At 40.0% G+C, this 72,089-nt stretch overlaps 2 protein-coding genes across 2 annotated transcripts; both read right to left on the bottom strand.

Annotated features, from left to right (window-relative positions):
* Positions 1-36,003: 36,003 nt before the first annotated feature.
* Positions 36,004-41,513, bottom strand: LOC128245901 (cadherin-23-like). The gene is made up of 6 exons (XM_052964119.1): positions 41,501-41,513; positions 41,032-41,217; positions 40,505-40,692; positions 38,238-38,484; positions 37,617-37,937; positions 36,004-36,188 (listed from the first exon to the last, which is right to left on the bottom strand). The coding sequence occupies exons 1-6, from the start codon at positions 41,511-41,513 to the stop codon at positions 36,004-36,006; spliced, it is 1,140 nt and encodes a 379-aa protein (XP_052820079.1).
* A 4,438-nt stretch (positions 41,514-45,951) lies between these two features.
* Positions 45,952-52,402, bottom strand: LOC128245900 (cadherin-23-like). The gene is made up of 9 exons (XM_052964118.1): positions 52,240-52,402; positions 51,896-51,971; positions 50,285-50,454; positions 49,324-49,491; positions 48,400-48,524; positions 47,777-47,951; positions 47,314-47,472; positions 46,491-46,625; positions 45,952-46,085 (listed from the first exon to the last, which is right to left on the bottom strand). Exons 1-9 carry the CDS (start codon positions 52,400-52,402, stop codon positions 45,952-45,954), a joined length of 1,305 nt encoding a protein of 434 aa, XP_052820078.1.
* Positions 52,403-72,089: the final 19,687 nt, after the last annotated feature.

Here is a 72,089-nt window from a genome sequence, read left to right as displayed (position 1 = left end):
CGCCTATGTGACCCTCCCTTAGCGCATATTTGGTGACCCCACCCCCTTTATAAAGCTCCATTTAGGGTCAATAATGTGCTCTTAATCCAATCCAGTATAATACATATATATGGCATACAAGGAGAACACTCACATGCTGCTGTTACATACAATGTCGTTTTTCTTAGAAATATTTTGTTAAGGAAGACAAAAATATGAAACGGTGGACTAATGTTAAGAGCCGGGGGTATTTCATTTCTAGATAACCAGCTCTTTCCGGACCACGTACTGAAGAAGGTTTTCAGGAGGTATATAAACTTTATGTATCAACAAAAACCTATAATATGGTCAAACTTATTTGCATAAACCTCTGTCGAATATCAAAATTAGATCCCAATAATTTTCATTTAATTTTATAATTAAAAAGAATAATGTTAATTTGAATAACATATATTGTATATACTATCTATTTAGCTACTTTAAAACAAATCTAGTCTGACGGCTGGAAAGTGATCTTTTAGCAGACATTAGCAAATTCGTGTATTCAAGTTGCAAAATCATAAATATAGCAGTACGTGGATAACTGTGGTTTTCCCGTGTATTTCTATTAATAGCTGGGTTTGTGTTCAACATGCAACTTAGGCCACACTAAATTGATCTTTCGTTCCGCGGATTTACCACTCCTATTTTTTTGAAAATGTAATTTTTATTTTTTTATTTTCTGTGTTTGCCCGCTCCTATATTTAAATCGCCAGCCATATTTTGGTTGAAATACTTTTTTTAAAAGGCTGAAGAAATAGTCAATTATAATTTTTTCTACGCTAGTTTAAGTGTTTTTGTAAAGGAAAGTAACCGATGCGTGGTGTTTTATACTGTATATCGATCGGGTTAGCATTGGTTCCATAAAATTCAATCAAAATGACGGCTTCCTATATAAACACAATGACACGAATTTTGGAAATTTAATATTATTTTTTACAATAAATGTGTTTTGACCATGCTGGAAGTCATTGTTCATCGTCTCATGCACTAAAGGAGCATTAATTGAAGCAATAATTATGCAATGAAGCATGTGTATCTGAGACTGGTAGCTATTATATTGCGTTGTTAGAGACACGATTTGGATGGAAATCGGAATGATCAACTAAGAAATATTTTATTGAAGTCATCATACAAGTGACCAAAAATTTACCTTGTTACGACGATGCTGAAGATGACAGCTCAACTTAACAGGAGCATGAGTCATTGGTTGGTCCAAATTGATGTATCAAACTCATTTTGACAAAATTCTGACAAAACAAAAGCGTTTCACAAATATCTTTTAACAAATAACGATATAAACGCCGGTCTGGATACACCAAAACATAGGTAAGCCTAAGATTATCACTTTAAATTTTGTTTTCATTTGCAGCATAATCCGGGATTATAATGCACCAGTAAATTGTAGTCTAAAATAATAGATGTTTTATACGGGATTTGCCATATCAAAAATCGTTAACAAAATCTGTCAACGTACAATTATTTGGACTACAGTCAATTGTAACCACTGCCCCCGCCTACCACCTCGCACCCGGTCTGGGGGTATACCGGGGACAGCGGGGGCAAAGGGCCGTGTTTTTACCTTTCAGGTGGCCCCGAAGTGCCTAGTGGATGCGGTGGTTTTGTTTTCACACTGAAAATAACTTGGAATGGGCCTTACCTAGGTATCCCTGGGTGCGGGGGGCATTTTGCAGGGATTTTACCAGTAGTTTGTGCCTGCAGGTCGGGTATTTTACCCGGGATTGGATGGACCGGAAGTCAAAGTCCCCGCTTTTCCGGGCCATATACAGTTGACTGGTGCATAAAACATCTAAATGACCATAAAAGTACTCTGAACATTCCCTTGTTCTTATTGTTTTGATAAGCACATGCCATTGCATTCCCTGTGATAATGAAAACAAAACTTAGTCTAAAAAATAAATGTATATTGAGTCTGATGTTTGATGATGCCTGTGTAAAAAATCATTTTTTACAAATCGAAAATCAATCCAAAGTATGTCTTAATACAGTTGCATATGATGTTATAGTGATTCAGGAAAATTTATATAAGTCATTTCAAACTTTTTACTAAAAGCAAGGTTATTTTTCATTATAAATGATCCTCATATTAAAATATGTTTTAATTATATTAGAAATTTGAATTATCCATATAATGTTTGTACTAAATCAGATGAATAAATAGTAGTACAAATGTCCATTACAGGTTCAGTTCAAAACTGCATTTAAATGGGTTTAAGGGCAATTATATTGCACACGGTTTCTTATTTATTTTGATTATAAGGGGAAATTATTTTTCGCTCTTTGCTCGCTTTGGGTTTAATGAAAACCGACAAATTATAAATTTTTTTCGCTTGCTCGCTCCATTTTTTTTTTGGCAAAAATCCGAGGAACGAAATATTAACTTGGTGTGGCCTTATGATGATTGGATTTCCTTGCACCGCGATTGATGCGACTTGACTTGCACCATATTGGATGTAACATGTTTTACATAATTGAATGTTCAACTATATTAACGGGTTATTTTAGCCCATCTGTTTTTCTGTAACAAATCGAGGTATTGGTATAGCCTTCGTCACGTTGTTGGAGTCGGGCAAAGCGTTAGCATTTAGAACCATTCAGTTAAATACCAAGTTATTCATATATATGAAACCTCGTATAAATGTTGCAAAAAATCCAAATAAACGTATCGTTCTACAGTAATTCATTTTAAAATTAAATTTTAAAACTTTATAATCAATATAGATTTGGCAAATATGCATTTTATTTAATTTCAATTTATCAATAAATCGACTGAATTTGAAGTGAGAATCAGATTTGTTTTAATACATAGTGTCCGAACCAGAAGTTGTATCCGAAATACCCATTGTCTAACATTTCTTCGAATGTAAGATAAGGACTTATTTTTGATGAACTGGTTAGCAAATCGTGGAATATAAACACACAATGAAAATGACCAAATTGCAAACTACAATCTATTAACGCTAATAGAACCATACATTTACGTTCTACTGTTGAGGGGTTAAAGGCTACTAATATTACATACATTAACATCCCTTTTCTACGAACATGACTTAAATAAGGATAATATATATTCGTTATGTGGTTTTGATTTTATTTATACTTGCTCTCAGAAAAGGCCTAGTGAGCGGATGCTCCGATACGATTGATTGTCATATTAGGTTTTTGAATCTTAGTGCACTGACAGAATGTAAGCCTGGTTAGAGTAAACCTGGTTTTTGAAAGTGCACCTTTTGTATAGCACTGTCTCACGGGAACCCCACTTCACATCCCTCCTGGAAGACGATGAACATTTGTTTAGGGTTGCGGCGAACCTTCGCTGACAATGCTCTTTTAATATATTATCAATATATTAGGCGGCATTATCAGCAAAGTACATCATTTGAAAAGACCTTGGTTTTAAAACATATGAAAAGCTCTATAACTCGTGCGTCATCCCAATCATGGATTATTGTTCATCGATATGGGATTACAAAAAGTACCAGCCCATCGACAACGTCCAACATAGGGCCATGAGATATTTTCTTGGTGTTCACTGCTTCACGCCGATACTCGCCATGGTCGGTCACACGGGTTGGCTCCCAAGTATGTACCGACGCTGGCACTCTGTGTTCAGATTCTGGAACAGGCTTGTGCTAATGACTGACACGCGACTTACCAAAAAAGTGTTTAACGCTGATTACAACAATCATATGCATAGGAATAATTGGACAAAAGAAATAAATGAAATATTCTATGCAGAGGGACTTTCAAATACGTTTGACAATAAATCATCTGTGAATTTACCCCAGGCAAAAGACTTGATCCATTCCCATTATGCAGATGTATGGAAGAGAGAAATCGAGCACGTCTCCAAACTACGTACGTATAGACTCTTCAAAACGTCATTTAGATTAGAGGAATACATAAGCCTTAACCTGAAAAAGAATGAAAGATCATTACTATGTCAATTTAGATCTGGAATTTTGCCATTGAGAGTGGAAACTGGACGTTATATTGGGGAACCACTGGATCAGAGAATATGCAGATTATGCCAGCAAAATCATATTGAGGACGAGAAACATTTTCTTTTTGAATGCAATCGCTACAGTGATCTAGGTTTGTTACACCTGATTCAGAACGAAATAATTTCACGTCAACTAGTCAACCATGATATAGACAGTAAATTATCCATTGTAATGTCCTCATACTCTAGGAAACTATCCAAATATATTGTAAATGCCTACCTGAAAAAACGAACTATTATGTACGCTTAATGTGATATTTGATCATTTAACTATCGCTCCTGGAACTCACATTGTATCTGTAATACCAACTTTGTTATGTTACTAGTCAATTTATGTTATATACCATATGTTACTTACATTACACTTTACATATGGTGACCTATAGACCCAACGGGTCGGGTGCAAATGTTTGTATATATGTTATTACTACTTTGTTTGAATTGCACATGTCACAATAATAAACAATTTACTTACTGACTTACTTACTTATATTATCAATATATCAATATCAACTACATTTGTATATTAACAATCGCCTAGTCCTTTGTGTAGCGAAAACTTGTCGTTCAAATTGTAAAACACACACAGTTATGACGTCTGTTTATTCAATAGTGCGCTCCGATTTTATTAGCGCCAAGTCATTTAACCATTGAGATATGATGTTACAAAAATCATATATTCTTTTATATAAAGGTATATTATCTGTCAGATTTATCGAGGAACAAAAACTCAGTTGCAGAAGATACTGCATATTTAATCGTCATAAATAGTGATTTGAAATGCAAACATAAGTATCGATCGCTTTTTTTTCTTGCGTTCATGCTGTATGAACGCAGTAGGGCAAGGGAGCAAATGATCAACAAGCGCTAGCGCCCTTCATGGAACTTGCTCGCGTGCCCTACTGCGTTCATACAGCATAAAAACAAGAAAAAATGTTAAATTTCCCTGACCATGATATCAGGCGATATAAAACTGTTATCAGCTATTATTAATAAGCACATTAAAAAAACAAGTAGGCCCGGTGCAGAAAGGAACATTTTGAAATCAAAGACACCTCTGTTGTGTCGATAGGATTTATTGATGTCTAATAATGCCTTCAGTATATTGAGCAGTTGACTAAGTAAGCATCACGGCTAAAACTGTTATAAGAAATATAGCCATTTGGAATATCAGAACTTCTGACAGAACCTTTAAAAAAAGAAATTTACCTGGGCAATGGGGAAAAATAGGCTGCTCAACAATTCTACTACCTACTAAAAGTAACTGGCCCAGACACATTGAACAGATACTTAAATACCTGTTAGATAGAATCCATACATGTTGTAATTGGGCAATTACACATAAAGGATCAAAAGGCTAGTAAGAATTTAACACTATTGATAACTTATTGTACATGATCCCTTGACGACACTCTGACACGGTCGCTACTGTTCAAACTCGGGTTTCCAGGACCGTAGCTCCTGCTCCGGTAAGTTCATCCTCACCATTATATCGTCCACCATGCGGCAGTCGGCAGAACGCATGTGATCTGCAACAACCTCACTGTTGTCTGTGCCCCATCGGATTGACAGTAGCGCCATAGAAGTCGTTGTTTTAACCTCCCCCGAGCACCATGGAAATGATTGAGACAAACTTATCCTGCATTCGATGGATATTCTCATTTGTTTACCTATGTCCAGTGACAATGCATGAGTATAACATTGTTCAACCTTCTTTTTAATTTTGCGGTCTATAACTTATGAAGTTTGGCTATCAATATAGTGTTCGTATTTCTGTCCCAGCGTATAATGTCGCGAATGATACGAGAACTATTCAAACGCCTTTCTTTATTACAAGTAGCACTAACGGTTTCAAATTTTTGTTTCCTCTCTTTCACACTTACTCCTTCCTTTTCTCAGCATCCTTTTCCACTCATCCTGTTATGTCATTTCCCCCTCACCCTCCTCTAAACTCTGTTTTATCTTCGTCTTTTCCTATCAATCCTCTACCGCATTTCCTTGAACTATTCCCTCTTCTTTCCTCCCTTTTCCCTCCTAAATCCTTCCTTCTTGCCCTCTTCCATCCCAATTTTTCACCTCTTTCATCCACCGTTTTTCCCATTCTCCATCTCCTTTATCTTTCGTTCATCCCCTGCATTCTTCTCCTGTTTTATCTCCATTTCACCCTCATTCCCGCTTGTATCGTTCCTTCTCCCTATTTAATAATCTTACCTCAGTTGTTTCCCATGTTCTATCCTCTATTATTTTCTCCATTCCCCCCTCCGTTCATTTATCGCCTCTTCTGTTATATTAGTACTTCTCCTTTCTCCCTTCTCTTATTTATCTCTTCTCCCTATTCACTCATTCGACCCCACAATACCCCATCTTCTATTCTCCATTCTTCCCCTCCGTTCATCACCTCCATTTCTCTCCTTTTCTAGCTTATCTTCACTTCTCCCTTCTCTTCTATCATCCCTTCTCCCTTCTTAATCCTATAACCCAAGTTCTACCCAATGTCCTATCCTCCATTATTTACCTCCATTATCCCCTTGGTTCATCACCTCGATTCTTCTCCTTTTCTATCTTTACTTCTCCCTCCTTCCCTCGTGTATCCTCCCTTTTCCCTAATCATTTTTCCGCAGATCTTCCCCATGTTCTACATTGTTCCTCTCTATTATTCCCTTCCGTTCACCCCTCCGTTCTTCCTCTTCGTTCTCCCCTTCGTTCATCCCCTCCGTTCACCCACTCCATTCATCCCTCCGTTATTTCCCTCCGTTCATCCCATCTGTTCGTCTCCTCCGTTCACCCACTCCATTCTTATCCTCTTCTATCTTCACTTCTCCCTTTTCCGTTATCTTCTATCTTACCTTCTCTTTCTTCAATCACCTTACCACATTGCTTCCACATGTTTAATCCTCCATTCATTCCCTTCATTTCTTTTCTCCTATCTCCACTTCTCCCCCTCGCCATAATCCCTTCACAAATAAGCGAGCAAACCCGGTTTTAATCGTGTTTAACAAGCTGAGTTAAACAAGGTGGTACTGACATAAGGCTTAAATAGATCTTTTAGCTTACCAAGCGCATTTTCCTTGTCTTTTGTATGTAAAAACAAAAATACCACATGTATACCACTTTATTCCTTTTTTCGGGGGTTCGTTTGTTTTATTCAGAATATTTAGATAGTACTTAAGATTGACGCTTAACATAAAATACCCTTAAAAGCTATGTACTCGTTTGATAGTGTTAACTAAACCAGAGAAAAATCGTTGTGTACAGAAAACATCATGCGCGTGTAAGCTTATCTATACTCACTGTGTGGGAACGGACACCGGATATAGCTCAAAAAGTGATCAATCGATAAGCGTTTGGTTTTGACACATGGACAGTTTTCTATCATTTTTTTTGTATTTTATGGTGATATATTTAACAAAATCGAAGAGTTTTGAATTACTTGATACTGTGCAACATACGACTATGATGGAAATGTGTCTCCTCTTTTGTATAATAGCCCAATTCTCGCCGAAAGTTGCATGATCGCTCACAAATGTTCATTAATGTGGTACGATTTCAAACATAAATCAACAAATTGAAAGTAAGAATAAAAACTGAATCAAGCGATTTCATTGTAATTACATAATCTAGTAATGTGTAAAATATAAATATGATATAGTTTGTTGTTACGGAGATATTTATACCCTTTGATGCCCTGGCAGTGTACTGGGGATATATGAAGCAAATAAATAACTGCACAGGGGATAGCTATTAAGTGGACTGAGGATAGTAACGATGTATTTGGAAAAACGAGACTGTGATAATGATTACGGCTATTTATCTATACGCGAGCTCGAGGGAAATTGTTCGATGTTGTCCATATCGAGGGATGAGAGCAAAAACATGTTGTTGTTCTTTGTATCTGTATGCACTTAAAACTGTTTCATTCATACATATTAGTCAACCATGATGTGTTTTTTCACAAGCACCAATATCTAAATGTTTGAAATACGCCGGTAATCTGATTTATTGAGAAACACAAAACATATGGCCGTAGAATTTATGTAGTGTTTGCTATTCATATATATAATATTGCTTTGTAAATCAAGTAGGTACGTTTTTGCAAACAGAAAGTCACCAGTAGGGATATTGTGATCAAATTTGGAACACGTAAAGCTTTGTTCTAAGCTTGGGTCGATGTTGGTATTACTTAGAACAGAATAATGGTCTCTGCTCGTTCACTTCAGTGAGAAAGAATGTATTGTGACCAACCCTGATATTTACGCAGCTTGCATATATACGTTCATTTAGGAGAGCTCGGATCTAAAGTTTGCTCAATAATTTCTTATCAAATTGTACTCTCACTTTTTGCAGATTATTTGAAAGTTCGAAATAGACATATACATGTATAGTGTATATTAACAGTGTTACTATAAATTTTTGTCCCATTTTACATGTTATAACCAGGGCAAACATTTTTCAACTTTGAAACTATCCCCAGTACATAATACGGCTATCCCCAGTATAGTACTGTGAAGATTTCTAAGGGCATATCTTTAACAGTTTAAAAGTTACATTGCCATTTCTTACAATAAAAATAGTTAGAATAGCTTATTCTTGTGAAATCCTTCGATTCAGATTTTTTATTTATTCGATATATTTCCTAAAAATAACAATACTTGTCGAAATTCAGTAAGATTTGAGGTGATCATCTCAGATTTAAAGAAACCTTTTACGAGGTCTGCTAAATCGTAAGCACTTTAAAGTATACCATAGGCCAAATTTAGCATTCAGCTATTAGTTCAAACACTTGCTTCATTTGTGGATACGGTAGATATGCGTTAACACAGCAATATCTTACCTCTGGTAAATTAAAACAACTGCATACTTGTCTGTTTACTTATCACTTTTTGAGCTATATCCGGTGTCCCTTCCAACACAGTGATACTGGCACTCGTGTAATATCCATTCGGCGAGTGCTCCGATAAGAGCATTAGTCGTTTTATGTTTTTTGAGCAAAGTGCACCGACAGAATGTAACACTGGTTAGAGCTACTCTGGTTCTTGAACGTACACCAGTGTATAGCACTGTCACACGGGACCCCATATTTAACGCCCCTTTCGGAGACGATTAGTATTTTTAAGTGGTGCGGCTGGGAATCGAACCGGCGAGCCATAGATTGAAAGTATAGTGTTTTGACACTGACGCAGGGAATGTGTATCGGATGAGTGGCAGTAAGCACACCTTTAAACACCTTTAAAGATGAAATTCTTAATTGATTAAGTCTTGTCTATCTGCAATATCATTGGCTTAAATTTAAGGTTGTATTCTAATATCTTTTCATCGTCGGGTATCGTCAGCTCTCCTATTATGTATAATAGAAGTTAATGGAAGGTACTAGTATACATGTTTGGAAATATGATCAATAAATGCATCATACGAAATATCATGATGTGGAAGGTTTATTGATCAGGATATCTGAGGATTACCTGCATTTATACTTAATTCAAATTTTCCGCTTAAAACCAATGACAATGGCTTGTAACATGCTATCTGCGTATTTGGGTGGACGGATATCTGTTAACCGAACTCAGCATTTAAAGTGCTTCACATGAGAAGTAATTTCATGACGAAGGAAAACGCATTGAATAATAAAAATGGCTGCATTAATGACATTTGTGTCAATCTGGACGGTATTCGCTAGCGATTTTCGTTGGACATTGTACTTCAGACAAGTTTGAAACATAACTTGTTCTGAAATTCATATTTATTATGCAATGTATAGGTGCTGAAAAAATGAAAGGAATTCAGATGCTACGTTGAAAACGATATCAACCTGCTTGTAAATGATGCTGGGAAAGAGTTGATATCTGAAGTATGTTTAACAATTTTGTCGCTTTTATAGTGCCTTCTGCGAAACCTAACATTGATATTTTACGCAGCCGAGTTCTTAATGCACTAGTCAATTGTGACTTTCTGTCCAGCCAATCCCGGGTAAAATCCTCGCCTTGCGGGGACAGACTGCTGGTAAAATCCCCGAAAAATGGATCCGCATCCCGGGATACCTAGGTAAGGCCCATTCCTGCTGTTTCGGCGCGAAAACAAAACCACCGTATTCACTTGGCACTGCGGGGGCACCTGGAAGGTAAAAAGTAGCCCATTTAATTAATAGTGCTCTACAACCATATCGCCAGCAATCGCATGACGTAACTTAGTACACTGTTCTAATTGGCCGCAGGGCGCGCCCCCTACAAAGCACATGGTTATTCAGGCCTCTTTTGCTCTGACTATCGTAAGAGAAAGGTCAGTCTTTGGCAGCTCTTATATTAAATTCTGATTTATTTTGATTTATTGACTTTTTATTTTTATTTTTTATTTCTTTTTTTTGTTGTTCTCTTACATCTGTTAAAACATGATTTAGTTTTATAGTGGCACGTTTAGTTTATATTCACCGAAATTAAATATTTTTACGAATTATCGTCCAATTTCTTACTGTCATTTTTGCGTACTGGCAGTGACTCGTCTTCATACTAATTCTAAGTTATTACAAAGCTAACTTGTCTATTCTTCAATTATTTGAAGTGTATTAAATGTTTATATTTCGTGTTTCATGTTGTGATGACTGAAATGTTTCGAATGGTGGAGGAGATCCGGTCGGCCAAGCGCGCCCGGCTGAATCCTCCTGCATCACCGTACGCTCCCAGGGTTGAACTCCCGCAACCAGACCCCCACGTGTTGTTCCAGTCCAGTACGAGGATCAAGCTGCCGAAACAACGACCTCCCGGGACCAGGCATCCACGCAGTCTCCCCATCACGTTACAGCAACTTCCGGCCAGCGTCAGCCGCCGACAACCAGTGCTTCGCCAACGGCCGTTCAAACGCATGCGATAGCTGAGCCAGACCATGGGCAAGGTATAATTACCCCTCCCCAGTTATGTCTTGATTTCGATGTGCCCGCTATGCTACCTAGCATACACGCGCAGTTAAGGTACTCTGTCTCTCCGTCTATACGAGATAAGATCGTCTCGGGGAATTATGTCGAGTTAGTGTCCCTGCTTGGAGAGACGTACAATGCGAACGAGCAAGAACTAACACTTGGTCCGAACGGGGAAATTTTAATGAAAGCAAAATCATCTCGATCAAAAATTAAAGATATATCATCATGGACGGACGCTTTTTTTTATTTATGCGTCCATCTTTTTGGCCGCACATCCACATAGAACCCAAGAGATACTTAAGTACGGCAGGGACATTCGGCTTGGGGCTAAAAAATATCCCGGCCTGGGATGGCTTGAATACGACCAGCAGTTTCGTTTGCGTCTCTCCAGCGACCCGACTGACCTTTCATTTTCAAAAATCGATTATGAATTGTGGCTCCTTTGTATGAGCTCTCCCAACTCATCTGCAGATTTAGCGAGAACCTTGTCCAAGAAATGCAATGATTTTAATTACAGACAGTGCACAAGATATCATTGCAACTTCTTGCATAAATGCTTTAAATGTAGCTCAGATCATCCTTTTGATCCTGTCCAAATAACAGACGCCTCGGCTCATACGGAGCATCATATCAGGTCCGTGGCGCAGCCTACCACGCCCGGCCTGCCCCTCCGCAGTTCGCGCCATCCCGTTCGCAGTTCCGACCTAGGTTCTCCGCTAGATACCAATGAAAAATTCGACTGTTTTTTCATACCCAAACAAGGATCACGCCGATATACTTCTAAACGGGTTTAAGCATGGTTTCCGGTTAGGCTATTTAGGTCCGCGCCGCTATTATGAGGCGAGGAATTTACAATCGGCGGTAACAAACGCAGATGGAGTTTTAGAAAATATATAAAAGGAAGTAGATGTGGGTCGAATGACTGGTCCCTTTTCAACTCCTCCTATAAATAATTTAAGAATCTCACCTGTGGGACTAGTCCCGAAATCTGATGGGTCGTTCAGACTTATTACACACTTAAGTTTCCCAAGAAATGACAATACAAGTGTAAATGCAAATATAGACGTAGAACTAAAAAGCCTATCTTATACATCATTTGACAAAGTTGCCGACATGGTATTCGAATTGGGTAAAGGTTCACTCTTGGCAAAACGCGACATTAAATCGGCTTTTCGGCTTCTCCCGATTATACCAGATGATTTCAATTTACTAGGAATTAAAATAAATGGGGAAATATTCATAGATCGGAATCTCCCCTTTGGCGTTAGTTGTGCCCCATTTTATTTCGAGTGTTTTTCAAAATTTATTCACTGGTCAGTTGCGACACTATCCGGTCAAAATACACTCGATCATTACTTGGATGACTTTATTTTTTGCGGTCAACATGGAACGGGAAATTGCCAAAGCCTGGTGACAACATTTACTACCGTATGCAATGAATTAGGCGTTCCAATTAATACTGATAAAAGCGTAGGGCAATGTCGGGTGCACAAAAGAGTTATTACCGAGTGAGAATAACGCAAGGCATGAAAGAAGATCTATTGATATGGTTAGAATTTTTGTCTAATTTTAATGGAATTTGCCCTATTCCAAACAAAGTCTGGCACGACAGCGAAACCCTGCAGCTTTTCACCGACAGCGCTGGCAATCCAGACTTAGGTTGTGGTTGCTATATTCAAGGGAAATGGGCATATTTTCAATGGCCGGTACACTGGAAAAATGAGGACATTATGCGAGACATAACATTCTTGGAAATGGACCCGGTATTGTTAGCTACAACCTTATGGGGTACCAAACTATCAAATAGCTTAGTTCTCTTACATATTGACAATAACGCACTAGTATCTGTGTTAAACAGTCAGTCGTCAAAGTCAAAAAGACTTATGCATTTAGTCAGGCAATTTGTATTGGCATGCATACGCAAAAATATACTGTTTAAGGCTGTCCATATTACATCTAAACACAATTTTATCGCTGATTTTATTTCCCGTAAACAGTGGTAGAGACTCTTCCATAGCGTGCCGCGGTCAACCTTTCCGGAAGTAATCCCAGACGCTTTTCGGAAAATGATCTCCGGAATGAAGTTAAACGACTAATTAAATCATCCTTGTCAGAAAATACTTTATCATCTTACGCTGTAGGTGTAAGGCGGTTCGAAACATTTAGAACCAAGCATGAACTATCTCAAGCCTGGCCTCCAACAGTTGAGGAAAATATTTTGTTCCTATCGTCACTGTCCTTAGAAGTGGTGTCGCATAACACCGCCAGACAATATAAGTGCGCCATAGGATGCCAATGTAAGCTGTAAGGTCATGATGACATAACAGATAACTATATTGTGAACGAAGTATTAATATGTATTCAGAAATCAAAGCCGTTAATAAAAACAAGACTACCAATTACCGTCAATCTGCTTACGGACATTGTTCGGAACTTACCATCAGTCTGCCATAATGCTTATGAGAGCTGTTTGTTTACCGCTGCTTTCACGTTAGCATTCTTTGGGTTCTTCAGGGTCGGCGAAATAGCTTTAACCAGCCGGGGCTTAAGTGATAGGGTTCTGTCAAACAGGGACGTATCGTATGATCCTGTCGAAGATGCGCTTTTGCTTACTTTAATGGGGTCCAAAACCGATCAACAATCAAAAGGGCAGGTCATCAAACTCAAGAAAACTGGAAAGTCACTATGTCCAATAATTAGCTTTGAACAATACGCGATACGCAGACCGAAAGTAAGCGGTACACTGTTTTGTCATCCAAATGGCACGCCATTAACTCGTACACAATTCCATACAGTTTTAAAGAAAGCGTTGATTCTTTTAAACGTTGATTGTGGAAAATACAACACTCATTCCTTTCGTATTGGGGCTGCAACAACCGCCGCAATGCTAGGCTGCTCTGCGGATACAATAAAGGCTGCGGGTAGATGGAAATCAGGGGCATATAAGTCGTATATTCAAGCAACTACCTCTGGAGTTATCCCGAAATTGATTTAACTCTCTCCTTCTCATTTAGGTGTCAGACACGTGTGGATTGTGGGCTCCTCAATCATAAAATCAGCGTTTTGCCACGCCAGAAATAAGAACATAAATCTTCATATTCCCAAATGTGAAATATGGTGGCAAGGATACGGTGGTATGCGATTAATGGATGTCGGAAGAAAGCTACAACACTTGGTCCGCGCTAATACTAACCCTCCATCCGTCTTGGTTATCCACTGCGGCGGTAATGACATTGGAAAACGTAAACTAAAAGTAGAGATGGGTGAATACATTTCTTTGCTCGACGAGGTCAACCGCTTACTTCCTAACGTTAAAGTAGTATTTTCTCAAATTTTACCACGAACCCGATGGCGTCATTCTTCCAATAATGTCGCTATGAATAAAACGAGGCGGCGCCTTAGTAGTTTTTGTAAAAACGCCACTCTGTCAAAAGGCGGTTTCTACATTTCCCATACAGTTAATAGCTCGCACCTACTTCCCGACGGCGTTCATTTAACGCCGGAAGGAAACGACTTGTTCATAAATGCCACCGCGTCTAAACTTCTTGAAATCTTCAGCTCATTATGATTTGCATAATACATACGAGGGCATTTCATCTTCCACGTATATTCCATTGCGTGTTGCAAATTACCGTTGATGTTTTATCTACTCTTCGTCCGAGCCTTGCCCATTATTTTCCAAACATAAGATAAAGACAATGAAAATGAAATAAATATTGAAAAGGCTTTGTTTTACTTGATTGAAATGATGGGTAATAGGATATCCACTACGGGCTTGCCCTAGTTGCTGCTCTACTTCCGATCATAAGTATACCAATAATAGATTGTTATTCACAATTGAGTAAGTTTCTTGTATGCCTATGTTATTCCAATTATCAATTGGATCTGTGTTGCTCAAATTCAAGTACTTATCTGACTTTCGAAAATAAGTAAGACAATGTGCATTTCGGATAAGATTTCAGATTCGGACACTATATACGGAATCATTCAAACTCAGTCGACTTATACCACTGGTGCAAAAAAAGCGGACATTATTATAAAAAGTAAGTATGACTCTGTATTTAACATAAGGTCACGATTATGTAGGCTTATTTGAGAAATCGGGGAATGCAGTGCCATATAAATATGTTTAATCTTCACACGTGTTTCGGTTATTTTGCAAACAAACTGTTAAAGAAGTAATAAGAACGATTCTTACATCAAACACATGTATGTGCACTCTCGGGGCCGTTTAACTTTCTAACAAGTGCTCCTCGGAGCGAAAACCAGCGCTCCTCTGTTATTTAACTAACATAATAAGGGGCATAACTCGATAATTATTAAAGCAAGAGTTGTAGACTTTGCTTTACATAAGCGTATTGCCTCTGGCAACATTCATACCGAGTACTCATATGAATATGTTGAAGGGTCATTGAGATATTGCCAATATCAGTTTCTGAATGACGACGACGCCAACACAAAAACGAGGAAAGTTAAACATATCATAGGAATTAATTGTGAAATTCTGTGAAAACGAGAAAATCGCACATCCAAAGGTGCCCTAAATATAGTCGAAGGTCGAATCCATCGTGGTGAAAAACAAGTTAAATCATTCGTGGTACAAAACAAGTCTTATTTCGTTGTATTGCAAAGCAAGTCCAATTTATCGTAGTGCAAAACAAGTCTTATCCATTATATTGTGAAACAAGTATAATCCATCGTAGTGAAAAAAGAATATAATCCATCATAGTGTGAAACAAGTATGATCCATTATAGTGTGAAACAAGTATAATCCATCATAGTGTGAAACAAGTATAATCCATCGTAGTGAAAAAAGAATATAATCCATCATAGTGTGAAACAAGTATGATCCATTATAGTGTGAAACAAGTATAATCCATCATAGTGTGAAACAAGTATAATCCCTCTTAGTGCAAAGCAAATGTAAATCATCGTAGTGCAAAAATAGTATAATCCATGGTAGTGCAAAACATGTCTTTTCCATCGTAGTGTGAAACAAACCACATCCTCCGTAGCGGAAAGCAAGTCAAATTTCATCTCCTTCAAACTTGACTTCGCCATAATTGTTTCGCTGAAATTACAAGCATATATATTGGATTGCTATATTTGTTTTATGTCGTATGCACGTACAGTTCATATATAAGTTACTTGACGGTACTTGTCTATATAAAATTTATGTACAGTTCATCTGTAAATTACTTGACGATAGGCGTCTATTACATCAAATAACTTATGTACTTTCCATATTCAAGTAATTTGACGATACACGTCTTTTTATAACAAATGTATGAACAATTATTCTGTAAGTTACCTGACGATACCTGTCTATTTATATCAAATGACTGTATAATTCATCCGTAAGTTACTTGACGATACTTCACTATTTGTATCAAATATATGAACAGTTCATATATAAGTTACTTGACGATACTTGTGTATTTATATTAAATGTATGCACAGTTCATCTATAAGTTACTTGACGAGACTTGTCTTTTTATATCAAATGTATGTAAAGTTCATCAGTAAGTTACTTGAAGATACTTGTCTATTTAAATCAAATGTATGTAAAGTTCATCTGTAAGTTACTTGAAGATACTGGTCTATTTATATCAAAAGTATGAACAGTTCATCTATAAGGTGTTTGAAAATGCATTTGAAAAAGCTACTTTGACGATATTACGTTATAATGGAAACAACGCTCTTGATAAAAGCCTTTTTTGGACGAAATATTACCCTGACCGCAGAAATATTTTTTAGGCCTCATCAGCCAGCAATACAATTTGGAATGATACCACAATTAAAGCCAATAACCCGATAGGAGGACGAGCTTAAAAAAACAACATCTACTCACATTTTGGAGGGGGCGGTTTTCTCACTGAGCCTGAAATGGAACAAAAACATATTACTCAGGCAGACATTGAAGCCACACCATTACACGCCGACAAAACATTGGAGCCACATCATAACAAGCCGGGAAAACATTGGAGCTACATCATAACACGCCGGGAAAACATTGGAGCCACATCATAACACGCCGGGCAAACATTGGAGCCACATCGTAACATACCGGCAAACATTGGAGCCACATCATAACACGCCAGCAAACATTGAAGCCACATCATAACACGCCGGCAAACATTGAAGTCACATCATTACACGCCGGCAAAAATTGGAGCCACATAATTACACGCCGGGCAAACATTGAAGCCACATCATAACACGCCGGCAAACATTGAAGCCACATCATTACACGCCGGCAAAAATTGGAGCCACATAATTACATGCCGGAAAACATTGAAGCCAAATCATAACACGCCGGCAAACATTGAAGCCACATCAACCGACGCCGGCAAACATTGGAGCCACATCATAACACGCCGGCATACATTGAAGCCACATCATAACACGCCGGCAAACATTGGAGCCACATCATAACACGCCGGCATACATTGAAGCCACATCATAACACGCCGGCATACATTGAAGCCACATCATAACACGCCGGCAAACATTGAAGCCACATCATAACACGCCGGCAAACTTTGAAGCCACATCATCCCACGCCGGCAAACATTGAAGCCACATCATAACACGCCGGCAAACATTGAAGCCACATCATAACACGCCGGCATACATTGAAGCCACATCATAACACGCCGGCAAACATTGAAGCCACATCATAACACGCCGGCAAACATTGAAGCCACATCATCCCACGCCGGCAAACATTGGAGCCACATCATAACACGCCGGCAAACATTGGAGCCACATCATAACACGCCAGCAAACATTGAAGCCACATCATAACACGCCGGCAAACATTGAAGTCACATCATTACACGCCGGCAAAAATTGGAGCCACATAATTACACGCCGGGCAAACATTGAAGCCACATCATAACACGCCGGCAAACATTGAAGCCACATCATTACACGCCGGCAAAAATTGGAGCCACATAATTACATGCCGGAAAACATTGAAGCCAAATCATAACACGCCGGCAAACATTGAAGCCACATCAACCGACGCCGGCAAACATTGGAGCCACATCATAACACGCCGGCATACATTGAAGCCACATCATAACACGCCGGCAAACATTGAAGCCACATCATAACACGCCGGCATACATTGAAGCCACATCATCCCACGTCGGCAAACTTTGAAGCCACATAATAACACGCCGGCATACATTGAAGCCACATCATAACACGCCGGCATACATTGAAGCCACATCATCCCACGTCGGCAAACTTTGAAGCCACATAATAACACGCCGGCAAACATTGGAGCCACATCATAACACGCCGGCAAACATTGAAGCCACATCATAACATGCCGGCAAACATTGGAGCCACATCATAACACGCCGGCAAACATTGAAGCCACATCATAACACGCCGGCATACATTGAAGCCACATCATAACACGCCGGCATACATTGAAGCCACATCATCCCACGTCGGCAAACTTTGAAGCCACATAATAACACGCCGGCAAACATTGGAGCCACATCATAACACGCCGGCAAACATTGAAGCCACATCATAACACGCCGGCAAACATTGGAGCCACATCATAACACGCCGGCAAAAATTGGAGCCACATAATTACACGCCGGCAAACATTGGAGCCACATCATAACACGCCGGCAAACTTTGAAGCCACATCATTACACGCCGGCAAACATTGACGCCACATCATAACACGCCGGCAAACATTGGAGCCACATCATAACACGCCGGCATACATTGAAGCCACATCATAACACGCCGGCAAACTTTGAAGCCACATCATTACACGCCGGCAAACATTGGAGCCACATCATAACACGCCGGCAAACATTGAAGCCACATCATAACACGCCGGCAAACATTGATGCCACATCAAAACACGCCGGCAAAAATTGGAGCCACATAATTACACGCCGGCAAACATTGGAGCCACATCATAACACGCCGGCAAACATTGAAGCCACATCATAACATGCCGGCAAACATTGAAGCCACATCATAACACGCCGGCAAACATTGGAGCCACATCATAACACGCCGGCAAACATTGGAGCCACATCATAACACGCCGGCAAACATTGGAGCCACATCATAACACGCCGGCAAAATTTGGAGCCACATAATTACACGCCAGCAAACATTGGAGCCACATCATAACACGCCGGCAAACATTGAAGCCACATCATAACATGCCGGCAAACAATGAGGCCACATCATAACACGCCGGCAAACATTGGAGCCACATCATAACACGCCGGCAAACATTGGAGCCACATCATCCCACGCCGGCAAACATAGGAGCCACATCATTACACGCCGGCAAACATTGGAGCCACATCATCCCACGCCGGCAAACATTGGAGCCACATCATAACACGCCGGCAAACATAGGAGCCACATCATTACACACAGGGAAAACATTGAAGCCACATCATAACACGCCGGCAAACATTGAAGCCACATCATAACACGCTTGCAATCATTGACGCCACATCATAACACGCCGGCAAACATTGGAGCCACATAATTACACATCAGCAAACATTGGAGCCACATAATTACACATCGGCAAACATAGGAGCCACATCATTACACACCGACAAACATTGGAGCCACATCATAACACGCCGGCAAACATTGGAGCCACATCATAACACGCCGGCAAACATTGAAGCCACATCATAACACGCCGGCAAACATTGAAGCCACATCATAACACGCCGGCAATCATTGACGCCACATCATAACACGCCGGCAAACATTGGAGCCACATCATAACACGCCGGCAAACATTGAAGCCACATCATAACACGCCGGCAAACTTTGAAGCCACATCATAACACGCCGGCAAACATTGGAGCCACATCATAACATGCCGGCAAACATTGAAGCCACATCATAACACGCCGGCGAACATTGAAGCCACATCATAACACGCCGGCAAAATTTGGAGCCACATAATTACACGCCAGCAAACATTGGAGCCACATCATAACACGCCGGCAAACATTGAAGCCACATCATAACATGCCGGCAAACAATGAGGCCACATCATAACACGCCGGCAAACATTGGAGCCACATCATAACACGCCGGCAAACATTGGAGCCACATCATCCCACGCCGGCAAACATTGGAGCCACATCATTACACGCCGGCAAACATTGGAGCCACATCATCCCACGCCGGCAAACATTGGAGCCACATCATAACACGCCGGCAAACATAGGAGCCACATCATTACACACAGGGAAAACATTGAAGCCACATAATAACACGCCGGCAAACATTGGAGCCACATCATAACACGCCGGCAAACATTGAAGCCACATCATAACACGCCGGCAAACATTGAAGCCACATCATCCCACGCCGGCAAACATTGAAGCCACATCATCCCACGCCGGCAAACATTGAAGCCACATCATAACATGCCGGCAAACATTGAAGCCACATCATAACACGCCGGCAAACATTGAAGTCACATCATTACACGCCGGCAAACATTGAAGCCACATAATAACACGCCGGCAAACATTGAAGCCACATCATAACACGCCGGCAAACATTGAAGCCACATCATCCCACGCCGGCAAACATTGGAGCCACATCATCCCACGCCGGCAAACATTGAAGCCACATCATAACACGCCGGCAAACATTGAAGCCACATCATAACACGCCGGCAAACATTGAAGCCACATCATAACACGCCGGCAAACATTGAAGTCACATCATCCCACGCCGGCAAACATTGAAGCCACATCATCCCACGCCGGCATACATTGAAGCCACATCATAACACGCCGGCAAACATTGAAGCCACATCATAACATGCCGGCAAACATTGAAGCCACATCATAACACGCCGGCAAACATTGAAGCCACATCATCCCACGCCGGCAAACATTGAAGCCACATCATAACACGCCGGCATACATTGGAGCCACATCATAACACGCCGGCAAACATTGAAGCCACATCATCCCACGCCGGCAAACATTGAAGCCACATCATCCCACGCCGGCAAACATTGAAGCCACATCATAACACGCCGGCAAACATTGAAGCCACATCATAACACGCCGGCAAACATTGAAGCCACATCATAACACGCCGGCAAACATTGAAGCCACATCATAACACGCCGGCAAACATTGAAGTCACATCATTACACGCCGGCAAAAATTGGAGCCACATAATTACACGCCGGGCAAACATTGGAGCCAAATAATTACACGCCGGCAAACATTGGAGTCACATCACACGCCGGCAAACATTGGAGTCACATCATTACACATCGGTCAAACATTGGAGCCACATCATTACACGCCGGGCAAACATTGGAGCCACATCATTACACGCCGGAAATCATAGGAGCCACATCATTACACGCCGGGCAAACATTGGAGCCACATAATTACACATCAGCAAACATTGGAGCCACATAATTACACATCGGCAAACATAGGAGCCACATCATTACACACCGACAAACATTGGAGCCACATCATTACACATCGGCAAACATAGGAGCCACATCATTACACACCGACAAACATTGGAGCCAGATCATTACACATCGGCAAACATAGGAGCCACATCATTACACACAGGGCAAACATTGGAGCCACATCATTACCAGCCGGCAAACATTGGAGCCACATCATTACACGCAGGCAAACATTGGAGCCACATCATTACACACAGGGCAAACATTGGAGCCACATCATTACACACCGACAAACATTGAAGCCACATCATAACACATCGACAAACATTAGAGCCACATCATTACACACAGGGCACACATTACAGCCACATCATTACACATCGGCAAACATAGGAGCCACATCATTACACACCGACAAACATTGGAGCCACATCATTACACACCGACAAACATTGGATCCACATCATCAAACATTGGAGCCACATAATTACACACCGACAAACATTAGAGCCACATCAATACACACCTACAAACATTGGAGCCACATCATTACACACCGACAAACATTGGAGCCACATCATTACACGCCGTGCAAACATTGGAGCCACATAATTACACGCCGGAAAACATTGAAGCCACATCATAACATGCCGGCAAACAATGAGGCCACATCATAACACGCCGGCAAACATTGGAGCCACATCATAACACGCCGGCAAACATTGGAGCCACATCATCCCACGCCGGCAAACTTAGGAGCCACATCATAACACGCCGGCAAACATAGGAGCCACATCATTACACGCCGGCAAACATTGGAGCCACATCATTACACGCCGGCAAACATAGGAGCCACATCATTACACACAGGGAAAACATTGAAGCCACATAATAACACGCCGGCAAACATTGGAGCCACATCATAACACGCCGGCAAACATTGGAGCCACATCATTACACGCCGGCAAACATTGGAGCCACATCATAACACGCCGGCAAACATTGAAGCCACATCATAACATGCCGGCAAACATTGGAGCCACATCATAACACGCCGGCAAACTTTGAAGCCACATCATAACACGCCGGCAAACATTGAAGCCACATCATAACACGCCGGCAAACATTGAAGCCACATCATAACACGCCGGCAAACATTGAAGCCACATCATCCCACGCCGGCAAACATTGAAGTCACATCATAACACGCCGGCAAACATTGAAGCCACATCATAACACGCCGGCAAACATTGAAGTCACATCATTACACGCCGGCAAACATTGAAGTCACATCATCCCACGCCGGCAAACATTGAAGTCACATCATAACACGCCGGCAAACATTGAAGCCACATCATCCCACGCCGGCAAACATTGAAGTCACATCATAACACGCCGGCAAACATTGAAGCCACATCATAACACGCCGGCAAACATTGAAGCCACATCATAACACGCCGGCAAACATTGAAGCCACATCATAACACGCCGGCATACATTGAAGTCACATCATAACACGCCGGCAAACATTGAAGCCACATCATAACACGCCGGCAAACATTGAAGCCACATCATCCCACGCCGGCAAACATTGGAGCCACATCATAACACGCCGGCAAACATTGGAGCCACATCATAACACGCCAGCAAACATTGAAGCCACATCATAACACGCCGGCAAACATTGAAGTCACATCATTACACGCCGGCAAAAATTGGAGCCACATTATTACACGCCGGGCAAACATTGAAGCCACATCATAACACGCCGGCAAACATTGAAGCCACATCATTACACGCCGGCAAAAATTGGAGCCACATAATTACATGCCGGAAAACATTGAAGCCAAATCATAACACGCCGGCAAACATTGAAGCCACATCAACCGACGCCGGCAAACATTGGAGCCACATCATAACACGCCGGCATACATTGAAGCCACATCATAACACGCCGGCAAACATTGGAGCCACATCATAACACGCCGGCATACATTGAAGCCACATCATAACACGCCGGCATACATTGAAGCCACATCATAACACGCCGGCAAACATTGGAGCCACATCATCCCACGCCGGCAAACATTGAAGCCACATCATCCCACGCCGGCAAACTTTGAAGCCACATAATAACACGCCGGCAAACATTGAAGCCACATCATAACACGCCGGCAAACATTGAAGCCACATCATAACACGCCGGCAAACATTGAAGCCACATCATCCCACGTCGGCAAACTTTGAAGCCACATAATAACACGCCGGCAAACATTGAAGCCACATAATAACACGCCGGCATACATTGAAGCCACATCATAACACGCCGGCATACATTGAAGCCACATCATCCCACGTCGGCAAACTTTGAAGCCACATAATAACACGCCGGCAAACATTGAAGCCACATAATAACACGCCGGCATACATTGAAGCCACATCATAACACGCCGGCAAACATTGAAGCCACATCATAACACGCCGGCATACATTGAAGCCACATCATCCCACGTCGGCAAACTTTGAAGCCACATAATAACACGCCGGCATACATTGAAGCCACATCATAACACGCCGGCATACATTGAAGCCACATCATCCCACGTCGGCAAACTTTGAAGCCACATAATAACACGCCGGCAAACATTGGAGCCACATCATAACACGCCGGCAAACATTGAAGCCACATCATAACACGCCGGCAAACATTGGAGCCACATCATAACACGCCGGCAAACATTGAAGCCACATCATAACACGCCGGCATACATTGAAGCCACATCATAACACGCCGGCATACATTGAAGCCACATCATCCCACGTCGGCAAACTTTGAAGCCACATAATAACACGCCGGCAAACATTGGAGCCACATCATAACACGCCGGCAAACATTGAAGCCACATCATAACACGCCGGCAAACATTGGAGCCACATCATAACACGCCGGCAAAAATTGGAGCCACATAATTACACGCCGGCAAACATTGGAGCCACATCATAACACGCCGGCAAACTTTGAAGCCACATCATTACACGCCGGCAAACATTGACGCCACATCATAACACGCCGGCAAACATTGGAGCCACATCATAACACGCCGGCATACATTGAAGCCACATCATAACACGCCGGCAAACTTTGAAGCCACATCATTACACGCCGGCAAACATTGGAGCCACATCATAACACGCCGGCAAACATTGAAGCCACATCATAACACGCCGGCAAACATTGAAGCCACATCAAAACACGCCGGCAAAAATTGGAGCCACATAATTACACGCCGGCAAACATTGGAGCCACATCATAACACGCCGGCAAACATTGAAGCCACATCATAACATGCCGGCAAACATTGAAGCCACATCATAACACGCCGGCAAACATTGGAGCCACATCATAACACGCCGGCAAACATTGGAGCCACATCATAACACGCCGGCAAACATTGGAGCCACATCATAACACGCCGGCAAAATTTGGAGCCACATAATTACACGCCAGCAAACATTGGAGCCACATCATAACACGCCGGCAAACATTGAAGCCACATCATAACATGCCGGCAAACAATGAGGCCACATCATAACACGCCGGCAAACATTGGAGCCACATCATAACACGCCGGCAAACATTGGAGCCACATCATCCCACGCCGGCAAACATAGGAGCCACATCATTACACGCCGGCAAACATTGGAGCCACATCATCCCACGCCGGCAAACATTGGAGCCACATCATAACACGCCGGCAAACATAGGAGCCACATCATTACACACAGGGAAAACATTGAAGCCACATCATAACACGCCGGCAAACATTGAAGCCACATCATAACACGCTTGCAATCATTGACGCCACATCATAACACGCCGGCAAACATTGGAGCCACATAATTACACATCAGCAAACATTGGAGCCACATAATTACACATCGGCAAACATAGGAGCCACATCATTACACACCGACAAACATTGGAGCCACATCATAACACGCCGGCAAACATTGGAGCCACATCATAACACGCCGGCAAACATTGAAGCCACATCATAACACGCCGGCAAACATTGAAGCCACATCATAACACGCCGGCAAACATTGAAGCCACATCATAACACGCCGGCAAACATTGGAGCCACATCATAACACGCCGGCAAACATTGAAGCCACATCATAACACGCCGGCAAACATTGAAGCCACATAATTACACGCCGGCAAACATTGGAGCCACATCATAACATGCCGGCAAACATTGAAGCCACATCATAACACGCCGGCGAACATTGAAGCCACATCATAACACGCCGGCAAAATTTGGAGCCACATAATTACACGCCGGCAAACATTGGAGCCACATCATAACACGCCGGCAAACATTGAAGCCACATCATAACATGCCGGCAAACAATGAGGCCACATCATAACACGCCGGCAAACATTGGAGCCACATCATAACACGCCGGCAAACATTGGAGCCACATCATCCCACGCCGGCAAACATAGGAGCCACATCATTACACGCCGGCAAACATTGGAGCCACATCATCCCACGCCGGCAAACATTGGAGCCACATCATAACACGCCGGCAAACATAGGAGCCACATCATTACACACAGGGAAAACATTGAAGCCACATAATAACACGCCGGCAAACATTGGAGCCACATCATAACACGCCGGCAAACATTGAAGCCACATCATAACACGCCGGCAAACATTGAAGCCACATCATCCCACGCCGGCAAACATTGAAGCCACATCATCCCACGCCGGCAAACATTGAAGCCACATCATAACATGCCGGCAAACATTGAAGCCACATCATAACACGCCGGCAAACATTGAAGCCACATCATAACACGCCGGCAAACATTGAAGCCACATAATAACACGCCGGCAAACATTGAAGCCACATCATAACACGCCGGCAAACATTGAAGCCACATCATCCCACGCCGGCAAACATTGGAGCCACATCATCCCACGCCGGCAAACATTGAAGCCACATCATAACACGCCGGCAAACATTGAAGCCACATCATAACACGCCGGCAAACATTGAAGCCACATCATAACACGCCGGCAAACATTGAAGTCACATCATCCCACGCCGGCAAACATTGGAGCCACATCATCCCACGCCGGCAAACATTGAAGCCACATCATAACACGCCGGCAAACATTGAAGCCACATCATAACATGCCGGCAAACATTGAAGCCACATCATAACACGCCGGCAAACATTGAAGCCACATCATCCCACGCCGGCAAACATTGAAGCCACGTCATAACACGCCGGCATACATTGGAGCCACATCATAACACGCCGGCAAACATTGAAGCCACATCATCCCACGCCGGCAAACATTGAAGCCACATCATCCCACGCCGGCAAACATTGAAGCCACATCATAACACGCCGGCAAACATTGAAGCCACATCATAACACGCCGGCAAACATTGAAGCCACATCATAACACGCCGGCAAACATTGAAGCCACATCATAACACGCCGGCAAACATTGAAGTCACATCATTACACGCCGGCAAAAATTGGAGCCACATAATTACACGCCGGGCAAACATTGGAGCCAAATAATTACACGCCGGCAAACATTGGAGTCACATCACACGCCGGCAAACATTGGAGTCACATCATTACACATCGGTCAAACATTGGAGCCACATCATTACACGCCGGGCAAACATTGGAGCCACATCATTACACGCCGGAAATCATAGGAGCCACATCATTACACGCCGGGCAAACATTGGAGCCACATAATTACACATCAGCAAACATTGGAGCCACATAATTACACATCGGCAAACATAGGAGCCACATCATTACACACCGACAAACATTGGAGCCACATCATTACACATCGGCAAACATAGGAGCCACATCATTACACACCGACAAACATTGAAGCCAGATCATTACACATCGGCAAACATAGGAGCCACATCATTACACACAGGGCAAACATTGGAGCCACATCATTACCAGCCGGCAAACATTGGAGCCACATCATTACACGCAGGCAAACATTGGAGCCACATCATTACACACAGGGCAAACATTGGAGCCACATCATTACACACCGACAAACATTGAAGCCACATCATAACACATCGACAAACATTAGAGCCACATCATTACACACAGGGCACACATTACAGCCACATCATTACACATCGGCAAACATAGGAGCCACATCATTACACACCGACAAACATTGAAGCCACATCATTACACGCCGGCAAACATTGGAGCCACATCATTACACGCCGGCAAACATTGAAGCCACATCATTACACGCCGGCAAACATTGAAGCCACATCATCCCACGCCGGCAAACATTGAAGCCACATCATTACACGCCGGCAAACATTGGAGCCACATCATTACACGCCGGCAAACATTGAAGCCACATCATTACACGCCGGCAAACATTGGAGCCACATCATTACACGCCGGCAAACATTGAAGCCACATCATTACACGCCGGCAAACATTGGAGCCACATCATCCCACGCCGGCAAACATTGAAGCCACATCATTACACGCCGGCAAACATTGGAGCCACATCATTACACGCCGGCAAACATTGAAGCCACATCATTACACGCCGGCAAACATTGGAGCCACATCATTACACGCCGGCAAACATTGAAGCCACATCATTACACGCCGGCAAACATTGGAGCCACATCATCCCACGCCGGCAAACATTGAAGCCACATCATTACACGCCGGCAAACATTGGAGCCACATCATTACACGCCGGCAAACATTGGAGCCACATCATTACACGCCGACAAACATTGAAGCCACATCATTACACGCCGGCAAACATTGGAGCCACATCATTACACGCCGGCAAACATTGGAGCCACATCATTACACGCCGACAAACATTGAAGCCACATCATTACACGCCGGCAAACATTGAAGCCACATCATTACACGCCGGCAAACATTGAAGCCACATCATTACACGCCGGCAAACATTGGAGCCACATCATTACACGCCGGCAAACAGTGAAGCCACATCATTACACGCCGGCAAACATTGGAGCCACATCATCCCACGCCGGCAAACATTGAAGCCACATCATTACACGCCGGCAAACATTGGAGCCACATCATTACACGCCGGCAAACATTGAAGCCACATCATTACACGCCGGCAAACATTGGAGCCACATCATCCCACGCCGGCAAACATTGAAGCCACATCATTACACGCCGACAAACATTGGAGCCACATCATTACACGCCGGCAAACATTGGAGCCACATCATTACACGCCGACAAACATTGAAGCCACATCATTACACGCCGGCAAACATTGGAGCCACATCAGTACACGCCGGCAAACATTGGAGCCACATCATTACACGCCGACAAACATTGAAGCCACATCATTACACGCCGGCAAACATTGAAGCCACATCATTACACGCCGGCAAACATTGGAGCCACATCATTACACGCCGGCAAACATTGGAGCCACATCATTACACGCCGGCAAACATTGAAGCCACATCATCCCACGCCGGCAAAAATTGGAGCCACATCATAACACGCCGGCAAACATTGAAGCCACATCATAACATGCCGGCAAACATTGAAGCCACATCATAAAACGCCGGCAAACATTGGAGCCACATCATAACACGCCGCCAAACATTGAAGCCACATCATTACACGCCGGCAAAAATTGGAGCCACATAATTACATGCCGGAAAACATTGAAGCCACATCATAACACGCCGGCAAAAATTGGAGCCACATAATTACACGCCGGCAAACATTGGAGCCACATCATAACACGCCGGCAAACATTGAAGCCACATCATAACATGCCGGCAAACATTGAAGCCACATCATAAAACGCCGGCAAACATTGGAGCCACATCATAACACACTGGCAAACATTGGAGCCACATCATAACACGCCGGCAAACATTGGAGCCACATCATAACACGCCGGCAAACATTGGAGCCACATCATAACACGCCGGCAAACATAGAAGCCACATCATAACACGCCGGCGAACATTGGAGCCACATCATAACACGCCGGCAAACATTGACGCCACATCATAACACGCCGCCAAACATTGGAGCCACATCATAACACGCCGGCAAACATTGGATCCACATCATCCCACGCCGGCAAACTTTGAAGCCACATCATTACACGCCGGCAAACATTGGAGCCACATCATAACATGCCGGCAAACATTGAAGCCACATCATAACACGCCGGCGAACATTGAAGCCACATCATAACACGCCGGCAAAAATTGGAGCCACATAATTACACGCCGGCAAACATTGGAGCCACATCATAACACGCCGGCAAACATGGAAGCCACATCATAACATGCCGGCAAACAATGAAGCCACATCATAACACGCCGGCAAACATTGGAGCCACATCATAACACGCCGGCAAACATTGGAGCCACATCATCCCACGCCGGCAAACATGGGAGCCACATCATAACACGCCGGCAAACATTGAAGTCACATCATCCCACGCCGGCAAACATAGGAGCCACATCATTAAACACAGGGCAAACATTGAAGCCACATCATTACACGCCGGCAAACATAGGAGCCACATCATTAAACACAGGGCAAACATTGAAGCCACATCATTACACGCCGGCAAACATTGGAGCCACATCATCCCACGCCGGCAAACATTGAAGCCACATCATCCCACGCCGGCAAACATTGAAGCCACATCATCCCACGCCGGCAAACATTGAAGCCACATCATAACACGCCGGCAAACATTGAAGTCACATCATTACACGCCGGCAAAAATTGGAGCCACATAATTACACGCCGGCAAACATTGGAGCCACATCATCCCACGCCGGCAAACATTGAAGCCACATCATAACACGCCGGCAAACATTGGAGCCACATCATCCCACGCCGGCAAACATTGAAGCCACATCATAACACGCCGGCAAAAATTGGAGCCACATAATTACACGCCGGCAAACATTGGAGCCACATCATCCCACGCCGGCAAACATTGAAGCCACATCATAACACGCCGCCAAACATTGGAGCCACATCATCCCACGCCGGCAAACATTGAAGCCACATCATAACACGCCGCCAAACATTGGAGCCACATCATCCCACGCCGGCAAACATTGATGCCACATCATAACACGCCGGCAAACATTGGAGCCACATCATTACACACCGGCAAACATAGGAGCCACATCATTAAACACAGGGCAAACATTGAAGCCACATCATAACACGCCGGCAAACATTGGAGCCACATCATAACACGCCGGCAAACATTGGAGCCACATCATTACACGCCGGAAAACATTGGAGCCACATCATAACACGCCGGCAAACATTGAAGCCACATCATAACATGCCGGCAAACATTGGAGCCACATCATAACACGCCGGCAAACTTTGAAGCCACATCATAACACGCCGGCAAACATTGAAGCCACATCATAACACGCCGGCAAACATTGAAGTCACATCATCCCACGCCGGCAAACATTGAAGCCACATCATAACACGCCGGCAAACATTGAAGTCACATCATTACACGCCGGCAAAAATTGGAGCCACATAATTACACGCCGGGCAAACATTGGAGCCACATAATTACACGCCGGCAAACATTGGAGTCACATAATTACACACCGGCAAACATTGGAGCCACATCATTACACGCCGGGCAAACATTGGAGCCACATAATTACACATCAGCAAACATTGGAGCCACATAATTACACATCGGCAATAGGAGCCACATCATTACACACCGACAAACATTGGAGCCACATCATTACACATCGGCAAACATTGGAGCCACATCATTACACATCGGCAAACATAGGAGCCACATCATTACACACAGGGCAAACATTGGAGCCACATCATTACACGCCGGCAAACATAGGAGCCACATCATTACACGCCGGCAAACATTGAAGCCACATCATTACAAATTGACAAACATTGGAAACACATCATTACACACCGACAAACATTGAAGCCACATCATAACACATCGACAAACATTAGAGCCACATCATTACACACAGGGCACACATTACAGCCACATCATTACACATCGGCAAACATAGGAGCCACATCATTACACACCGACAAACATTGGAGCCACATCATTACACACCGACAAACATTGGAGTCACATCATTACACATCAGCAATCATAGCAGCCACATCATTACACACCGACAAACATTAGAGCCACATCAATACACACCTACAAACATTGGAGCCACATCATTACACACCGACAAACATTAAAGCCACATCATTACACGCCGGGCAAACATTGGAGCCACATAATTACACGCCGGAAAACATTGGAGCCACATCATTACACGCCGGGCAAACATTGGAGCCACATAATTACACATCAGCAAACATTGGAGCCACATAATGACACATCGGCAAACATAGGAGCCACATCATTATACACCGACAAACATTGGAGCAACATCATTACACATCGGCAAACATAGGAGCCACATCATTACACACCGACAAACATTGGAGCCACATCATTACACATCGGCAAACATTGGAGCCACATCATTACACACAGGGCAAACATTGCAGCCACATCATTACACGCCGGCAAACATTGGAGCCACATCATAACACGCCGGCAAACATTGGAGCCACATCATTACACATCGACAAACATTGGAGCCACATCATTACACACCGACAAACATTGAAGCCACATCATAACACATCGATAAACATTGGAGCCACATCATTACACATCGGCAATCATAGGAGCCACATCATTACACACAGGGCACACATTACAGCCACATCATTACACATCGGCAAACATAGGAACCACATCATTACACACCGAAAAACATTGGAGCCACATCATTACACACCGACAAATATTGGAGCCACATCATTACACATCAGCAAACATAGGAGCCACATCATTACACACCGACAAACATTAGAGCCACATCAATACACACCTACAAACATTGGAGCCACATCATTACACACCGACAAACATTGGAGCCACATCATTACACGCCGGCTAACATTGGAGTCACATCATTACACATCGGCAAATATTGGAGCCACATCATTACACACCGACAAACATTGGAGCCACATCATTACACACCTACAAACATTGGAGCCACATCATTACACATCGACAAACATTGGAGCCACATCATTTCACATCGACAAACATAGGAGCCACATCATTACACACAGGGCAAACATTGGAGTCACATCATTACACATCGGCAAACATAGGAGCCACATCATTACACGCCGGCAAACATTGGAGTCACATCATTACACATCGGCAAACATAGGAGCCACATCATTACACACCGACAAACATTGGAGCTACATCATTACACACCGGCAATCGCTGGAGCCAAAATACTACATAACAGACAATTATTGGAGCCAAAATATTACATGGCGGGCAATCCATGGAGCCAACAAATATACACGACAGGTAATCATTGTAGCCAAAATTTTGCACGGCTGGTAATCATTGGAGCCAAAATATTACATGGCAGGCAATCATTGGAGCTAAAACATTACATGGCGGGCAATCATTTGATCCACAATATTACATGGCGGGTAATCAGTGGAGCTAAAATATTACATGACCGGTAATCATTGGTGCCAAAATATTACCCGGAGGGTAACCATTGGAGCCAAATATTTCTCGAGGGATAATCATTAGAGCCACAATATTACACGACGGGCAATCATAGGAGCCAAAATATTACACGGCAAACAGTTATTGGAGCCAAAATATTACACGGCAGACGGTTATTGGAGCCAAAATTATATCTGGCGGGCAATAATTGGAGCTTAATTTTTACAACAGGGGTTAATCATTGGAGCCAAAATATCATTATTAATGGAGTGTCATAATAGAGAATAGTTCTTTGCTTTCGTTTTTATTTTCTAAAAGTTTTGTATCTTAGTCATATAATATAACGACACCAACAACCAAATATGCATGAGCGCTTCAGTGCTTCATTTACAATAGAAAACACATTATACTTTTTTATAACATTTGCTAACACTTGTTTAACATTTGATAACACTCGAAAACACACTTGGCATTTGATAATTTGTTAAACTGTAAATTGTCAAATGTCTAACATTGCTTTACCTGATATCGGAGTTTGCATGGTGACAGAAATAACGCTTGGTGACGTCATTAAATTACGTGACTCCAGATGGGTTTGATGACGTGGTTTCTTTCTGAACAGATCGCCCGTTTTGTTCGATCGACGCGGCTTGTAGGTTCTTCTTTTGTTGCAGCTTTAAAAGGGAAATAAAAGTCGAAAACATCTTTACGAATGCCAGCAACAGTTTCACAGAGGCCCATTTCAGAAAAGTATCGTTTTTATTAACTTTAATAATCTTAAATCTGTATGAACGTAACAAATGCCAACACATCTGTTTTTATTTATTTATTTATTGAATTATGTGCTTATTTGAATACTGAATATGATTTAATTTATTCGATTATACAGTCGAACCCCGTTGGCTCGAACTCCCAGGGATCAGCGAAAATACCTCGAGCCTCGGAAAATTCGAGCCAAGCGGAAATGTTTACATTCAGTATAAAGAAATCGGTCCTTTACATCTTGTTCGAGCCGACGAGGAATTCGAGCCAAGCGAGTTCGAGCCAACGGGTTTCAACATTATTGCTAAATAACTAAAGAACGACACTTAGATAATTTCCATTTGCGACTAAAATGAAATAAATAATAACTGTTCTTTAAATCGAAATTATCACTTCATTCTATTTGAATGCTCCAAAATACAATGGAAACTTTAGAGGCAAGCCAAGTTATCAACACTGTAAGAATAACTCTGTTTAAGGCCCAATGTACATTTAATAGAGACATTTGGACTAGCAGTCGGAGCACCTCGGCTATATTTCATTGAAAACAACATCAGCTGTATATGGACGGTTTCAATGTCAGAATTCTTAACATTTTACTACGCTGCAAGAAGATCGCGTAGTAATTTCAATTGAGCAGTTAGGCCGAAGGAATTTTACCCTAAAGAATCTTAACTAATTATGCAATTATACACTTAACAGGGAATCAATTTGAACTTAGATGTACAAATTACACGTAAAGCATAACAAATAAATAATATTAATATATTATTATAGTATAATATAACTACTTTTTCTAATACACCGGCATACATCTGAGGTTGTTTTTGATGGAGAATGTCCGCGGTGCTCCGACTGATGTCCGAGGTAACTAGTTGAACAATTCAGCGAATTTGGGATGTCTGGTGACCCCTAATTATTTTCGTATGATTTGAAAAAAAGGATTAAAGAGTAGACAAGGGGTATTTATAATAATAAACCGAAATTATCTCACACTTTTTCTACCTTGAATGATTGCAAAATATTCCATTTCATGTTCGATTTAAATAAAAATGAAGAACTGTATTAGTACACCTGCTTCCTTAAGTTGGGCGAATACCAGCTGTTTTTTAAGCTCATAACATCAATCTTAGCAAGTATCGCTTTTCCTTCAATATCTGAACATTACAAAATAATTCAGAACAAGTACAACACAACCAGTGTGTGTATTCCACGTGATAAATTTCGTCATAAATGCTATGTCGCAAGGCAATATTTTGCTTCGAATGATGACTTTAAACAAAGATAACCTCACTATTTCTTCACCACTTTAAATGAAACATAGCTCAGTGTACGCCGCTTACAGAGCCACGCCTTCGGTCTTTTACCAGAGTTTGATTGCAGTTTAGTTTCTTTAAACTCTTCGACAAACCTTTTCACAAAACGGCCGTCTGACGAAGCACTGCCAAAACATTATTTTGGAAACAGGTTTATCGAAGTGTTTGATGAAACTAATCATCTTATCAAACTCCGGAATGAAAACGAAAGCGGGGCTCCTAAAGCAGCATAGACTGCTCTTTGTTTCATTTAAAATGGTGTAGTTAAAGAAAAGTTATCTTTGTTTTAAGTCTTCAATCGAAGCAATATGTTGCCTTCCGACATTAATAATCACGTGGTATACACACAAGTAAACGTCTTTGTTTAGTGATTCAAGGGTAATAACTCGAAAATAATTAAATTCAAACGTATAGATTCTGCTTAACACGCGCGGAGTGTGACTGGTAACTGTTAGAACACCAAAACATGTAAATATTTCAACATATTTGTATGCATAGTCAAGCTTAAAGGTTTTGCGCGCCGACGAATACGTCAATGAAATCAAAGACGCTAATGCTATTGCAATAAGCGTGAATTTTGCTATTGCAATAAGCCGGAATTTTGCTATTGCAACAAGCCAAAATTTTGCCATTAAAATAAGCCGGAATTTTGCTTTTGCAATTAGCCGGATTTGTTTTATTGCAATAAGCCCGAATTTGCTACACATCTATTGCAATAAGCCGGAATATTGCTGTTGCAATAGCCGGAATTTTGCTTTCGATAAACAGAAAAGCTAAAATATTTTCTAAGTTTTGGAAAGTCCTCACCATGTTCTCATGAACTGACTACAGCCGTTCTCGCCGTGGCACGTGTACAGGACATAGCCGGCGGCAACCACACACGCTATTGCCGCGATTCCTGCGGCTACGACCCATGCTACGTTCCTGCTGTCTTCCAAGAACGTCCGGTATCGGTCCGTTGTTGTTGTCGTCGTTGTAGTCGTTGTTTCTGTAGTGACATTCAGAAGCCGGAGAAGTTATATAAGAAGTAAGTCCGGATTTGGTTAGAGATGAGCGTCTTGTTAGTTAAGATATCATCAGACGTCATAAATAAATAAGCGGAACTTTAAGGCTGCCAAAATCATATAAAAAAACAATAATATGAAAAACACCTATTCTACGGTGAAATTAGAAAGAATCACATAAATGCAAAAATCATAAACGTATTCTGCCAAATTCCAGCTATACATGTAAAACAAGTTAAGAAACGGTGTTTTTCATTTTCTAGTTAAGATCGAAATAATCTATTTTAGGTATATTTGGAACTAGTGTATACGTAGTATTTAATATTTCCATTCTAAACATAGAACGGGGCATTCCGTATTATACAAGAAATGCATCACTAGTCAGCAATTTGTTCTTAATTTTAATGCATAATCATGTTCAACTCATTTGACTTTAACGATCAAAACAAACAAAAAAACACAATATGATTATGACTATCATTTAGATTTAATGAGTTAAACATAAAAATGCATTAACAATATATGTGTATGTGTTTGTTTTTGTGTGTGTGTACTTTTCTGTGATTGTTTGTATGATGAGAGACTATGAAGTCTAAATCAAAATAAACTTCTGTTCTGTTCTGTTCATTAAAAAATAAATACTGCGCCTTTTAAGTGTAACAATAACTAAATTGGACACAACGCGCTACATCGAATGTTCGTTATCTCAAAGTATTGCCAAGATCACAATGACTTCGGCATACCGAGTTTTGACTGTATTTCTATTTTGAACATACAAATGGGCATTCAGAAGGGTGTTTAATCTTTCAAAATGTGTTTCATTTGTTGGCTTTAATTTGCAATTCTTTCAATTTTAATACTGATACTTATACAAGTGGAGTTTTCTCCGGTTTCTCCCCACAACACAAGACCACACTCTCGCGCAACGTCCTGACAACGGGAGTGACTTAGTATTATATTATTGTATTATTAGTACTGCGTTTTGATCCGGGAGGTTGTATTCGACTTGAGTGGATTTTTGCAGATTCGGGTTTCACAAGGCGCAAGCCGATTTAAATCAAATCTGCAAAAATCCACGAGATTCCGGATCAAAACGCAATACTAATAACCCTTTTATTATATACATAATTGGTTAGATCACTTAAAAGCCACATGTTTTTATAACTATTTTGTTTTATGACGTCATTTTAACATCGCGCAACGTACGTGTTATGACATGACGTCACAAGAGTGGTATACGGCCGTTTTGCACTTGAGTGGAATACGGACTACCGTATTTTGCGATATGTATTGCGTGTGGATTTATGATAGTATATAATAAAAGTTAATATAACCTTTTTCACATTCCTTGTGAAATGAATCAAGTTTAAATTTATTGTATACACAATTGGACATAACGGGCTACACCTTACCGGAGATGATGATCGTGACACGGGCAGTGTCCTCGTTTCCGCCAACATCAGAAGCCAGTGACGTCACTGTCACTGACGTACCGTATCCTAGTGACATAGACGATGGGGACGCTTTCAACGTTATCGCTCCGCTGGAGTCGATTGCAAAAAATTCATCACCAAGTGACGTTTGGTTTAACGTAAACGTTATGACACCGTTCGGTCCTGCATCACCATCTGTCGCCGTAACGTAACCTAACGTTGTGCCGGCATCGGCGTAATAACTGACGTAGAAACTGTACGACGTTGGTGAAAACGTCGGCACATTGTCATTTGCGTCATCTATTGAAATCATATTAGAATTAAAAGTTGTGTTAGATTTTTGTATGCATAAAAAAACGTAACAAAAATTGCAAGAAACCTAGTTTATTTTTGATCAGTTACATATATAATGCAGGGGAAGCTTTGATTGTAATAAACACTTTCCGTAAAAACTGCGAACTATCAAAATGTTAAGAAATGACCGAAAATCGGAGGTTACGAAAAGCCTAAGTACGAGATGATTAGTTCCCGTACGAACGTATCTAAACGGTAAATCGAACATCATTTAGTAAAACAAATTAATTTATATCAGTGACTTACTAATACTAATTGTAAGATCGGCGGTATCTGTCAAACTGCCAGAGTCAGTGACCGTCACAGTGCAGGAAACAGTGGCTGGCAGGGTGCCAAGGTCAAGGTCATAGTCGGACTGGAAGCTGACTTGACCGGAAGTGGGGTCCATGTGAAAGTACCCGGTCTCCGTACCGCAATCCATGGTGAGTCGGGCCGTTTCTCCGGAGTCAGGATCTGTGACGCCAAAGGACGGCGTTCCTATTACTTTCCCAGCCTGTTAAAAAGGAGATGAGAAATAAAAGCTTAATCGTGATCATTAAAGTGACGCCGGTCAGGATATAGCCCCTAATGACGCCGGTCAGGATATGTTCCCGACTGACGCCGGTTAGAATATAACGCCCAATGACGCCGGTCAGGATATAGCCCCTAATGACGCCGGTCAGGATATGTCCCCAATGACGCTGGTCAGAATATAGCCCCCCGGTCAGGATATAGACCCTAATTACGCCGGTCAGGATATTTCCCCAACTGACGCCGGTCAGAATATGGCACCCAATGACGTCGGTCAGGATATAGCCCCTAATGACGCCGGTCAGGATATAGCCTATAATGACGCCGGTCAGGATATAGCCCCTAATGACTTGGTAAGGATATGTCCCCAATGACGCTGGTCAGAATATAGCCCCAATGACGCCGGTCAGAATATAGCCCCCAATGCCGCCGGTCAGAATAAAGCCCCCAATGACGCCGGTCAGAATATAGCCCCCAATGACGCCGGTCAGAATATAGTCCCCAATGACGCCGGTCAGAATATAGCCCCTAATGACGCCGGTCAGGATTTAGCCCATAATGACGCCGGTCAGGATATAGCCCCCTGTTGGGTAGCCAGTGCTATTTGATTCCGACTACTCAGTGCGTTTATACCACGTGATAAATTACGTCATAAATGCTATTTCGGAGGGCAAACTTTTGCAGCAAATGAGGACTTTTAACCAAGATAACTATTTATTCACCATTTCGAATGAAACGCCGCTTACATACCCCCGCCTTCGGTCTTTTACCATTTTGATTGACAGTTTAGTTTCTAAAAACACTTCGAAAAACCATTTTACAAACCGCCACCTGATGGAACTGTCAAAACATTATTTTGGAGATAGTGTTGTAGTGTTTGTAAATACATTTGCTTTGTAATTATAGTATTTTTCTTTTATAACCTCCCTATGATATATCATATGATAACAGTTGCGATAGCATGGCGTTGAATTTCATGCAAAATTAATATAATTGTTAATCAATATAAAATTATAAATTAAACCTAGAAATAATCTCAATGCATTAACACATCTTTGTACGGTAATGATGGATGACTTAGGGATTCGGGATTCGCTCATGTTTTTGTAAAAAGCACTTTGTTGTATGACGAAATAAAGTGTCGTAAATCATAAGGAGCGTTAAAACTAAGATACTGAGGGCTGGAACCTTTTAACAAATGTTGAAAATGCTCAAATATTATTTTTGAATAGCGTTTAATTAATTAGTATGGTTTAAGTTTAAGTTATCCTCAAGTGTGTGTATTAGTCTTTGTGGGCGTGAGGTGTTTTTGTCAGTGTTTTCATTAGTGACCGTTCGGGCGTTGGTTCGCACCACAGAATAGTGCCCACGAGTGCTATTTGTTTTTTTTGGAGCATAGTGCACAGACAGAATGAAACCCAGGTTAGAGCTACCCTGGTTGTTTCACGTGCTATAGTATATAGCACTGTCACATGGAACCCCCATTTAACGTCCTTCCCGGAAGACGAGTAGTTTTTGTTTTTAATGGTGTGGCGGGGAATCGAACCTGCGACCCCTGGACTGACACTCAAGTGTGTTACCACTAGACCTCGGATCCGCCACAAATGGTTCCAAATGAGCGAATAAACCGTAACAGTTATTATTATTGGTTAGTTCCGTATTGGAAAAAGTCCAAAATGTCAACATGATTCACAGAATATCAATATTCAACTGAAAATCGTTTATATAACAGATTAGTCTTTTTCTAAGATAATACAGGTAAATACATATTTGCAACATTAATTATATTTATTCAATTTTTTTCATTGAAATGGTATTATCCCTCATTATGTATGTTTTTAAACATACATGTACAAATCGAGTTTCACCTTAATATACTTACACAATCATCCTTAATATAACTGTGGTAGGTTGAAAGAAAATATCTTATTTAAAATACTCTTTTTCTAGGAATGAAAGCAGTTACCAAAATGTTCACAAAATGGAAAAGATCTTTCACGTACATTTCCTTCACTGGCCGACAGAGTGTAGCTTGTCAGGCCGAACGCCGGTGCCTCGTTCTCGTTTGCGACATAAATTGTGAGAGTTCCCATATCTGACGTCACAGGATCCGATACCGTTACGTCGAACGTAAACGTCGTGGCCTGTAACGTCTCGTAGTTAAGGACGGACGACGTCGTGATTATACCAGCTATGAATAAGTTAATTAAATCCGTATTATCAATTATTTAAAGTAGACAACGTTTTACAAGTATACAAGTTTAAATTGAATTCAGTATAAAATAACACAAACTAAAGTGTGTGTGTTTTATAAAAAAAATCAGTATTTTCATTATTTAATATTTGTACGTTTATCATTGTTCACTTCGGAAGAGAGGGTGTGCATGTGTAGGGGGGGGGGGGGGTGTAGAACCAATTAACATGTCATGATATTTTTCTTTACAAAAACAACTTGTCACATGAAATATTTAACACACGGGGATACAAAGCAAAATGTTCGTGAATTGTTGGAGGCGAGAATAAAGCTTACTTGGGTAATCTATCGCAAAGTAGTCCGTCCCCGAGGCAGGGTTCGCGCTGGTTATGACGATGCTGTGTGCTTGTGTGACGTCAACATCAGTGAACGCCACCTTAAACAATGACGTACCGACGTCAGCATTCTCGGTAACCGTTACGCTTGATGGCAGGTTCGTTATGTGAACGGGGTCGTTTATGTCTGCAAAATAAAATAGATCAATGCAAATATAAAAATGCTTGCAGCACAATGAACATACCGATCTTGTAATTCAAAGGACTCTCAGAGAGAGAGAGAGAGAGAGAGAGAGAGAGAGAGAGAGAGAGAGAGACCAAAATGCATTGACCTTTAAAACAACATTAAAACATTTACGATGAGTAAGTGTTACTGTGCCCGTAACCCAAATTTTTGAAATTATACACAAACGTGTTAAAAATATCATTAATTTTCGCCAATGATCCTTTACAAGCAACGAAAAAAGTACGTCGACTTGACATCACCGTGTTCCTGCTCTAAGTCAACGAGGTTAAACCTACCCGCAATGGTGGTAATCCGTATACATGGTTTCACCGTGTTCCTGTTGTAAGCGCCTATGCAAAACACATTCAATGTTGTTAGTCAGCAGACTGGGTCCTAACGTGTTCCTGCTGTCAGAAACCATACAATACCTACCTGTAATCGTGATAGTCAGCAGACTAGGTCCCACCGTGTTCCTGCTGTCAGCCACCATACAATACCTACCTGTAATGGTGATAGTCAGCAGATTGTGTCCCACCGTGTTCCTGCTGTCAGCCACCATACAATACCTACATCCAGTGGTGATAGTCAGCAGATTGTGTCCCACCGTGTTCCTGCTGTCAGCCACCATACAATAGCTACCTGCAATGGTGATAGTCAGCAGATTGTGTTCCACCGTGTTCCTGCTGTCAGCCACCATACAATACCTACCTGTAATGGTGTTAGTCAGCAGATTGTGTCCCACCGTGTTCCTGCTGTCAGCCACAATACAATACCTACCTGCAATGGTGATAGTCAGCAGATTGTGTCCCACCGTGTTCCTGCTGTCAGCCACCATACAATACCTACCTGCAATGGTGATAGTCAGCAGATTGTGTCCCACCGTGTTCCTGCTGTCAGCCACCATACTATACCTACCTGCAATGGTGATAGTCAGCAGATTGTGTCCCACCGTGTTCCTACTGTCAGCCACCATACAATACCTACCTGTTATGGTGATAGTCAGCAGATTGTGTCCCACCGTGTTCCTGCTGTCAGAAACCATACTAAACCTACCTGTTATGGTGATAGTCAGCAGACTGGGTCCCACCGTGTTCCTGCTGTCAGCCACCATACAATACCTACCTGTAATGGTGATAGTCAGCAGATTGTGTCCCACCGTGTTCCTACTGTCAGCCACCATACAATACCTACCTGTAATGGTGATAGTCAGCAGACTAGGTCCAACCGTGTTCCTGCTGTCAGCCACCATACAATACCTACCTGTAATGGTGATAGTCAGCAGATTGTGTCCCACCGTGTTCCTACTGTCAGAAACCATACTAAACCTACCTGTTATGGTGATAGTCAGCAGATTGTGTCCCACCGTGTTCCTGCTGTCAGCCACCATACAATACCTACATCCAGTGGTGATAGTCAGCAGATTGTGTCCCACCGTATACCTGCTGTCAGCCACCATACAATACCTACCTGCAATGGTGATAGTCAGCAGATTGTGTTCCACCGTGTTCCTGCTGTCAGCCACCATACAATACCTACCTGCAATGGTGATAGTCAGCAGATTGTGTCCCACCGTGTTCCTGCTGTCAGCCACCATACAATACCTACCTGCAATGGTGATAGTCAGCAGATTGTGTCCCACCGTGTTCCTGCTGTCAGCCACCATACAATACCTACCTGCAATGGTGATAGTCAGCAGATTGTGCCCCACCGTGTTCCTGCTGTCAGCCACCATACAATACCTACCTGCAATGGTGATAGTCAGCAGATTGTGTCCCACCGTGTTCCTACTGTCAGCCACCATACAATACCTACCTGTTATGGTGATAGTCAGCAGATTGTGTCCCACCGTGTTCCTGCTGTCAGAAACCATACTAAACCTACCTGTTATGGTGATAGTCAGCAGACTGGGTCCCACCGTGTTCCTGCTGTCATCCACCATACAATACCTACCTGTAATGGTGATAGTCAGCAGATTGTGTCCCACCGTGTTCCTGCTGTCAGCCACCATACAATACCTACCTGTAATGGTGATAGTCAGCAGATTGTGTCCCACCGTGTTCCTACTGTCAGAAACCATACTAAACCTACCTGTTATGGTGATAGTCAGCAGATTGTGTCCCACCGTGTTCCTGCTGTCAGCCACCATACAATACCTACATCCAGTGGTGATAGTCAGCAGATTGTGTCCCACCGTATACCTGCTGTCAGCCACCATACAATACCTACCTGCAATGGTGATAGTCAGCAGATTGTGTTCCACCATGTTCCTGCTGTCAGCCATCATACAATACCTACATGTTATGGTGACAGTCAGCAGATTGTGTCCCACCGTGTTCCTGCTGTCAGCCACCATACAATACCTACCTGCAATGGTGATAGTCAGCAGATTGTGTCCCACCGTGTTCCTACTGTCAGAAACCATACAATACCTACCTGTAATGGTGATAGTCAGCAGATTGTGTCCCACCGTGTTCCTGCTGTCACCCACCATACAATACCTACCTGTAATGGTGATAGTCAGCAGATTGTGTCCCACCGTGTTCCTACTGTCAGCCACCATACAATACCTACCTGCAATGGTGACAGTCAGCAGATTGTGTTCCACCGTGTTCCTACTGTCAGCCACCATACAATACCTACCTGTAATGGTGACAGTCAGCAGATTGTGTCCCACCGTGTTCCTACTGTCAGCCACCATACAATACCTACCTGTAATGGTGATAGTCAGCAGACTAGGTCCCACCGTGTTCCTACTGTCAGCCACCATACAATACCTACCTGTAATGGTGATAGTCAGCAGATTGTGTCCCACCGTGTTCCTACTGTCAGCCACCATACAATACCTACCTGTAATGGTGATAGTCAGCAGATTGTGTCCCACCGTGTTCCTGCTGTCAGAAACCATACAATACCTACCTGTAATGGTAATAGTCAGCAGACGGTGTCTCATCGTGTTCCTGCTGTCAGCCACCATACAATACCTACCTGCAATGGTGATAGTCAGCAGATTGTGTCCCACCGTGTTCCTACTGTCAGCTACCATACAATACCTACCTGCAATGGTGATAGTCAGCAAACAGTGTCTCATCGTGTTCCTGCTGTCAGCCACCATACAATACCTACCTGTTATGGTGATAGTCAGCAGACTGTGTCCCACCGTGTTCCTGCTGTCAGCCACCATACAATACCTACCTGCAATGGTGATAGTCAGCAGACTTGATCCCAACGTGTTCTCGCTGTCAGCCACCATACAATACCTACCTGTTATTGTTATAGCCAGCAGACTGGGTCTCACCGTGTTCCTGCTGTCAGCCACCATACAATACCTACCTGTAATGGTGATAGTCAGCAGACTGGGCCCCACCGTGTTCCTGCTGTCAGCCCCATACAATATCTACCTGTAATGGTGATAGTCAGCAGACTTGATCCCAACGTGTTCTCGCTGTCAGCCACCATACAATACCTACCTGTTATTGTTATAGCCAGCAGACGGTGTCTCATCGTGTTCCTGCTGTCAGCCACCATACAATACCTACCTGTTATTGTTATAGCCAGCAGACGGTGTCTCATCGTGTTCCTGCTGTCAGCCACCATACAATACCTACCTGTTATTGTTATAGCCAGCAGACGGTGTCTCATCGTGTTCCTGCTGTCAGCCACCATACAATACCTACCTGTTATTGTTATAGCCAGCAGACGGTGTCTCATCGTGTTCCTGCTGTCAGCCCCATACAATATCTACCTGTAATGGTGATAGTCAGCAGACTTGATCCCAACGTGTTTTCGCTGTCAGCCACCATGCAATACCTACCTGTTATTGTGATAGCCAGCAGACTGGGTCCCACCGTGTTCCTGCTGTCAGCCACCATACAATACCTACCTGTAATGGTGATAGTCAGCAGATTGTGTCCCACCGTGTTCCTACTGTCAGAAACCATACAATACCTACCTGTAATGGTGATAGTCAGCAGACTGGGTCCGACCGTGTTCCTGCTGTCATCCACAATACAATACCTACCTGTAATGGTGATAGTCATCAGGCTTGGTCCCGCCGTGTTCTTGCTGTCAGCCACCATTTAAAACCTACCTGTAATGGTGATACTGAGCAGACTTGGTCCCGACGTATTCCTGCTGTCAGCCACCATACAATACCTACCTGTAATGGTGACAGTCAGCAGACTGGGTCCCACCGTGTTCCTGCTGTCAGCCACCATACAATACCTACCAGTAATAGTAAAGTCATCCGGCTTGGTCCCACCGTGTTCCTGCTGTCGGCCACCATTTAAAACCTACCTGTTATGGTGATAATCAGCAGACTGAGTCCCACGGTGTTCCTGCTGTCAGCCACCATACAATACCTACTTGTAATGGGGATAGTGAGCAGACTGGGTCCCACCGTGTTCCTGCTGTCAGCCAACAACAATACCTACCTGTAATGGTGATAGTCAGCAGACTGGGTCCCACCGTGTTCCTGCTGTCAGCCACCATACAATACCTACCTGAAATGGTGATAGTCAGAAGACTGGGTCCCACCGTGTTCCTGCTGTCAGCCAGCAAACAATACCTACCTTTAATGTTGATAGTCAGCAGACTGGGTCCCACCGTGTTTCTGCTGTCAGCCACAGTTCAATACCTACCTGTAATGGTGATAGTCAGCAGGCTGGGTCCCACCGTGTTCCTGCTGTCAGCCACCATTTAAAACATACCTGCAATTGTTATAGTTAGCAGGCTGGGTCCCACCGTGTTCCTGCTGTCGGCCACGTGAATTTCCAAGTCATACCCAACAACTGCGTGGTCCGTCAGGTCGGCGTTTAGTTTGATCTCACCCGCTGAAATAGCAATACACACAAATATGTCAAACTTATGATGAAAACACGCGTTTGTGTAATGAATAAATACGACGCATATATAATATAAATATGCTGATCGTAAACATCGAAACTCAAGCATTTTCCTTATGAGTCAGACCTCGCAGTAAATTTATTTGCTGAAGCAATCGGGCATTTCCGGTGCCTTTCGTAAAATTTAAGGTCACTTTAAGTTACGATAAATTTTGAATGAAATCTGTCTATTAGGATTTATATCCTATTAACATAACATAGTTATAACGTTATATGTATAAACTGGAAAGTGTTCGGTCAATTCCGGTGCAAATCGTTAATAGATGGACATGCCCGAACAATGCCGATCTAAAACGATTTAAAACGAAATAGTAATTTTCGGCGAATACGTACAATTGAATATCTGGAATGGGAAGTTGGCGCACGTGCACGTCATGGTGAACGTGAGGTCATCACCCTCGGCGTCATACACGAGCACGTGGAACGCCGTCGTCCCTATCTGGTCGGACGTCGAAATGGACGTCGAGTCTGTAAGGTGGGAAAATATCTCATAATATACTATAAGAACAGATTGATAAAGAACTAACTAAAGGTACTGACGTGTTGGTTAGAAACGTAATTGAACCTGAGAAGGAAAAAATCCTGGTATTTCTGAGGCTACTTTGTTCAGGTTCTAGAGAGACATTGTTAGTAGGAGAAAGTGTATGAGATTTGTGAGATGCGTAAAAATGTTAGTTTCAACAAACCCACCCTATGTTTTTTTTTACTTTTTTTGCCGCAGTGTTTTTTTTACCTAAACTTGCTAAAATATTTTTATTGAAAATGTTAAAATTTGACCATTTTATATCTCAAATACCCGAAGCAAAAAACTTTTCGCTTTGGCCTAAACCCTAAAGTGGTTTTAGAACACGTATGATGTTCATATTTTTTTAAAGCAATTGCACATGTTGATGAAAAAGGCAAACGCGTCTGTTTAAAAACATGAAATTCGAAATGTCTTTCTTCTTTCTGAGGTATGGGAATTTACACGGGGTAAATGGAATATACACCGTGTCCTCTGACCACTGTTGTAAAATCGGTTCAGCGTCATTTATGTAGGAGGTGATGGATAGTTTATAATTTTACCCTAAATATATTGTTCCTTGTCGTCACGTATAAATGTATATAAGATATGACACATAAAGCACAAACACCCAAATACAACAATTTCACTTACTTTGTAAGTTAAGGAAGACGGGTGGCGTATTTTGAGTCAAGTATACGTAGAACTCCCCGGTGTCCGAAATAAGTCCATCCGAACAGTCGATACCCAGGGTGTAACTGCTTTTCGTGTTGTAGCTAAATCCGGGGTTGATCTCACTGTATATGGCATAATCTGAAACGCAGTTGATTGTGAATTAATTTCTTTGAAAAAAGAGAACACACACGCCGAAAACAGCAACAACATCACCAACACCACCACAACAACACCATCAACAACAACAACAACAGCAATATTATGAACGTTCTTCGATTCTATTTGCCTACGTTTTGCCATGTCCTGTCTGTCCGCTATATCGATTTATGTGTACAATCTTTTATTTTTGTAGGAATAATTCTTTTAAATTTTAAACAGTCGATGGAATATTTTCTCATCCATTGACCAAGCTCTTAAAAAATCAACAGACACCTTGTATTACCTGATGACGCAGGCTCCTGCTTAATAATGAACGGATATGACGCAGGGACGCTGGCTGCAAAATCACAAGTGACGTCACCGCCTGTGTCAGTCGCGTTTATGACGAACAATAGTGTCTCTGACGTCACATCCTCGCTTATAGAGACGGAGCTCGGTAGGTTGTGTATTTCTGGGGGCTGATATAGTTGTCAGACGTTAGTATAAAAAACTTTGCATGGTTGACAGTTTTGGATCAATATGAAGCATGAACGATTGCCCTAATATCGAAGTGTTGGCAGATACGCTGCTGCTGCAACGCTTTGGCAATAAAAAACAGCAACAACAACAACAACAACAACAACAACAACAACAACAATAACAACAACAACAACAACAACAACAACAATAACAAAAACAAAATCAACCACCACCACAACCACCACAACAACAACAACAACAACAACAACATCAACAACAACAATTGCAACAACAACAATTACAAAAGCTTTAAATAGTGAAACAACAGAAAATAAAACACTTAGTATTTAAGAGAGAATATTTATTTTAAGCGTTACGTTCTTATGCTTGGTAAACGGCTTGGCGTTTCTACATTTCTAACGTCATTAATTATGATAGAGGCCTTACGTCGTTGGTGATGGTGACGGTGAAGGTCACCGTGACAGTGTTGGAGCACTGGTCCGCCACTTTGAAAGTCAGCTTGCTTTCAGATCCGCCTAACGTCGTTAAACTAGCGACCGTCGTCAAAACCTCTGCAGACGTAATGGAATAAATTAAAGGGACACTCTCATAGCTTGGCACAAAAGAAATGTTTTGGGAAACATTTCCTGTCCCGAATGCAAGTAAAGTGTGTGTGGCGGATACCATCAGTTGCGGCATTATCCATTGCTCAGTATCGCTATAAGCTATTTGTAGTCATAGGAGTTAATTAAATTGCGATTCGAATTATCCCGAAATGGATAGTCATTGTAGCGATGTGGATGCAAAACGTTGCTAATAATTGGATGGATCAAACGATCAATTGCACCAGGCGCCACCCCCCCCCCATCCCAAATCTTCCATGATTATTTTTAATTTCAATATACATGCAGGACAAAAAAGATTAAAACACGCTAAAACTTCACCGTTTCGGAGTTAAACTCCCTTACCAACACTCTAAACAAAACAAAAACATTTCGGTTCGGACGGAGGGGCGCAAGTAAAAAGGTGTCGCCCCTAGCTTACGCCCCCTCTAATGTCAAATCCTTGATCCGCCATGAATGACTTCTTTTAATATGAACATTCTAGTCGTTAACCTCTAACTGCTTTACAAAAATGATTGGGATAAAAAATTAGAAGGTCGATTAAGTTTTAACAACTTTAACTAATCTATTGTGTTGCCGCTTTAAGTGTTTAAATGTTGATTGTAGAATAATTGAATATTATAGAAGTGTATCCTATTACATCTGAAAGAATATATTCTAGAACCAAATAGCAGAAAGGAAATTGCTTCCATGCTTCTTCCTTGCTAATGCCCATTTTCTGTACAAAACTTAAATAAATATGTCTTACTTGTGGATGTATCGAAGTTGTATTTGGAGTTTGATACCATGGAAACGGTGAGCGTGCTGACGTCATCAACGTCATTGTCTGACACCGAAATGGTTTCCAAGGTCGTCCCTATAGCCACTGCATTGGACACAGTCGCGGACATAGTGCCGGTAAAGAATGGGTCGTTGTCTGTGGACAACAGAATGACCGTGTAACATTTTGTTTACGAACTATACGTTTGGTCTAACTGTTTAATTGTCATGATATTCGCTACTCGTAGCAATTATTCTAGATTCGGTTTCTGAAACGTACCACAATACTAACCAACGTCTGCATACGTGTTTCTGAAACATTACTGATGCTCATATGCAATAGAAAACATGAGGTCATAGAAAAAACGAATACGATCAAATTCGGGGAGAAAATGTGAATTTTAAATTTTTGGCTAAGCTAAAAATGATATTTTCAAAGTAGTGTCTGCATTCGTTAATCGTATAGTAAGTTCATCGCCAAAATCTTTAAAGTGACACTCTTATTCAAAATCAAAACATACACATGTATAACAAACATAAGTTTTGAGTGTTAAACCTTTAACTACTCGTACTTACTAAATAATGCATTTATGGAAAAAACATAAATCATTGATCTAAATATATTAAATGATTGGCGAGTGCTAGAGATTTACTGTGATCTACTGTCGTCTTATTAAGTAGAAATACCGGGTTTTTTTCCTGCATTTTCATTTCAAAATATACTCGGTATCCTTAGCACTCACCAATCATTTAATATTTTTAGATGTTCAACTATTAAATACACGGCTACAATTGTGTTACAGTATTTAATATTTTCCATAAATGCATTATTTAGTAAGTAGTTAAAGGTTTATCACTCAAAGCTTAATATGTTATACATGTGTATGTATTGATTTTGAATAAGAGTGTCACTTTAAGCGTTTTTACAGTATGCTGCCAGAAATATTTACTAGGTTCAACGTCCATTCTAACGGCGTAGGAACGATCATCCTCAACTGTTTTAGCTGACCAATCTACGACGTCATCCACTGACGTCGCGGAGGATATCGCCATCAAGTAATTATTGTCTTCTTCTGCTCCACCTCGCTTATACGTTATCACGTCAGATCCGTCACTCCACCTAGGTTAACGTAAAACGTATACGTTTATTCATTTTCAATAATGACCAATAACGCATTTGATAAGACAGAGTTTCCCTTCAAATTTTTGTATATTTTTTTCTTAAGATTATAACCTATACTTTCAGCCCATCGGCCTTCGATAAATACTGCGCTTAATTGTTAAGATTTACAGTTTTACAGTGGTTATTTATATACATGACGTCATATTTTGGTTCACCATCTGCTTAAAATAAGTTTTGGCTAGGCAGCGTAGCATATCACCGTGAACAAATAACAAAAAATCATTCAGTAACATCTGCGAATCATGAAATGTATTTCTAATCTACACGTAATTTAGTGTGTGTATACCACGTGATAAATTACGTCATAAATGCTACGTCGGAAGGCAATATTTTGCTTCAAATGAAAACTCTTTTTATGTTAAATGAAACATATCATTTATGACGTAAGCATGGGGGACCAACGTATTTTATTTTTTGCGGACTCTTAAATGAGGGAAATGTTAGATGCGGAACAAAATAGCGGAATTTTAAAGTATTTTGGTGTTTTTGGAGGATATTTTGACCTGGGAAGTTAGTTTATATCACTTTTATCGCAATATTAATTTGCCTACCCGGAGGCCAGATGTGTAAGCTCTCTCGTTTTTTAACCTATGTTTCTAGAGGCCTTAAGAAAACGTTTTTGTATGTATAAGCTGAACGATTGCTTATTTACAAGGTGAAAATGGAAAATTGGGTGACTTAAAAATGTGTTTTAGTCAAAGTGTACTATTCTTGTACCTTTTTTTAGCATTTTTTATTAAGGTTTTGCATCTTCCTTTTCTTATCGACGGCTTGTGCACTTAACATGGGCACTATACGGCCATTTTTTATGTTTAAACACCTTTTATGTCTGGCGTGGAAGTTTTATGCAGTTTTTGTTCGATGCAGAATCGTAAAAAGCGTGCGTGAATAACAGAACGTCTCGCAATACGGCAAATAAAATGCAAACACTATCCGTCTGATACTATTCACGAGTGGCGAATTAAAGGTAACTTATGGTAATTTGTAGTTTTTTTTATGTCAACTGAGATCATAAGTGAAATGACAGATTGATCAATCTTTAAGGTCAAAACACCAAGTTTGCAGTATTTTTATCAGTATAATATTTAATAAAAGAGGGTCATATTATTGTATATTGGATATTAAGTTTTTTTTATTTGAAAAGCCTCCAAACATTCTGAGTAAAAGTTAGATGACATGAATTAAGATTATGCGGAGTGAGCGTAGCATTGTCAACGTAAAATCTGACACTGGGTTTGTGAATCGGATATGTGGGCGGACCTTAAAACACCCACGAAAGTTGAAAATTTAAATGATTAAGCATAGTACTTAATTGGCTGTAAATATAGCTTGTTTTCCAATGTAAAAGAGGGCATGTCATGTATCAGAACAAACTTACCAGCCCCAACGATCGTTAGATTTGACCGTGATTCTCTGCGCTTGTGGAATTGCAAAAGCTTGCTCTCCGTCTGACGCTGAAATAGAAAAAAAAATCACTACATCATCATCGCTATCATCATCATCATCATCATCATCATCATCATCATCACCATCACCACCATTACCACCACCACCACCACCACCACCACCATCATCATCATCATCATCAGCATCAGCATCAGCATCATTATAATCATTATCATCATCATCACCATTACCATCATCACCATTACCACCACCACCACCACCACCACCACCACGACCATCGTCATCATCAACATCATCATCATAAATATAACATACAGACGCTGATGTCGTTCTGTCCGACGAGCTGGAAGCTGTCTCCGCTTGTTGGCCGCCATACTTGGAAGTAGACGGTTCGGGCGGTGTTAACGTTGTCAAAATACGCCTCCCACTTGTCTACGACGCCGCAACAATCGATGACGTAGTTAGGCTCGTTCATCATGTATGCGAAATCTGCGTCAATATAAGTTCAATTTTTAATCCCGCAAATACGTACACCACTAGGCGTATGCAATATATCCCAGTATTTTTTAGTGCTGTAAACTTTTTTGTTTGTATATCCAAATGACTTCTCTGAGCCTCTTTGTTATTTTTTAACCCCCAGAATGATACAAAAATGTGTTTATTGCAATAACAAAAAATCCAAAAACAAACAGAAAGTATAAACTTAATTTAGCGCGCGCAAACTTATTACGAAATTTGCATATCACGTGACTTTCTTACTGCCAATAATCGATGTTGCTTTATATATTTATGAGTTCCAATTTTTAACTAAGAAGTTATTGGTTTTAATAATTTTTAACCAAAAGAATCATACTTACAAAATATAAAACATAATATATTTCACTTGAAAGTTAAATTATATTCAACTAAAAAAGGGAGGTAATAAGACAATTAGTATTGACACATTTAATCGGCGATTTTTCACAAAACGACATTGGTAATATTTCATTTGGAAATGCATGCATCACATTTATTTTTAAAAGAAAAGCTTAATTACCTTCATGAGGAATTATATTTGAAAATGATCAGTATTTCTCTAGTTATTTCTCCAGTCTAATCCGGCAACTGCCCAGGTACTGTTTGCAAAGCGCTATGCTCCGTTAACTACCTTTATCAGTATATAATGAGTCAGTGGTCGGTTTAGATTGTCATTGGCTTTTATTATACATTTTCTTTTAATAAAGCATCGTTAATACCACAGGATTTAATCAAACTAATCTGACACTCTATCTATTAAATGTAAACATCTTTTCCTCAAATTTTGAATCCGAATATAAGTGGCACTGAGCCTTTAATGTAACACTATACAAAATTCAATTCAATATCTTTATTTCCTCCTTGTAGGAGATATGCATTTTTTTATACACATAGAAAAGTCAATATTCAAAATTCTAATGGAGCATTACAAATATGTACAACATGTGCCCAATAAGGGTGATTAGTCTACCATATGTTCTCTTCATTGAGTCACATATGTGTCATATTCAACTTAAACTCCATGAACACATTTGGAGATGTACTGAAATGATATATGTATGTACTCGCATTCATAGAATGGTTTTGATTATAAACTTACCATTGGATTACTGTACGCAATGGCAAAAGAAACGTTTAACTATGATGCAATGATAATTCCAATAGGAACTACCTACGTTTGTTACATTTCCTGAAGGTTCCTGAAGGTTAAAGATGCACTCTTACTCCCAAATAAGATTTACCACAATTGATAATATTGTTTTAGTAATCCAAAAAGTATAAATAAATGTCGAAAACAATGGTTCTTTAGAGGATACCGACTAAATTTGAATGAAATGAGCATAAAACACGGTATTTCTACCGTATGAGACTATAGTAGACCACAGTAAATCTTTTAGCATTCACCTATCATTTGATAGTATTGCGCTTTCTGCTATTAAATACGTTTACAATATTGTGACCAGTGATTAATATTTTCCGTAAATGCATTATTTAGTAAGTAGTTAAAGGTTTATTACTCAAAATTTATGCATGTTATACATGTGTATGTATTGATTTTGAATAAGAGTGTCACTTTAAGAGTTGAAGTTTTTTTGTTTAGTATCAAACGTATTGTAACAATGAGTAGGCACTTCCGCACTAGTGCAATTTGCCCTGTATATCCACACAGGTACAGGAAGGGGATTAACTTCTGCTTTTTCGTTCAGTGGTGTTTGACCTATGATTAACATAAAATTTGCATTTATTTCTTCAGATTTCGTCTAGGGGTCACTTCTATCACCTTATAACCTTATCTTGCCGTTACATCTGTTTCATGCTATATCACGCCTCCAACTTAAATGACGCAACGCCATTGGTCCAGGACTGGTCACGTGGTGACCCCATATTTTTCCATATTCGGTCACCAAATTTATATCGTACCAAAATGGTGTCCATTTTCCGATTACATGTAGGATGAATAAATGAAACATTTAAACATGTAAACATGTTGTCGACGTGATATATACGTTACGGGGTTAGTAGGTGAACCGATATGAGGTATACGGGGCGCAGGAAACCATCCATATTCGGGTTCGAGCGATATGGTTTCCTTTGCCCCGTATATCCCATATTAGGTCACCTACTAACCCCGTTACTTATAATAACTCAGTTTTGAATTGTAAATGGTTGTCATTGTTTTATTTGGTCCAAGCTGTCGAACAATCTTAAGAAAAACAAGCTTAACTATTTAATTCCGTTTCGCTAAGTTACTTACTCAAATTCAATTTTACGAATAGAAAAGAGTCTTATTTTTGTGATAAGCATGCAATAAGTTCCTTTTAAAAGTTTCAAAACTCTTTTAAAGGAATATTTTACACGAATTAAAATAATGAAAAAAAATGGTGGTTAAAGCTTGATCCTTTTATATTATTAGGAACTTAAGATTATTCGAGGACTTTGGGCTTCATGATGAGCAACCACTTTCAAATAAACTTACCTTTACTTGAAGATTAAAAAAAGATATTAAAACAGAGGATATTTTTCTCAAAATGACAGTCGAACCATTCCGTCGTTTCAAAATTTATGCCATTTCAATATTTCGGCCATCACAAATAGGCACGCGCGATGAGGTTCACCAATAAAAAAGTAATAAAACACTTCCATACCGACGTTGTTGTCTATGCGGTCATCTTTGCTACTCGGATTTCCTTCTCCAAATCTTTCTGTCGCCCCACACTGGCCTCCACCTGGTTAAGAAAGTAATGTAAGTAATCTCAAATTTTCGGCAACTGCCGCATAAGTCGGAAATAGAGATTCACCAATCGCAACTTGTCGGCAGTTTCCGTATTTGTTTGGAAATAGTGATTCACCAATTACAACTTGTCGGCAGTTTATATGGCTTCGATTTGCACGAAAAAAGTGATTTGACCCCACAGATCAAGCAAATATCAAAATGATCATATTACTACATTGTAAAATAAACAAACGCTTTTTGATATGTTTTTGTAAATTTGACGACAGACGCTCTATTTCTTTCGCGTAGTATTGTGAAAGTGAATTTGCTCATGTGCATTAGGTTAATGTGTGATACGGAATCAGAAAACACAGTGTGTGATACGGCACCAGAAAACGCAGTGTGTAATACGATATCAGAAAACACAGTGTGTGATACGGCACCAGAAAACGCAGTATGTAATACGATATCAGAAAACACAGTGTGTGATACGGCACCAGAAAACGCAGTATGTAATACGATATCAGAAAACACAGTGTTTGATACGGCATCAGAAAACACAGAGTGTAATACGGCATCAGAAAACACAGTGTGTGTGATACGGCATCAGAAAACGCAGTGTGTAATACGGCACCAGAAAACGTAGTGTGTAAAACGGCATCAGGAAACACAGTGTGTGATACGGCATCAGAAAACACTGTGAGATACGGCATCATAAAACACAGTGTGTGATACGGCATCAAAAAACGCAGTGTGTAATACGGCATCAGAAAACGAAGTATGTGATACGGCATCAGAAAACGCAGTGTGTGATACGGAGTCAGAACATCTCAGGGGATCTGTTCAAAATTCGTTGGGGGATGTTACTCATCTGTTCAGGATTGGTGGAAGACTTTGTCGGTGTGTTTAAAAAATTGGTGGGAGATTTAGTCTATCTACTCAGAAATTGGTGGGGGATTGTGTTCGTCTGTACATAATATTGTGAGTATGAGTGGAAGGGGGGGGGGGGGGTGACCGTCTTTGCAAAAAATATACGGGGGGATTTGTTTTCGACTGGCCTTAAATTGATAGGTGGGGACTTTGAACGGTGGGATTGGGGCCTACACTGCTAATGAATTCAAATGATTATAGCTTCGTGAATACTGCAAGGTCTTCTCAGATAGATTTGTCTTTTATGTTCTATTTCTATTCAAATTATTATCATTTCTATCAGAGAATATAAGGAACAATTAACAAAAAAATCACTTTTCTCTAAAGCTGTTTTTAATTGAAAACTGTCATATTGTCCATTGGTGCTTAAAATTAATATCTCAGACGGGCAGCAATGATTTGAAAATTTCAAACTGACATTATAATTACAACTTTCATTTAAATTTAATTACGCAAATAACTGTTTACTCAGTTAAAAGGATAAACAGATTCCACTGTATTGGATAAACAGTTTCCACTGTTTGACACTTATTTTCTTCGTGTTTGTACCTATTTGAAATAATTAGAAACGCAAATATAAACAGATATTAAATTTACTTTTGAATATTGACAAAGCACGACATGTGTTATTCATTTATTTACTAAGGTGAACAAGCTTGCGAATTTAGGATGCTTTGTGACCCCGCGGTTAATGTGTGGAGCTTGAAAATGTAGAAACTATACCGACAATAATATAGCAAACACGCAATCAGAAAACTTTCGTCCAAGAATTGGTCCGATGTCAGTAATGAAATAATATCACATATAAGGCCAAAATAAATAAATTAATACATAAGTGGATTAGTAATGCACCAGTCAATTGTAACCACGGTCCCCAGGTCCGGGGGTATACCGGGGATGGCCGGGGAAAAGGGCCGTGTTTTGACTTTTCAGGTGGCCCCGCAGGGCCGAGTGACCGCGGTGGTTTTGTCATAGCGCCAAATTAAGCCGAGATTTGGCCTTATATAGAGTCTCTGGTGTGCGGGGGCATTTGGCCGGGGTTTAGCCATCAGTTCGTCCCCGCAGGGCGGGGATTTTACCCGGGGTTGGCTGGACCGAAAGTCAAAGTCCCGGCTGTTCCCCGGACCTGGGGGGGGGGGCGTGGTTACAGATGACTGGTGTTATCATAAGGGTTACAGCATTTCCAAAAACAGGTTGGGTAGGAAGGCTTTTTATTTTATTTCTATTTGGCATCATGTAATAAAGTGTTTGTCATCATTTGAATAGGAATCTTATGTTTAAAATTTTAAAGATACACTTCTACATCAAAATAAGATTTACCACAATTAATAATTTAATACCATTGTTAAAATATACCAATCAGGGTGAATAAAAACAAAAACAATGGTTCGTATGAAGGATTCCGCGTTTTTTTTGGAAGAAAGGTGGAGAAAATACGGTATTTCTTATGATACATCTTGACTGATGGACCTCTTTACTCCAGAATAATATCCTAACTGCCGGGCGCCTGGCACGAAAGCAATCGTTACCCATCATTTAACTATCTGCTTGGTCAGCAAATGACCATATTAAAGCTGCACTCTCACAGATTGAACGTTTCGACAACTTCGTTATTTTTTTGTCTTGGATCGAGCCAATTTTTGCGAAAAAGCATGTAAACCAGTATTACAAGACTGCTGACAAAAATAGATAGTAGATTTTTATTTTAAAGTTCAAGTATGCATTTTTCTTAAACCGTTAGTAACAGTTTAAGCCATAAAACATTGATTTTTGAACGGAAATATGCATATCTGCGCTCTGATCTTTTGTCATCAATTTTTATTATTGGTTTGCAGATATTTACACAAAAACAAGTTGTAAAACCGGTAAATCTGTGACAGTGCAGCTTTAAATAACTCCCGATTTGGTCTCGATCGTTCGACCGTCTGCGGACGGCCTCAACACTAGACCATGGACGGGGTACAGTTCCCTAACTTTCACCGTGCCTTTCTTAACCTTTTCGAGAATTTTTTTTTCCCGAAATCTATATTTAAAAAAGAAAGAAATATCCGGTGAAATAGTTTTGAAAATAAATGTTTAATGCTTACCATGGGTACCATCCATTGGGTGAATTAGCTCCATTAATGTAAAAAACACAATTATGCTGATTTTGGCCGTCATGTTCATGTTCCTTTCCCAAACTCCCGGAACACAGTCAACACTACCAGCGTCCAGGAAAGTCAGTCTGCAATATTGTATACAATCAAAATATTTTGGTGAAATAACATACCACGTATAATGTTAAAGATGCACTCTTACTTCCAAATAAGATTTACCACAATTGATACAATAGTTTTAATATACCAAAAAGGATGAATCAATATCGAAAACAATGGTTCTAATGAAGGATAACGTGTTTAATTTAAAAGAAATGTGTAGAAAACACTGTATGTTTTTCTTATGAGATGGTAATAGATCAAAGTATTTTTTTTAGCACTCACCAATTAATTAATGTATTTTTGCGTTTTCAGCTATTAATTACAAGGTTACAATCTTGTAATTAGTAATTAATATTTTCCATGAATGCTTTATTAAGTAAGTAATTATACTTAGAGGTTACTCTCTCGGAATCTTTGTTTGTTATACATGTGTATGTACTGATTTTGAATAAAAGTCATAAATATATTATATATTTTCATTTATTGAGTGATTGATCGATTGATTGATTGATTCTTTTTTTATTGTTTTCATTTTTTATTATTCATTTATTTATTTATTTATTATTTATTTATTTATTTATTTATTTATTTATTTATTTATTTATTTATTTATTTATTTATTTATTTATTTATTTATTTATTTATTTATTTATTTAATTATTATTTATTTATTTATTTATTTATTATTTATTTTTATCTAATTTTATTTTTATTTATTCATTTATTGCATTAAGACATGTATTTTATTCATTTTAATAGACTGAAAATAACTCGATTATAGATTCTTCATCCTTCCCACTCAAAAAAATGTTACCCTATACCTATAAGTTTCGTTCACTTTTTAGGTTCTCTTCACAAGAAACGCTCTAACAACTGATAAAACTACTTTTGCATCTTCTGAATTATATTAATATGGTCACATGACCTTTAAAGTAATTCTCATTGGACAATTTGGTTCTCAAACAGAAATATAAAATATAATAATTTCCCGTACTTGTGTACTTCCTAAATGCACTTTTATTATCACAATTGCTTCACATCGATTAAGTACAGAAGACCTGGGGAATGAAAGAATTTTTCTTTGTCATTTTTTGTCAAAGAGAGTCTTTACCGACGTACCATCCAGTGTTCAACCCACCAACATTACTTGTTTGATCCTAAGGAAACCATCAGGTGTTTGAAATACTACCAAATTACGACAATAATCAAACTATTTCTTAAGTGTAAGGTATTCATTAAAAAGTTTGAGATTTCAAGGGTCTTTATTTTATAAAAGTGCTCTGATTCAAATGTCAATTTCAAGGTAACAATAGAACAGAGAAAGCTCAATGTTGATTTTTCTTAAGTAAATACAGTTCATCTTTATAATGAGAAAATAATAATTTATAATTTTAATAGTCTTTTGACCCGTTATTTGCATTAATCCTTTAAAACCTATCATTATCAATTTAAGCAGAAACCCAGTGTAGCCAATCTGGTTAAGTGACTACATGGCTTTGACGAAATTGAAATACAAATCTTATTGCATGTAATCACTTTCGAGTAAAAAAGAAAAACAAACTCGGACCAAAATATACGGATTCTGCGATAAGTCATTATTATTTGAGTAGTAAACCTTTACTGGAGAGTATCTTCGTGTAGGAGAAGGGGGTGGGGGCTGAATTGGGGTGAGTTTTAATACTATAGACTACATTTCACAGGCAGAATGTCACCCTGGTTAGAGTTACCCTTGTCTATAACAATGACACGTCAGACCTCCGTTAAAACGGATTGCATGGTAGTGGTTAGCGGGGGATCTAACCTATGAACCCTGGGTTGAGAGTTCAATACTTTACTTATGTATCAGAGATATACCTATCAACAATGGGGTAACAGAGATATGTCTTTCAAAGATGGGGTAACAGAGATATGTCTATAAAGGACGGGGTAACAGAGGTATGTCTGTCAAAGCCAGGGTAACAGAGATATGTCTTTCAACGATGGGGTAACAGAGATATGTCTATCAACAATGGGGTAACAGAGATATGTCTATCAACAATCGGGTAATAAAGATATGTCTATAAAAGATGGTGTAACATAGATATGTCTATCAAGGATGGGGTATTATAGATATGTCTTTCAACTATGGGGTAACAGAGACATGCCTATTAGAGATAATAAAGATATATTTATCAAAGATAGGGTAACAGAGATATATCTATTTTAGATGGGGTAACAGAGATATGTCTTCAGGCAATGAGGTTTACAGAGATATGTCTATCAACAAAGAGATAGACAAGGATATGTCTATCAACACTGGGTAACAGTGATATATATTTTCCAACAATGGGTTACCAGTGATATGTCTATTAACAATGGGGAAACACTGATATATCTTCCAACAATGAGTAACAGTGATATGTAATATGTCTATCAACAATGGGTTAACAGTGATATATCTTCCAACAATGGCGTAACAGTGATATGTCGATCAATAATGGGTTAACAGTGATATGTCCATCAACAATGGGTTAACAGTGATATGTCTATCAACAATAGGTTAACAGTGATATGTCCATCAACAATGGGTTAACAGTGATATGTCGATCAACAATGAGTTAACAGTGATATGTCCATCAACAATGGGTTAACAGTGATATGTCCATCAACATAAGATTAACAGTGATATGTCTATCAACAATGGGTTAACAGTAATATGTCCATCAGCATTAGGTTAACAGTGATATGTCCATCAACAATGGGTTAACAGTGATATGTCTATCAACAATGGATTAACAGTGATATGTTCATCAACAATGGGTTAACAGTGATATGTCTATCAACCATTGCGTAACAGTGATATGTCCATCAACAATGGGTTAACAGTGATATGTCCATCAACAATGGATTAACAGTGATATGTCTATCAACAATGGGTTAACAGTGATATGTCTATCAACATTAGGTTAACAGTGATATGTCCATCAACAATGGGTTAACAGTGATATGTCCATCAACAATGGGTTAACAGTGATATGTCTATCAACAATGGGTTAATAGTGATATGTCCATCAATAATGGGTTAACAGTGATATGTCCATCAACAATGGCTTAACAGTGATATGTCTATCAACCATGGCGTAACAGTGATATGTCCATCAACATTAGGTTAACAGTGATATGTCGATCAACAATGAGTTAACAGTGATATGTCCATCAACAATGGGTTAACAGTGATATGTCCATCAACATTAGGTTAACAGTGATATGTCCATCAACAATGGGTTAACAGTGATATGTCTATCAACAATGGATTAACAGTGATATGTTCATCAACAATGGGTTAACAGTGATATGTCTATCAACCATTGCGTAACAGTGATATGTCCATCAACAATGGGTTAACAGTGATATGTCCATCAACAATGGGTTAACAGTGATATGTCCATCAACAATGGGTTAACAGTGATATGTCTATCAACAATGGGTTAACAGTGATATGTCCATCAACAATTGGTTAACAGTGATATGTCTATCAACAATGGGTTAACAGTGATATGTCTATCAACAATGGGTTAACAGTTATATGTCTATCAACCATGGCGTAACAGTGATATGTCCATCAACATTAGGTTAACAGTGATATGTCCATCAACAATTGGTTAACAGTTATATGTCTATCAACAATGGGTTAACAGTGATATGTCTATCAACAATGGGTTAACAGTTATATGTCTATCAACCATGGCGTAACAGTGATATGTCCATCAACATTAGGTTAACAGTGATATGTCCATCAACAATGGGTTAACGGTTATATGTCTATCAACAATGGGTTAACAGTGATTTGTCTATCAACATTAGGTTAACAGTGATATGTCTATCAACAATGGGCTAACAGTGATATGTCCATCAATATTAGGTTAACAGTGATATGTCTATCAACAATGGGTTTCCAGCGATATGTCTATTTATAATTGGTCACAGCGATATGTATATTTACAATGGGTTTCCAGCGATATGTCTATATACAATGGTTTACCAGCGATATGTCGATTTACAATGGGTTTCCAGCGATATGTCTATATACAATGGTTTACCAGCGATATGTCTATATACAATGGGTTACCAGCGATATGTCTATCAGCAATGGGGAGACAGTGATATGTCCATGATCAATGGGGTAACAGTTCTATGTCCATCAACATTGGGTAAACAGTGATATGTCTATCAACAATGGGGTAACTGTTATATGTCCATCAAAATTGGGTTAACAGTTATATGTCCATCAACATTGGGGTAACTGTTATATGTCCATCAAAATTGGGTTAACAGTTCTATGTCCATCAACATTGGGTAAACAGTGATATGTCTATCAACATTGGGTTAACAGTTATATGTCCATCAACATTGGGTAAACAGTGATATGTCTATCAACATTGGGTTAACAGTTCTATGTCCATCAACATTGGGTTAACAGTGATATGTCTATCAACATTGGGTTAACAGTGATATGTCCATCAACAATGGGTTAACAGTGATATGTCTATCAACAATGGATTAACAGTGATATGTTCATCAACAATGGGTTAACAGTTCTATGTCCATCAACCATTGCGTAACAGTGATATGTCCATCAACAATGGGTTAACAGTGATATGTCCATCAACAATGGATTAACAGTGATATGTCTATCAACAATGGGTTAACAGTGATATGTCTATCAACAATGTGTTAACAATTATATGTCTATCAACAATGTGTTAACAGTTATATGGCTATCAACATTGGGTTAACAATGATATGTCTGTCAACAATGGGTAACGGAGGAATGTCTATCACCATCAGGGTAACAGTGATATGTCCATGTTCAATGGGGTAACAGTTATATGTCCATCACCATCGGGGTAACAGTGATATGTCCATGATCAATTGGGTAACAGTTATATGTCCATCAACATAAGGTTAACAGTGATATGTCCATCAACAATGGGTTAACAGTGATATGTCCATCAACATTAGGTTAACAGTGATATGTCCATCAACAATGGGTTAACAGTGATATGTCTATCAACAATGGATTAACAGTGATATGTTCATCAACAATGGGTTAACAGTTCTATGTCCATCAACCATTGCGTAACAGTGATATGTCCATCAACAATGGGTTAACAGTGATATGTCCATCAACAATGGATTAACAGTGATATGTCGATCAACAATGGGTTAACAGTGATATGTCTATCAACATTAGGTTAACAGTGATATGTCCATCAACAATGGGTTAACAGTGATATGTCCATCAACAATGGATTAACAGTGATATGTCTATCAACAATGGGTTAACAGTGATATGTCCATCAACAATTGGTTAACAGTGATATGTCCATCAACAATGGGTTAACAGTGATATGTCTATCAACCATGGCGTAACAGTGATATGTACATCAACATTAGGTTAACAGTGATATATCCATCAACAATGGGTTAACAGTGATATGTCTATCAACAATGGGTTAACAGTGATATGTCCATCAATAATGGGTTAACATTGATATGTCCATCAACAATGGTTTAACAGTGATATGTCTATCAACCATGGCGTAACAGTGATATGTCCATCAACATTAGGTTAACAGTGATATGTCGATCAACAATGAGTTAACAGTGATATGTCCATCAACAATGGGTTAACAGTGATATGTCTATCAACATTAGGTTAGCAGTGATATGTCCATCAACAATGGGTTAACAGTGATATGTCTATCAACAATGGATTAACAGTGATATGTTCATCAACAATGGGTTAACAGTGATATGTCTATCAACCATTGCGTAACAGTGATATGTCCATCAACAATGGGTTAACAGTGATATGTCCATCAACAATGGATTAACAGTGATATGTCTATCAACAATGGGTTAACAGTGATATGTCTATCAACATTAGGTTAACAGTGATATGTCCATCAACAATGGGTTAACAGTGATATGTCCATCAACAATGGGTTAACAGTGATATGTCTATCAACAATGGGTTAACAGTGATATGTCCATCAACAATTGGTTAACAGTGATATGTCCATCAACAATGGGTTAACAGTGATATGTCTATCAACCATGGCGTAACAGTGATATGTCCATCAACATTAGGTTAACAGTGATATATCCATCAACAATGGGTTAACAGTGATATGTCTATCAACAATGGGTTAACAGTGATATGTCTATCAACAATGGGTTAACAGTGATATGTCCATCAATAATGGGTTAACAGTGATATGTCCATCAACAATGGCTTAACAGTGATATGTCTATCAACCATGGCGTAACAGTGATATGTCCATCAACATTAGGTTAACAGTGATATGTCCATCAACAATTGGTTAACAGTTATATGTCTATCAACAATGGGTTAACAGTGATATGTCTATCAACAATGGGTTAACAGTTATATGTCTATCAACCATGGCGTAACAGTGATATGTCCATCAACATTAGGTTAACAGTGATATGTCCATCAACAATGGGTTAACGGTTATATGTCTATCAACAATGGGTTAACAGTGATTTGTCTATCAACATTAGGTTAACAGTGATATGTCTATCAACAATGGGCTAACAGTGATATGTCCATCAATATTAGGTTAACAGTGATATGTCTATCAACAATGGGTTTCCAGCGATATGTCTATTTATAATTGGTCACAGCGATATGTATATTTACAATGGATTTCCAGCGATATGTCTATATACAATGGTTTACCAGCGATATGTCGATTTACAATGGGTTTCCAGCGATATGTCTATATACAATGGTTTACCAGCGATATGTCTATATACAATGGGTTACCAGCGATATGTCTATCAGCAATGGGGAGACAGTGATATGTCCATGATCAATAGGGTAACAGTTCTATGTCCATCAACATTGGGTAAACAGTGATATGTCTATCAACAATGGGGTAACTGTTATATGTCCATCAAAATTGGGTTAACAGTTATATGTCCATCAACATTGGGGTAACTGTTATATGTCCATCAAAATTGGGTTAACAGTTCTATGTCCATCAACATTGGGTAAACAGTGATATGTCTATCAGCATTGGGTTAACAGTTATATGTCCATCAACATTGGGTAAACAGTGATATGTCTATCAACATTGGGTTAACAGTTCTATGTCCATCAACATTTGGTAAACAGTGATATGTCTATCAACAATGGGGTAACTGTTATATGTCCATCAAAATTGGGTTAACAGTTATATTTCCATCAACATTGGGTTAACAGTTATATGTCCATCAACATTGGGTTAAGAGCTATATGTCTATCAATATTGGGTTAACAGTGATATGTCTATCATCAATGGGTTAACAGTTATATGTCTATCAACAATGTGTTAACAATTATATGTCTATCAACAATGTGTTAACAGTTATATGGCTATCAACATTGGGTTAACAATGATATGTCTGTCAACAATGGGTAACGGAGGAATGTCTATCACCATCAGGGTAACAGTGATATGTCCATGATCAATTGGGTAACAGTTATATGTCCATCAACATAAGGTTAACAGTGATATGTCCATCAACAATGGGTTAACAGTGATATGTCCATCAACATTAGGTTAACAGTGATATGTCCATCAACAATGGGTTAACAGATATATGTCCATCACCATCGGGGTAACAGTGATATGTCCATGATCAATTGGGTAACAGTTATATGTCCATCAACATAAGGTTAACAGTGATATGTCTATCAACAATGGGTTAACAGTGATATGTCCATCAACAATTGGTTAACAGTGATATGTCCATCAACAATGGGTTAACAGTGATATGTCTATCAACCATGGCGTAACAGTGATATGTCCATCAACATTAGGTTAACAGTGATATATCCATCAACAATGGGTTAACAGTGATATGTCTATCAACAATGGGTTAACAGTGATATGTCTATCAACAATGGGTTAACAGTTATATGTCTATCAACCATGGCGTAACAGTGATATGTCCATCAACATTAGGTTAACAGTGATATGTCCATCAACAATGGGTTAACGGTTATATGTCTATCAACAATGGGTTAACAGTGATTTGTCTATCAACATTAGGTTAACAGTGATATGTCTATCAACAATGGGATAACAGTGATATGTCCATCAATATTAGGTTAACAGTGATATGTCTATCAACAATGGGTTTCCAGCGATATGTCTATTTATAATTGGTCACAGCGATATGTATATTTACAATGGATTTCCAGCGATATGTCTATATACAATGGTTTACCAGCGATATGTCGATTTACAATGGGTTTCCAGCGATATGTCTATATACAATGGTTTACCAGCGATATGTCTATATACAATGGGTTACCAGCGATATGTCTATCAGCAATGGGGAGACAGTGATATGTCCATGATCAATAGGGTAACAGTTCTATGTCCATCAACATTGGGTAAACAGTGATATGTCTATCAACAATGGGGTAACTGTTATATGTCCATCAAAATTGGGTTAACAGTTATATGTCCATCAACATTGGGGTAACTGTTATATGTCCATCAAAATTGGGTTAACAGTTCTATGTCCATCAACATTGGGTAAACAGTGATATGTCTATCAGCATTGGGTTAACAGTTATATGTCCATCAACATTGGGTAAACAGTGATATGTCTATCAACATTGGGTTAACAGTTCTATGTCCATCAACATTTGGTAAACAGTGATATGTCTATCAACAATGGGGTAACTGTTATATGTCCATCAAAATTGGGTTAACAGTTATATGTCCATCAACATTGGGTTAACAGTTATATGTCCATCAACATTGGGTTAAGAGCTATATGTCTATCAATATTGGGTTAACAGTGATATGTCTATCATCAATGGGTTAACAGTTATATGTCTATCAACAATGTGTTAACAATTATATGTCTATCAACAATGTGTTAACAGTTATATGGCTATCAACATTGGGTTAACAATGATATGTCTGTCAACAATGGGTAACGGAGGAATGTCTATCACCATCAGGGTAACAGTGATATGTCCATGATCAATTGGGTAACAGTTATATGTCCATCAACATAAGGTTAACAGTGATATGTCCATCAACAATGGGTTAACAGTGATATGTCCATCAACATTAGGTTAACAGTGATATGTCCATCAACAATGGGTTAACAGATATATGTCCATCACCATCGGGGTAACAGTGATATGTCCATGATCAATTGGGTAACAGTTATATGTCCATCAACATAAGGTTAACAGTGATATGTCCATCAACAATGGGTTAACAGTGATATGTCCATCAACATTAGGTTAACAGTGATATGTCCATCAACAATGGGTTAACAGTGATATGTCTATCAACAATGGATTAACAGTGATATGTTCATCAACAATGGGTTAACAGTTCTATGTCCATCAACCATTGCGTAACAGTGATATGTCCATCAACAATGGGTTAACAGTGATATGTCTATCAACAATGGATTAACAGTGATATGTTCATCAACAATGGGTTAACAGTTGTATGTCCATCAACCATTGCGTAACAGTGATATGTCCATCAACAATGGGTTAACAGTGATATGTCCATCAACAATGGATTAACAGTGATATGTCTATCAACAATGGGTTAACAGTGATATGTCTATCAACATTAGGTTAACAGTGATATGTCCATCAACAATGGGTTAACAGTGATATGTCCATCAACAATGGGTTAACAGTGATATGTCTATCAACAATGGGTTAACAGTGATATGTCCATCAACAATTGGTTAACAGTGATATGTCCATCAACAATGGGTTAACAGTGATATGTCTATCAACCATGGCGTAACAGTGATATGTCCATCAACATTAGGTTAACAGTGATATATCCATCAACAATGAGTTAACAGTGATATGTCTATCAACAATGGGTTAACAGTGATATGTCCATCAACATAAGGTTAACAGTGATATGTCTATCAACAATGGGTTAACAGTGATATGTCCATCAACATTAGGTTAACAGTGATATGTCCATCAACAATGGGTTAACAGTGATATGTCCATCAACATAAGGTTAACAGTGATATGTCTATCAACAATGGGTTAACAGTGATATGTCCATCAACATTAGGTTAACAGTGATATGTCCATCAACAATGGGTTAACAGTGATATGTCTATCAACAATGGATTAACAGTGATATGTTCATCAACAATGGGTTAACAGTGATATGTCTATCAACCATTGCGTAACAGTGATATGTCCATCTACAATGGGTTAACAGTGATATGTCCATCAACAATGGATTAACAGTGATATGTCTATCAACAATGGGTTAACAGTGATATGTCTATCAACATTAGGTTAACAGTGATATTTCCATCAACAATGGGTTAACAGTGATATGTCCATCAACAATGGGTTAACAGTGATATGTCCGTCAACAATTGGTTAACAGTGATATGTCCATCAACAATGGGTTTACAGTGATATGTCTATCAACCATGGCGTAACAGTGATATGTCCATCAACATTAGGTTAACAGTGATATATCCATCAACAATGGGTTAACAGTGATATGTCTATCAACAATGGGTTAACAGTGATATGTCCATCAAAAATGGGTTAACAGTGATATGTCCATCAACAATGGCTTAACAGTGATATGTCTATCAACCATGGCGTAACAGTGATATGTCCATCAACATTAGGTTAACAGTGATATGTCCATCAACAATTGGTTAACAGTTATATGTCTATCAACAATGGGTTAACAGTGATATGTCTATCAACAATGGGTTAACAGTGATATGTCTATCAACCATTGCGTAACAGTGATATGTCCATCAACAATGGGTTAACAGTGATATGTCCATCAACAATGGATTAACAGTGATATGTCTATCAACAATGGGTTAACAGTGATATGTCTATCAACATTAGGTTAACAGTGATATGTCCATCAACAATGGGTTAACAGTGATATGTCCATCAACAATGGGTTAACAGTGATATGTCCATCAACAATTGGTTAACAGTGATATGTCCATCAACAATGGGTTTACAGTGATATGTCTATCAACAATGGCGTAACAGTGATATGTCCATCAACATTAGGTTAACATTGATATATCCATCAACAATGGGTTAACAGTGATATGTCTATCAACAATGGGTTAACAGTGATATGTCCATCAAAAATGGGTTAACAGTGATATGTCCATCAACAATGGCTTAACAGTGATATGTCTATCAACCATGGCGTAACAGTGATATGTCCATCAACATTAGGTTAACAGTGATATGTCCATCAACAATTGGTTAACAGTTATATGTCTATCAACAATGGGTTAACAGTGATATGTCTATCAACAATGGGTTAACAGTGATATGTCTATCAACCATGGCGTAACAGTGATATGTCCATCAACATTAGGTTAACAGTGATATGTCCATCAACAATGGGTTAACGGTTATATGTCTATCAACAATGGGTTAACAGTGATATGTCTATCAACATAAGGTTAACAGTGATATGTCTATCAACAATGGGCTAACAGTGATATGTCCATCAACATTAGGTTAACAGTGATATGTCTATCAACAATGGGTTTCAAGCGATATGTCTATTTATAATTGGTCACAGCGATATGTATATTTACAATGGGTTTCCAGCAATATGTCTATATACAATGGGTTTACCAGCGATATGTCGATTTACAATGGGTTTCCAGCGATATGTCTATATACAATGGTTTACCAGCGATATGTCTATATACAATGGGTTACCAGTTCTATGTCCATCAACATTGGGTAAACAGTGATATGTCCATCAACAATGGGGCAACTGTTATATGTCCATCAAAATTGGGTTAACAGTTATATGTCCATCAACATTGGGTTAACAGTTATATGTCCATCAACATTGGGTTAAGAGCTATATGTCTATCAATATTGGGTTAACAGTGATATGTCTATCATCAATGGGTTAACAGTTATATGTCTATCAACAATGTGTTAACAATTATATGTCTATCAACAATGTGTTAACAGTTATATGTCTATCAACATTGGGTTAACAATGATATGTCTGTCAACAATGGGTAACGGAGGAATGTCTATCACCATCGGGGTAACAGTGATATGTCCATGTTCAATGGGGTAACAGTTATATGCCCATCACCATCGGGGTAACAGTGATATGTCCATGATCAATTGGGTAACAGTGATATGTCCATGATCAATTGGGTAACAGTGATATGTCCATGTTCAATGGGGTAACAGTTATATGTCCATCACCATCGGGGTAACAGTGATATGTCCATGATCAATTGGGTAACAGTTATATGTCCATCACCATCGGGATAACAGTGATATGTCAATAATCAATGGGGTAACAGTTATATGTCCATCACCATCGGGGTAACAGTGATATGTCTTTCAACGATGGGGATAACGGAGATATGTCCATCAACAATGGGGTAACAGTGACATGTCTGTCAACAATGGGTTAACAGTGATATGTCTATCTACAATGGGGTATTAGTGAAATGTATGACAACCATGGGGTTACAGTGATATGTCTGTCAAACATGGGGTAACACAGTGCAATGTATGTCAACCTTGGGGTAGCACATTCATATGTCTATCAGTCATAGGGTAAGACATTGATACGTCTGTAAACAGTGGGGTTAACAAAGAAATGTGTGTTAACAATGGGGTTACCAGAGATATGTGTGTGTTAACAATAGATTTAGATACATATGTGTTAATAATGGGGGTAATAGAGATATGTCTGTAAAAAATTGGATAATAGTGATATGTCTGTTAACAATAGGGTTATCAGTGATGTGTGTGTGTGTGTGTTAACAATTGATGTATCAGTGGTATGTCTGTCAACAATGGATTCTGCAGAAATTGGCTGCAGCCCTTTATCAATGCAGTATCTGGAGCACTTGAAACCCTCTTTTAAGTCTTTATATCGGACGGTTAATCCACTTATTTCCATCAAGATCACTGTATGTTTACGCCGAAACGGAACCGCGTGATCGGAACCATTCGATTGTCGTCTGCAAACAATTTGAAAGCAGCGGGAACTACTTACATTTTGTAGAAAGCCGTTTTGATCTGGGAGCCGAAATTTCACTTGTTCCAATCAAGATCGCTGGAACAGAACACATCTCTTGGACGGAAGGAAGGCATTTTAAACATTTTGACGTATGAATGATCTGGATTTGTTGTCCATGTATATATTAACTGGTCTCTTAATTTGGCCTTTTCTGACAAAAGGTATTTCATTGTGATAACTGATTCCGGTTTAACATGTTTACTCATCAATTGTGCTCTATAAGTTTAAGATGTGAATTATGCCAAATAAACCAGATTGAAACTATTCGTTTAAACTATTCAAAGACTCGCAACAAGATAGTGTAGATCATTTGGGATTTAAAGAAAACCTTTTTTGTATTTATATAAATTGGTCTGATTTACGTCATAGGTTGATCGGTTTATCATATGCTGAATTGTAAACTTTTGATGTCTTTCATCTTTGGGATAAAGCACATATTCGTGTTTATTCGTACAAATATGCTCCCCAGTTCTAAATTCGGTATTTCAACAAATTTATACTTGTTTTCAGGGTTTCAAATATCCAAATATATATCATTTTACAACTATATTCCTGTTATGCATCTGAATGACCCAGTTATATAAAAAATGAAAACTAAATACATAGAACAATGTATGCTTTTCTTTAATATATCCGTTATGAAACACTAATTCTTGGTTTTGGAGAGGATATTATTTTTAT

The sequence above is a fragment of the Mya arenaria genome, chromosome 9 (genome assembly GCF_026914265.1).
Source record: "Mya arenaria isolate MELC-2E11 chromosome 9, ASM2691426v1".
In the NCBI taxonomy this organism is placed as follows: domain Eukaryota; kingdom Metazoa; phylum Mollusca; class Bivalvia; order Myida; family Myidae; genus Mya; species Mya arenaria.
Note: the sequence above shows the minus strand (reverse complement) of the source record. Positions and strands in the feature narration are given on the sequence as shown.

Excerpts from the sequence above, each read along its gene's own strand:
- LOC128245901 (XM_052964119.1), bottom strand. Across the intron at positions 40,693-41,031 it reads CTTTGCGATAGATTACCCAA|CTGGTATAATCACGACGTCG; the intron begins GTAAGCTTTATT and ends ACTTATTCATAG. Across the intron at positions 38,485-40,504 it reads TGTCGGCCAGTGAAGGAAAT|GCTGGGAAAGTAATAGGAAC; the intron begins GTACGTGAAAGA and ends CCTTTTTAACAG.
- LOC128245900 (XM_052964118.1), bottom strand. The coding sequence starts at position 52,402 with ATGATGAACGAGCCTAACTACGTCATCGATTGTTGCGGCGTCGTAGAC. Across the intron at positions 47,473-47,776 it reads GCAGGAGCCTGCGTCATCAG|ATTATGCCATATACAGTGAG; the intron begins GTAATACAAGGT and ends ACTGCGTTTCAG. Across the intron at positions 46,626-47,313 it reads CGTCTTCCTTAACTTACAAA|ACTCGACGTCCATTTCGACG; the intron begins GTAAGTGAAATT and ends CCCACCTTACAG.